Source organism: Pituophis catenifer, unplaced genomic scaffold, assembly GCF_029215685.1.
Source record: "Pituophis catenifer annectens isolate HBS135680 unplaced genomic scaffold, rPitCat1.0.hap2 SCAF_1, whole genome shotgun sequence".
Taxonomy (NCBI): Eukaryota; Metazoa; Chordata; class Lepidosauria; order Squamata; family Colubridae; genus Pituophis; species Pituophis catenifer.
Genome location: NW_027256881.1, coordinates 44,566,177 through 44,638,265, shown reverse-complemented (window position 1 = coordinate 44,638,265; position 72,089 = coordinate 44,566,177).

Sequence of the window (72,089 nt, the reverse complement as noted above, 5' to 3'; positions counted from 1 at the left end):
ACCCACCCATCTCCTTTACAGAGGGACTGATGGTTTGGGATCAGAATAGCTACCTCCCTTTCCAATTTCTTCATTAATCTGCTGACTCGGTGTGTATGTCACTCCCTTCTAGCACTGATGATATTACCTAGTTTGGTAATGAAGCATCTGCAAGAAAATCACCAAGTTCTGAGAGCACCAAGGACCCCTTCAGCAAATCACTCTAGGAATTTCATGGAAGTGAGCCTTTAAGTGGTGCTTCCTATTTGGTGCCATTTTCTACCAACTGAGATCATCTAGTTATAACATTCTCTGTTTCAGATCAAATTTTTTCCTCCTATAATTTTTCTTACTTTTCTTTAAACGTTTCTCTGATTGGTTCTTCTTATCCTTTTGGACTAGTGTTTTCAGGGTTTTTTTAATTGTATACCATATGTTTTAAAATATTGAATTAAAATGAACGCTTACCCTTGATTTTGATTTTTTTAAAATTTTATTATTCTCTTGACAAGTTTTAAGGAGAACATTGGTAGAGGATTTTTTCCCCCTAAAAATCATGAGAGGCTAGGCTGAAATTTTTTCCAGCTTAGTATTTTGTTTCACGGTGGCACAGTTGTCCATTTCTACACTTGAGGCACACAACACTTAGTAATTACTCCTCCAAGACTCAAATCCGGCTACCACGCGGGCAGTGGCAAAATTCTGTGTCACTGCAATGTCCACAAGAAAAAAACTGGTTACAGAATTATAGATGTCAACTGGTGCCAATTTTTGGGAAATCTCTATAACAATTATTGGAAAAATACATTTACTCACATACTTATCGGCTCTCCACTCATGTAAATTAGGGAATGACCCTAACGATTTGAGATTATGTATTTTCATAACAGGGATGTTACTATTCATGATTAATGTCAGTATTATTTTTAATTTATTGTATGTCTATTGCTGGTTGGGGACCGTAATAAAGTTTTATTCATTCATATTCATTCACTTAGTAGTTATAGGGGCAAAAAGTAGCTATAGGAACAGTACTACCTCTTCAACCTCACATAGAGAATGGTGAGATAGCTGGACATATGAAAGCATACAAACTGTTTTATCTTAGTACAGCAATTTTTATATACTCTGCTTAATTTATTTTTATTCCAGTTCTCCCAGATTTCATATCTTCTTGGACATCATGATTCATTGGCTAATGATGGTTAATAATGACTTCATGTTAATCTAGCTGCTAAATTAATCCACGAGTTATTTACTGCATAAGAATTCTACCTCATTCTACCTCATTGTCCAGATGGAACAGGGAGTGCAGTCAAACCTGGGATTCAGATATTTTAATAAGCATAACATTATGGCAGCCGAGTTGCATTGCACAAGATAATGGGAAAAGGAGATCAAGGTCAGGAGAGTTCATTAAGTGATACATATTAAAAATACAGCTGCAAATGACTTAAGAGTCACTGGTTGGGGAATTCTGAAATTTGAAGTCCATGCATCTTAAAGTTGTCAGGCTTGAGAAACACTGATCCAGACCTAGCTAATTCAATCACTGGGTCTGATAAGACTTGTTATTAAATGTAGCTTTTAAATGAATCTGTGTTTTAATTTGGGGGTGGAGCTGGAATGCAAGGTTTTGCCCTTCTTAAAATTGGTAACTTTTGCTGTGTTTTCTTTATGTCCCTGAAGGTAAACGAGGCTAGGAATGGCCTGGGAAATTGCTGTTCTGGCAGGTTAAATACACAACCAGCTTTTCTCCCCAATTCTCTTCAGCAACTGTACCTCTTTCATTAATTCAGAATGCATTATTTTAAATCTATAACTGAATGGAAGGGCTCATGTCTGTTACTTTTGATAATTGCTTCCCATATGGAAAGCAAATGCACGAGAAGTGAAACATACAGATGTGTCAGGATGGGAGCAAAGAAGTACTTGTGCCTTTGAGTGTGAGAAATATAATATATGAAGGGGGCTGTTGTTCTTTGTTGCCCTGCTTTGTTACTTTCATACGGACATTAAAGTCAGTAGCTGAAATCTTGCTTTCTTTCCCCCTGGCTATGTCAAACAGAAGATAGGAATGGATTAGTAGCATAAAATGAAGGATATGGCTGACAATTAAAAAAAGTGCAATACTCCAGGCTCCTTGATAGAGAAGATGGTGGGGAAAAAGTAAATAAAATAGAAAGCCAGAGTGATCGATTATGAGGATGGCTCATTTGATCCCGGGTAAACAGTTTTATAAATTACAGTATAAGAAAGGTACAAATAAGTATATGGGCAAATCATTCCTTAGCCAAATAGCTTGGAGCAGAGGTGGGATTCAAATAATTTAACAACCAATTCTCTGCCCTAATGACCGGCTGGGTGGGTGTGGCCATGATGAGCATGGTTAGGGGGTGTGACAGGCAGCACTTGGCCTCCTGCACCCCCCTGGGAGCAAAAACGGCCGTGGGGGTGTGTGCTGCCCCTCCTGCACACCGTTTTGGACCTAGTAGTCCCTGCAGCCTCCTGGGAGCAAAAATGGGCCATGGGGGATCACGCCACACCCCTCGTGCCCCATTTTGGGCCTAGTAGGCTTCCCTGCAACCTCCTGGGAGCAAAAATGGACTATGGGGGGGGGCATGCCGCACTGCCAGCGCCCCATTTTGGGCCTAGTAGGTCTCCCTGCACTTACCTTGGGTCAAAACGGGGCACATGGGGACTTCTGGAAGGGGCGGGGTGGGGAGAGGCGGGACCAGCCAGCAATTTAACAACCAGTTCAGCCAAAGTGGTGCAAACCAGTTGAATCCCACCACTGGCTTGGAGGTTGCCATAATGGGAAGCATGGCTGGCTGAGGAATTCTGGGAGTTAAAGTCCACATGACTTAAAATCAAGATTGAGGAACACCGTATTGGAGAAACAAAATAGGAATTGGCTGTTGGAATTAAAATGTTAAGCTGTTTTACATTATAAGTCTACCTTTGAAAAGATTCTTTCCCCACATCCTATTCTGTACCTTCCTTTTGAACTTTCTCCTGCTGTCTTCCTTCTGCTTCATCATTCCACAAAGACAGAAAAATGACCCCCAAAGTTGACCTGGAACAATTCAAAGATAATTGTACAGAGAATTTTCCACCCGTGAATCTTTAAGGAGGATACTATCACTATTTTATTTTCTTCATGAAAGCTTTGTTTCATTCTATGCTTTTAATATTGAATTTGTAAGGTTAATGTTTTAATTATTTGGGTAATGTAAAGTGCTTCAAGATGTATTAATAGGAAATAGCATACAAATGTTTTGTATGAATACATGCCTTTGTTGTACCATTGCAGTTATACATACATACCAGATCCAGGAATTTTCCTTATAAGAAACAGTTGGTGTGCTTATGTTAGTCCACAAGAAGCATGTTCATCTAGATGCAGATGTATTTCTAGACTTATCTTTCCATTGATGTTAATAGGGGAGGTGCTCCTACATCTGTTAATATATGTTATATTGAAGTTGTATTTTGAGCATATATTGCTGATATGTGTGAGGTGAAAATATAACCTCCTGAATAGTTGCTGAATACAAAGGGTCTGTCCTGAAAGCTACTAGTATGTGACTTCACCCAAAGTGTGTGACTCAAATGACTGACTGCTTCTGCTCTCTACTGGATAATCAGAAATTTTTGCACAGAGTGTATGAAAGATATAAGACAGGAATTTTATGAACTGACAGAGAAAAGTTGATCACAAGGGCCTGATGTGAAGAGTATCTGAACAATTAATCCCCCCCTCTAAGAAAATAAAATGGGAATAAAACATTCCTTCTGTTTAGGACCAGGGGAGATATGATAGCAGTGTTGCGTTATTTGAGGGGCTGCCAGAGAGTGGAGGGAGTCAAGGTATTTTACAAAGCATCTGAAGGCCAGACAAGGAATAATGGATGGAAACTGAACAAGGAGAGATTCAACCTAGAAATAAGGAGCAAATAATTTTCTGACAGTGAGAACAATCAACCAGCTTGCCTTCAGAAGTTGTGGGAGCTTCATCATTGGAAGGTTTCAAGAAGAGACTGGATTGACATCTATCAGAAATGGTGTAGGGTCTCCTGCTTGGGCGGGGAGTTAGACTAGATGACCTACAAGGTCCCTTCCAACTCAGTTAATCTGAGAAATTTTGTGATTCTGCAGTTGTGACCTGCAATGCTTATGACATGTTTTTATTCCTTTCTTTAAAAAAAAAAACCTGCCGGAATACATTTACAGGAAATTTAAGTTTAAAAAGATGCTTGAGGATAAAATGTGAAAATTGCAGCAGCTAGTGGTTGTTTTTCATCTTATAAGGACAGATGGTTATTTATTAGATCAAATAAAATAGGTACAACAAGAGCTGTCAGAAAAAATACTTCTCCATAAGACAGAGAATCAATCAATCAAACAAACAAACAAAATAACAATGCTAGTGAATGAGAGTGATAGTCAAAAGCAATTCCCTGTTGAAATTATCTGCCCTGCTAGAGTTTAGAAACATCTGCTGTATTTTGTGAGAATTTTTGAGGTTCTCCCAAAACCTGGTGTGCAACCTGGTATCAGGTTGCACACCAGGCACAAAAAACAAAGCTTCACTTTCCAGAAACTCAACCCTACACTGAAAAATGCAGCTAACAGTGGAAGTTTCACCAACTCAACATGTGCAGATAAGATGTCATATTGCTAACAAGAAAGAGGAAAATCTACCTATCACAGAACATATATGTATACACCACCATCACCCTGGTTTAAATCCTAGGCCTTTTCTTCTCGTCTGGATCAGTGGTCTTTTGCTGTTCTTTCAAAGCCTTGGGAGATGGACACATCTGTTGCATATTTTATAAAACAAATCTGTCTGGCCTGAAAATTGATTCCTGCTTCATCAGCTTCAGCCCTCAAATAAAAAAAGACATAGTGAATGCAGCTCTGTTTTAAAAGAGAAAAATCTTGGAAGTTGGTGACTTATTATGAGGAATGGAAGCCAACATAAGGCCCATCAGATTGTGAAATGTACTGTATGCCATAGCATGGATAAGGATATAAGAATTTCCAAGATTTATCAAAACTACCAGCATGTACCTTTTTCTGGTACTACACGTAAGAAGAAAGCATATTGCCAAAAGCAGCTTCAACTGCATCACCACAAACTTTGATGTTTCTGGGAAGAAAGCTTAGGACTTGGGGGCTTAAGAAGTGTTCTCTTCCATCTTTTAAGTCCATGGATGAGGACTGCAAATAGGATTTTATAGAAATTATGGAAGTGGACTTACACATTTAGACTTAATGTTATCCAAAAGGAATAAACAGAAGTCAAACTATGGTGCAATGATTCAGTTATTAAACATGGAACAGGGATGAGCAAGTTCCAGCCAGAATTAGGAAGGATGTATTTTCAGACAGAGGTATACTGTAGATGATTAGGACTTCATAGTCCTACTCACTAGACTGGGCATGTGCTGGATCTGGCTTCCAGCACTGTGGATGTTCCTCTCTGAGTGAAGAAACCAGAGTTGAGTCCTTTGCATAGATGGATCACTTTGGGGGTAGTGTTCATCTGATAGCCTCTTTCTTCCTTTGCAAGGGTGTGAATAACCAGGATGATTAGGGGACTGGAGACTAAAACATATGAAGAACGGTTACATGAACTGGGCATGGCTAGTCTAGTGAAGAGAAGGACCAGGGGAGACATGATAGCCGTCTTCTAATACTTGAGAGGCTGCCACAGAGAGGAGAGGGTCAAGCTGTTTTCCAAAGTACCTGAAGGCCAGACAAGGAATAATGAATGGAAACTGACTAAGGAGAGATTCAACCTAGAAATGAGGAGGAACTTTCTGACAGTGAGAACAATCAACCAGTGGAACAGCTTGCCCTTGGAAGTTGTGGGAGCTTCATCACTTGAGACTTTCAAGAAAAGATTGGACTGCCATTTGTCAGAAATGGTGTAGGGTCTTCTGCTTGACTTATAAGGTCCCTTCCAACTCTGTTAATCTGTTATCTGAAGCATGCTGGAAGTGGCTTCTAAAGCCTATGAAATTCCAGAATCCACTGATGAAACAATGTATGTGAGCCTGAGTTTTTTGGTTGCATTTTAGTCATATGCTGTTTGGCTACCACTTGATTTCTGCCTTTATACCAAACCCTTAAATCTCCTTGGTCTGTTCTGGTGTTGTGGATTATAAAGTGGTCTGGCAGATGTTTAGAACATAGGTAGCACAGATCCCAAATTGAATACGTTCAGTCATCAATCAGTTTTGCCATTTCTTTCAGAACCTAACAAGCCTTGGCAAATATAGCAGAAAGAGTAATGGGGCTGAAGCAGACCACTTAGGTAATGAAAAACAGAAGCCAATGGGTGTCTTGATGGAGCTGAACAGGGGGACAAGTGCTCTGTGAGAGAATGGAACTTTAAAAAAACCCAGGGAAGACTGTAGAAGAGGTGAAGAATAAGAACAGGGAAAAAGGGATTTGTATAAGCATCATTTTTTGTAGGAACAAGTGATTGTTCCTGAAAAAAGCTGGGTCTTTTGTTCAATGAATGTATTAAGCCAAACTAAAACGTAAAATGTCTCTGTGATTTTTACCTTCTTAAAAATGCCTCTGGTGTTCTAGGGGGAAAAAAAAACAGCAGTTATAACTTGAAAAATAAATGTTATTTATTTGTTTAACGATTATTTAACTGTTATTCAAAGATTCATAAAGGATGTGATTTTTAATGATAGTCATTAAACTCTTCCTCTTGCTGAAATCCAGTTACATTTTTGAGCAATATGAGGTCTCTTTCAATACTTGTAGAAATTATGTGTTATGGCTCGCACAAGGAAACCAATGAATGATTGAATGCTTTTCTGAAAGACAACACTTTTCTCATACTTGCTGTACTGTGTAGTTAAGATAATTGTTAAAGCTATTTATGTTTTAAAATCACATGGCAAAGTATTACTGTGATTACAGGATTTTTAGAGAAAATGATATTTCTTTAAGAGAAGCAGATCTTGCAAACCCTCCCTGCGGCAAGAGAAAGGCGCCTGTTAGTTATTTCCTCAATCACAGGGAAAACTCTGATTTGTATTTCTTTGAAAATCCCCTTTCTGAGATTTGGGAAATGCGATTACTTTGAATCTGGAAATGGTGACTAGCTGTTTCAAATCAGAACTCCCTTTTGGCAAAAGCTTATGTACATATCATGACCCGTATATATGGATCAAAACTGCTAAAGGCTCATGTGTACTTTTGCCTGTATTCAGCCACACTTGCCTATGATTCAGTAATCAGATTACTGGTTCATTTTTTCCAATAATGCCTATTCTGATTGGCGTAGATCCCCATTGTGTCAGACAATCTGAACTGGGCTCATTTGGAAAGAATAGTGATAGAATATGAAGTAAATAATAATAACCACCTGTTGTTTGATTCTTTGAATATGAGATGTAATATCTACATTTTTTAAAAAATGCAATAAATATCTGGTGATTGACTATACATTCTTTTTCAAAAGAACCTCTACTCGAGTCAGAACAGTTTTATTGCTGTCATCAGATCTGGTTTTAGATGGTTTTAGAGATTGAACAAATTTATTGAAGATGGAGCTGCCAAAACAGGTATTCCTCAATTTATAGCCATTCATTCAGTAACCATTCAAAAATATGATGGTGCTGAAAAAAAAAATGGATTTATAACCTCTACCCAAAACCATGGCCATTACAGTGCCATATGATTAATGGCAGCCTGCCTGTATTTCTGAATACAGGGGCACTTCAATTCTTCCCATTGGCCTAACTACACCCCATATGTCCCAGCCCATCCTAGCATTCATTCACCCAGCTGGCTCCTCTTCCGAATGCCACATCATTGGATGTAAAAAGTAAAAGATTAGTGTGGAGACCTGGAATAACAGGGTGGCCAAAAAGGGAGAGACAGAGTTGAGATAGGAGAGTATGAGGAGTTGGAGGCAGTCCCTCATCTTACTAATGTGCTTAGGGCTGGGAGGACCAAGACTGAAATGGTTAGACTGCTCAACAACTGCAGTTCTTGGTTAATTAGCACAGTGAGGAGTCCTGGGATTGCCACTGTAAGTTATATGGAGCGGTCACATGATATCTCACTTTACAATTGCACAAACTTTCTGTGGAAATTCTGGTCCCAACTATGGTTGTAAGTCAAGGATTACCTGTAGATATTTATTCTTATGGCTGTTTATTACTCCTTGAAACTCGAATATCATACCTTGAATCCCTAGGTACTGGGGAGCAGCTACAAAAACCCCAAAACCTCTTGTTCTCCTGTTCATGTTTTGGCACTGTGTTACATATCCTTCTGGATGAAAGAAATCAAACTCTGATCAGCATTCTTGTGTCCAATTCCCAAGCAACATAAACAGCATAGCTTAATAATATTATTAGCTGTCTGTCATACCGGTATTACTGAGTGATGACACAGATATCTGATCCTCATGTAATATTTATGAAGGTAACTTTCTTGAAAATGCATTTTAAAAATTCTGTATCATCTACAAGAAGTGTTAGTAACAGAATTTTTAAAAAGTCTTACAAAGAAAAATATAAAGTCGAAACTCCAATAATGATTTCATAAGGGAAACTGAAGCAGCTTTTGTAAGAAAGACATATATTAATACATTTTTCTATAAATGGATTTATCACTAGATACCTATGAAAGTCATGTGGATGACTTTTGGGGCACCAGAAATAAAATCTAGTGTATAATATATATATATATATATATATTCCTTAGGTCTGAATCTATATAAAGTGGCATTCAGAAGATACTTCTGGAAGCTGTTCACAAAGTTCAGTGAAAGGTAAGCAAAGCTACACCAAGATATAATGCACACAGATGGGTGAATGCACCTGCATTTGTTATATAAGAAACAGATGTGAACGCACTGATTTAGTAGGGGCCTTGCTGAGGATCTGTCAACTTGGTGCAAATAACTTTGATAACTGGGAAAATGGCAAAAGTCTGTCTTTTAGAAAGACACTCAAAGAAAAGGGCTGTTATTTATTTTTATAGAGAGGATGTATGGCAATCTGCTTAAATTTTGCTGTGATTTAGGAGTAGAATGATAGTCAGTGCAAAGTCACGGGTGAAAAAAGCATTCTGTGGGGAGGTGACAAGGAGGAATTATGTTGTATCTTGATATGCATCATAATTATTCATGGGAGGTGATTGTGACTTCTTATGAATTTCTATGCTTTGGGCATCTCTGGGCTGCAAAACTCCCTACATTGCATCAAATGTAGCCATTTCCAGGGAAAAGTTCCAGTCTTTTCCCTGGAACTAATTGATTTCAATTCTAGGTGTGATTTAACCAGCTGCAAAATCTTTTGTGATGCTCATCCTCCTCTTTGAACCACTGATGTGCTGATTGTTTTGCAGAATAGAAGATTAAAAATTCCTGCAGCAAGGAGCTTTTGAGAAATCATTTTAAATTGTAATTTCAAATTAAAACTCTTTGCATCTAAAAGGAATTAGATATCCTGAGTAATTGCATTGAAATATTGCAATATTCATGTATCTGTGCATCTTAAGAATATATGACTTCTCTCTCAATTCTGTATTCAAAATCAACAACTTAAGAAAATAAATGGTTTATTAGTTTATTTGTATTTTTCTCCAAGATGCTTTTAACGTTCACATAAAGGCCTGCTAATATGCAAAAATAAATATACTTATTTTATTTATTTATTTTTTTAAAAGCTTGTATTACATATATTTAAATTAAATTTGAATAATTGTAATTATGCATATTAAAATGTATACCTTACAGTTGGGCTCTATTTCCATCTCTCATACATATGAAGAATTAAGACCAACTATATATTAAGATATTTGAATACCCTTCAATTTCAAAGGACCTTATGAGGGAAGTAGAAGAAATTTGCTACATACTTTAGTTTACTTTATTGTCATTGCACCTCATACAACAACATTAAATGCCATCTTCAGTGTACATTATAACTATAAAAATAAACCACAACACACATCTTTCACATTCTATACAATTGAATTGAAAACCCCTGATATTGCATTAATATTGCACTATACAGTAGAATTCAATATGGTTACTGCCCTGGGATAGAAGCTGTTTTTCAGCCTATTTGTCCTTGTTTTTATTATCCTGTACCGTCTGCCAGATGGTAATAGTTCAAAAAAAAAAAAAAAGAAAAAAGGGTGCCCAGGATGTGTAATGGTCTGAAACATGGACAGTGGTAACACATGGGAATCCCTAAGAATCTGATCTACTGTGTTCTAATTTTGTATAAAAGAACTAAATGTGCACAAGGCCTTGAATGTTCCAAGAATCCATGTATGAATTTTAAACTTAATTAAAAACATATCCTGTCACCTAGTATATTTAATGTAGCATATTCATATTAAAGTAAATAAATACTGTTTAAGTAAATCTGCCCATATTTACTTAAACAACTATTGCTGGACATTTTTTGGCTTAGCAAGAACCATTGTAATTAATTCAAGCTGGCTTAGGTCCCTTCAAGTCTACATTGCTTTATATATCCAATTAATCAGACCTAATTTTTTTCAAAGAAATGTTTTTGATCAGAGCCAACTGTGTATATACTGAAACAACAGCACAATCATAAAATTGCCTATCAAAGAAGAAAAAGAAGTAGCTGAGAGGAGATGGCTTGTTGCAGAAATGCCAGTAGTAGAAACTGAATGTCCAAATCCTGGCTGAAGTTCCTGGGCATGACAAAGCCTACAAAGGATTCCATTATATGGGAATTCACTTGAGTTCATCCACATTAGACCAATATAAAATTAATCGCTGAACATATATTTTGAAGTTTTGGAGCCAGAAAAAGCACATTGCTGCCAAATAATATTTAATAATTTTATTCAAAATGTAGCAAAAAAGCCCTGGAGGCTGCCTAAGATGACTGAAGCCAACTGCTTTTTTAAAGTAAAGAATATGGTCTTTTAGACTGAATCACAACTGCTGGGTCTTCCCAATGGACTTGCAAACTTTGATTATTTTAGTGGATGTTAAATAAAAGGCAAGAGAATTCATGAATTCTAGAAACCTCTGCTTTGTGAAAAAAAGTAAGAAATGGAATATGGATGGAAGGCTTGAAGACAGCAGGCTGATATTTTCCAGTGAGATGTCCACAAGAAATACTGTATGTTAACTTTTATAATTCCATGTGCTGGTTGAGAATTGATAATGAAGTTACTCATTCATTTGTGTGACAATTATGGGGCTTTGAAGTCAGCACATATAATGGACCCCAGCTTGTGGAAGATTGCAGAACCTTACTTAGGATGAGACATTACTATAGACATTCCTCTATACCAGTGATGGCTAATCTTTTCCAGACCGAGTGCCCAAAGCATGTGGACGAACCCCCCAAATGCAATGAATGTGCGCCTCCTGTGCATGTGCCCCGCCCATGCGCATGCACCTCCCACATGTCCTGCCCCCGCACATGTGCGCACCCCCATGTGCGCCCTGCCCTCTGCATGCGCTCACGCCCTCCACCCCCCACACATGCACGGCAGAGACCCAAAGACCAGCTGGATGGCTGGAGGCATGCGCGCAGGCATGGCACAGCTGAACTGGGGCGATGGCTCGCATGCCATCAGAGAGGGCGCTGAGTGCCACCTCTGGTACGCGTGCCATAGGTTCGCCATCGCAGCTCTAAAGTGATGTCCCGGTGCCTGGAGGCTGTACGGATCTGGATGGGAGGAACAGACTCAGGCTCAACCCATCCAAGACCGAGTGGCTGTGGTTTCCGACATTCCGATATAGTCAGTTGGTGCCATCACTGACTATTGGGGGTGAGTCGTTGGCCCCCACGGAGAGGGCTCGCAACCTGGGGGTCCTCCTGGACTCACAGCTGTCTTTAGAAGAGCACTTGACGGCTGTGGCCGGGAGGGCGTTTTATCAGGTTCGCCTGATTCGCCAGTTGCGTCCCTTTCTGGATCGGGACTTGTTAATTACGGTCACTCATGCCCTCGTCACTTCCCACCTGGACTACTGCAATGCTCTCTACATGGGGCTCCCTTTGAGGAGCACCCGGAGGCTCCAGCTGATCTAGAATGTGGCCACGCGGGTGGTTATGGGAGCGACAGGGCACTCCCATGTGACCCCCCCTCCTGCACGAGCTGCACTGGCTCCCGGTGGTCTTCCGGGTGCGCTTCAAGGTTTTGGTTACCACCTTTAGAGCACTCCATGGCTTAGGACCGGGGTATCTACGAGACCACCTTCTGCCACCAGTAGCCTCTCACCGACCAGTATGCTCCCATAGAGAGGGGCTCCTCAGGGTGCCGTCAGCGAAACAATGTCGACTGGCGGCCCCCAGGGGGAGAGCCTTCTCTGTGGGGCACCCGCCATCTGGAACGAGCTACGTTCCAGGAGATATGGAGGATCCCGGACCTGCGCGCTTTCCGCCGTGCCATCAAAACATTTCTTTTCCAGGAGGCCAGCCTGGCCTAATGTCTCCTTTAAACTGTTTTTTAAAACTTTTAAAACTTTTAAATTTTAAATTTGTCTTATGAATTTGGGATGTTTTAAATTTTGTTTTCCGGGCCAATTATTTAATTGTATTTTAATGGTTTTTTAACATTTGTATTATATGTATTTTATTTGGCTGTTCACCGCCCTGAGTCCTTCGGGAATAGGGCGGTATATAAATTCAAATAATAATAATAATAATAATAATAATAATAATAATAATAATAATAATAATAATAATAATAATAAATAATCTCAGTATTGAATGCATCAGCATACTTTGTATGGGTGGGAAAGTCTATTAATAAATGCCAATCCTGGAAAGACAGTAAATGTGATTTTGCAGAAATAAATGTTTAGTGAGACACATCACTTACTGGTCATTGTGATATGCAACCATAATGGTCAGGCTCCATTATGATCATATCTTGATTATCTGTACATATTCATCACTCTGTTCCCTTGTGGGGTAAGCAACAGAATACAAACTAGATAAAAGAAGTATGAGAGAGCAAGCCAGATAAATTCCTGGCCTGAGATAAGAAAAAGAAAAGGAGCCATAGCTGAATAAAGTTTACACAAGAACACTGTATCTTTCCTTACCTTTCTATTCAAATCATCCTTGCTTCCACAAAATTTGTATGCTAATTCATAGACAGTATTGTCGTTTGCTCTTTAAACTTCTCATCTCTCTTTTTTGGGGGATCTCATCACCTCCATTGAACTATGATTTATTCTGTCTTGCCCTTCTTCTGAATTCATTCACTACTCCTTTATATATTTGCTTTGCAATTCAGTCTTCATTCATTCTAAGGTCTCATTAAGGAGACCAATACTCCTTAAGATATTTCTGTTGTATGGTCACTTTTTTAAAAAAAAAATTAATCTACATTCACCAGTACCCTTTCTGCTTTTATTCTCCCTTTTCATGTTTTGCCATGCATGCTTCTTAAGGGCACATTTCCCTTGAATTCAGATTAAAGATTTTTCTGAAATTAATGTTTGTCTTGTCACTTCCATATAACAAAGTAAAAGGAAATATCCTCATGCTGAAAAGTATTTCTTCCTTACAACAGATTAATTATGATTCACTACCTTCTATCTGTATTTCTGTATCTTAAAATGTAGACGTTAATATATGGACTTTGCTTCCCTGAATGTATTCATCATCTCCACTCCGCAATAGAAGACTACCTTCAGTTAGGCCTACTTCAACCTTCCTCTTTTTGTTTCACAGACATTCAAGATCAACTTTTTTTTGGCTTTCATTTCTTTCTTTTTTTTTTGTTCATGTTCTTTACCATTTATTTCTCTTGCATTCTTCCATATACTATGGCTGTCACCAAATGCTTCCAGAGATATTGATTTCCATTGCCTGTCATGAATTTGGTCAAGCAAGACTTCCATGTAATTAATTCTTTCTATCTATCTATCTATCTATCTATCTACCTATCTATCTATCTATCTATCTATCTATCATCTATCATCTATCTATCTATCAAGTACCATAAGCAGATCAGCTTCTCATCTTTTACAACATGATTGAAATTAAAACATATACAATAACACCTAAACTTAAAAGCAAATAATCAGAAAAAAAAAGGATCCAACCAACTTTTAATAAGATAAATATTGGCTGGGTTAGAATCCTTAGTTAAATCTGTTCCTGCTACTGGTCAGGACACTAGTTATTGGTTTAAGTTCATTTTGGCCAGGGTGTCAGAAATGCGATCAAAATGGAGTTTGTCCCAGGCATATTTATGCTATTTTACACCAGTTAGGAAATACCTTGCAAGCCAGTTATTGTTACCCACATCCCATCAACCAGGAGGTATATTACAGCATATGGGCAAATACAAAAGGTGTGTGCAAAAACACAATATCAACATGCAGCCTTTTAGATACATGTGATAACATGTATTTAATCTTGACAGGCAGAAAACATCAGTTTAAAAAGAAATTGTGCTTTGAACAAACTCCCAAAAGATATGCATATGAACTTCTGCTGGAGAAAGCCTGAAGCCTGAGTAATAGCTACATAATACATTGGTTTGTAAAATATCATCTCGCTGCCTGGAGGCCGTGTGGGTCTGGATGGGGAGGAACAGGTTCAGACTCAACTTCCAAGACCGAGTGGCTGTGGCTTCCGGCGTCCCGATATAGTCAGCAGGTGCCATCGCTGACTATTGGGGGTGAATCTTTGCCCCCCACAGAGAGGGCTTGCAATCTGGGGGTCCTCCTGGATGCACGGCTGTCTTTAGAAGAGCATATGATGGCTGTGGCCAGGGGGGCCTTTTATCAGGTTTGCCTGATTCGCCAGTTGCAGCCCTTTCTGGACCAGGACACCTTGCGCACGGTCACTCACGCCCTTGTCACCTCCCGGCTGGACTATTGTAATGCTCTCTACATGGGGCTCCCCTTGAAGAGCACTCTGAGGCTCCAACTGGTCCAGAATGCGGCCGCGCGGGTGGTTATGGGTGCAACTCATTGTGCCCACGTGACACCCCTCCTGCGTGAGCTGCACTGGCTCCCAGTGGTCTTCCGGGTGCGATTCAAGGTGTTGGTCACCACCTATGCCACGCTCCATGGCATAGGACCCGGGTACCTTCGAGACCGACTTCTGCCACCAGTAGCCTCCCACCGGCCAGGGTCTCCTCAGGGTGCCATCGGCCAAGTTATGTCGGCTGGCGACACCCAGGGAAGGGCCTTCTCTGTGGGAGCCCCAGCCCTGTGGAATGAACTGCCCCCGGAAATACGTAAGATCTCCGACCTCCGGGTGTTTCGCTGCGCACTGAAGACCCTGTTGTTCCTCCAGGCTGGGCTATCAACATAATAATTTTAAATTGGGGTATTTTAAATTTCTGGGGTTTTAAATTGAGCCGAATTTATTTAATAATTTTAAATTTTTGATTGATGTTTGTCTTGTGCTTTTAAATAGGCTGTACACCGCCCTGAGTCCTTTGGGAGAAGGGTGGTATAGAAATAAAATTATACTATACTACTATTATACTATTAGTTATTTACAACTCTCCATCCATCAAGCACTTTGATTTAATTACTAAATATCAATCAGTGCAAACTGAAATGTAATTTTTATTTTTTTAAAAAATCATGTCAATACAATAGCAATCAAGAGAAAATAACACTGCCTCATCGGAATTCTGTCTTTGAACAGGATTAAGAATATAATTAAGAACACTCAAGTACATATTTCAAAGTCATAAGTGATGGCTCTGGCAGTGTGCCTACTGCAAGAAGGCTAATTACACTATAAATTAAGCAGGGTTTTTGTTTATTAAAAAGCTCCAAACATGGTGACCTTTAATAACATTGTTTTTACAACCAGCTGTCAATAAATCACCCAAGAAATGAGTGAGAAGAATGTAATTTACTTCAGTGAATTTCATTAGCTCAAGATTATTGTTATTTGGGGTGCTATGATGTTTCAAAATCTCAAATTTAAAGCTAAAGTCTATACAAATAAATTCCTTAATGTTAGCTTTTCAGTCTCTGAAAATGAGCCTCTTAATTGCAGGAATTATTCAAGATGGTATAGCAGTCTCAGTCCATAGGAAGGGTCAGACTACACAATAGCCTGTGTGTCCCAAAGGTGCTTTTTCAGGAGGCAACTGGACTTTCTTGTTTTTTCTATTGAAGACATTTAGCTTCTCATCCAAGAAGCTTCTTCAGCTCTGGCAGCTGAAGAAGGCCAGCATGACTTCACTTGTGTCAGGGTGCCTGTGATGGCTCGAGTGCTCTGCCAGCGAAAACGGGCTCCCAAGATCCGTTTTCAGCTGGGATGGCTTCCTGCAACTCTCTGCCAGCGAAAGCAGGGGCCAGCCTGTTGCTGTTTCCAGGGTGGCCCCATGGGCCATATCTAAACATCCCGCAGGCTGGATCTGGCCCCTGGACCTTGAGTTTGACACCCCTGTGGTAAGAAGTTTCCTATCTGAATTATACATTTCCATCAGCTATCTGGAAATCCTTTGTACAATTGAGCCAATTTATCTATGGATAAGTACCATCAGTATATAATCATTTTGTAAAAGTTCTCTTTGAAGTTATAACATAACATAAATTCCAGGCCCTTCACCCACGTTTTCCCATTTATCAATTGGTATATTATATTGAAAATTGTTTGCTAAACCTTTCATACAATTTTTAACTAATTCATCTTTCATTTTCAATTTTTCAAAAGTTTGAGCAGTAAGACATTCATCGTTTGTACCCAATTCCATTTCAAAAGTAGTTTGATCATGTACAAAATCATATCGTTTCTTATCAACCTTAAATCTCCCCATAAATTGTAAATATGAAAACCATTGACAGTTGAAATTTTCTAGTGCCAGTTACTCTCTAGATTTTAATTAGATGTCATCATACAACACTCCAGTAAATCTGCAACCCTTAACCCTTTGTCTGATCTTCATTTTGTTTCTATAATATACTTCATGAGTGGAAAGCCATAAAGATATTTTGGGCAAAATCTCATTTTATATTTCTTCCAACTTCTCAGACTAGCTCACCATAGTATTAAAGTCACACGTGTGTGTGAATGTGTGTGTGTGTGTGTGTGCGTGTGCATGTGCGTGTGTGTGTGTGTGCATACAAACAAACAAACACAGGATCCATAAAGTTGATGAATGAGCTGAAGATATAAATAGCCAAGAAAAGAGAAATATGAACTTTTTGCAAACGAGCCTTGACTAACTGGGCCAAATGATTCTTCTTCTCTGGGCCATCTTCATAATGTCATGGTTGTGACTTACAAATAGGATGCCAAGGAAAACAATCCCTGGCAAGTGGCAACCATTTCAATTCTGTAACATAAAACATCAGGCTTTATGTAGCTGACTGTGTTATGGCTAAGGCGGCTCAGCAGGTGAAGGCCTCCTTCTCTGTCCTGGTTGGGCCCCACAGTTTAGTTGCATTGTGGTAATTTAACAGATTAAATTGTACTTTAAAAATATTATGGAAGACTGATGGAAAACAAGAATCAAGAGTTCTTATATTTAGAACTCTCTGCCTCCCCACACTGCTTTTTCTCAACAGGGAACATTTTGCTCTTTTTAGAGGTACTTTTTAGAAACACGGATGCTGGAGACATTTTTATATGTTTTCCTTTATTTTCTTTCAAGAAGGTTTTTTTTGGTTGTTATTGCTTTGGCCTTAGTATCAGACAGACTCCTATATGAGCCGTACTCATATGTCATAATGACATAATGCACAGTAAAAGGCCAATATTAAAACAAAATCTCTTAACATTTATATGAGGATAAAATAAATCAACCTTAAGTTGTTCTAAATGCTGAGAAGGGGCAATGCAGCATTGAATATAACTATTGATAGAAAGAGGGTTAGAGAGTAAAGAAAAAGAGAAAACTAAAATAAATTCATTTAGGTTATTGTGTCCCAATGAAGAACTATATATCAATCCTGATCTGAGTTTTTCCTTCCCAAATTCATCACTTAGTGAGTACTGACCAATTAATTTGAAATTATTCAAATAATAGTTCCCCAGAATTTTTGTATAAAAATAAAGGATGTGCTGCAGAATGTTATGAGAAGGCAAACATTTTTCCTTTTGTCACTGTACACATGATCAGGATCTAAAAACAATTCAAATGACTATCGAGAGTGTGCATTTAAGATGCCCAAAATTCTGCTCATTTCCTTCACATCTAACCAGTAACATATAAAAACCTTGCCATGTAGACAGATAGCTTTTGTAATCATCTTATTCTAAAATGGTACATATGCAAGCTGAGATCAGGCAGAGTTTCTTTCTGCCCTTATTAGTACAATTATTAATGAAGCCATTTTAGTTGCATTGACAAAGTTTCTTTATATTTTCCTCTCTTTTTAGTGTTGATGGAAATTGCAGAAATTAGAATGTTTTGGAGAGAAAGAGAGAGAGAGGGAGGGAGGGAGGGAAGGAAGGAGGGAGAGGTTGATTTCAATACTGGAAAGAACACCCAATGATTTAAAATATACAGATACAGATACAGATACACTGTCTCCAATCATATACCTGCCAGTTTAGAAATAAATCACACTGAACTCATGATAGTTGCAATAATCATGCAGGGGTGTCAAACTAGCGGCCCGCAGGCTAGATGCATAACACGGAGGTCCTGACCACTCCAGCTCCGTGAAGGGAAAAACATTGCAATACGTCACGTGACGGCAATGTGATGTGGCGAGTTTGACACCCTTGAGAATAAGGAGTACCCTTTTTTGGTGGTAGCCTCCTTATGAATGCCATTCCTAGTGAGGCAGTTCTAGATATTTTATAATCATTTCAATGCCAGGCAGAGTGTACCAAAAGTTAAATCTCATAAACCAATGACATATGTTTCGTTAATTAATATTTTTCCAGAAGAAATGTTACTGAACTTAGGAAGGTTCAGAGGTCATGCATCAAATGAATATGGAAGTGTTTAGAAGAAAATTTGAATATTAAATGTAGTTTATATAATAAATAATCTATCGGGGCTTAACTTTTATTATGCTCTGCATATTGATTCACATATCTTTCATATTTTCTTTTTATATTTTATGCTGCATGGAAGTTTTTAAACTACTTCTTAACAATAAAAGTTATTGCTTTTTCTGTACTTTTTCATGTATAGGATTTTTATTATTATTAAAAACTGAAAATGAGATTTTAAGTTACCTGGGAAAATTTTGTTTTTCAAAGCTGCCACACATCTATTTAAAATAAATAAAAATAAAATGTGCAGAAATGTGCATGGGAGATGTTTATGAATCAGTGACTTTTTAAATGATTGAAACAATCTCATAAATTTTGGAATAAAGTGCTGGCTGAGTTTTCTAGAGCAAAACATGAAAGGTTCTATTTAGAACTTCAAGAATAACTTATGTAGCTATGCAGTTCTTCTGGTTGTTTTCTACACTATTCTTCCTTTTTTTATAATGTTGATGGTTTTCTATTCTGGGGTCTATTTAGATTATGCTTATACTTATTTATTTTAAGATATCCAGTGGAATTTACTTTATTGGATCACATACAATCACCATCCACAAAATAAACAAATATTTGATTAAAAACACGCACAAGAACATTTGTATTTGATTTACGTCACAGTTAAAATATATTTTCTCCACCAACACAACACTTTTCTCTTTCTTTAGCTAAGAATCATATCTACATATTTAAGAATTAGGAGGATCAGTAAATAACTAAGTTTCATTTCTACATTGGCCTGGGATATTTGTCTCAGGGCAGTTTGTACTGTGATTCATAAAGAGTAAATTCTTCATTTCTCTGTTTTATGGAAATGAACTGCTGTTCATCATACATTATCAGAGGTAGTATGCTTCTATTTCTGCACTTATGACTTATAGTATTTTTACAACACCATTTAGCTATTTTTGTAATGATATAAAACTTGTCCATTGGACTGATATTTTGCCATAATGATAGTTGGATGACTCTAGGAAATACTATAAATTGCTAATGTGTAAGAATACTTTGAATAGCCATGACTTGGTTATTGAATTAGGAGGATATCATTGAATTGATTCTACTGTGACTGGTTATTTAGGAACAAAATATTGAAATAGAGCACCCTTGGTCCTCTTTAGCATAGGGCTCTTCTTATTTTCTTAGCTATGGGCAACTGTTTAGTTTACATTCAGATCTAGCAATACAGAAAATGCTTTTCACTAAAGTTAAGATCATGTGGTGGAGGTATTTTGAAAACTGAGAATGGTAAAGTTTTGTTGGAAACTATTGAATGCATTACAAAGCTTTTCTTATTGCTTTTTAAACAGGTCAATTAAAATATAGCTGGGGAAAGAGAGAGAGGGAGAGAGACAGAGAACATGTTCAGTTTGGATAGCTTAATCTTGGGGGATATTTCTTCAGCTATATTCAGACTTTATTTTTTAAAGGAGATTTTAAGAGGCAGGTTGGTATAGTTGTGGTTAAGCCATCAGGAGATGATAGATAGATAGATAGATAGATAGATAGATAGATAGATAGATAGATAGATAGAACTGATTCCCCAAGTTATTGCTTGACCCAAGGATGGGACACATAAATGACAATAATGGAATTTCATAACCACTAGTTTAGGTTTAGATCAACACGTGTAAAGAAATTCAACACAGTTACCTTGCAAAGATGTTTGAGAGAAAAAAGGTATGCAAAAGCCCTGGCAATAACTGTTAAATGAGAATGGCCCAATGTCTCAGGAGATGGCAGCACCTAGCAACCTTTTCTGAGCTCAGAGATTAAGTAAGTAGGCCTAATTAGTATTTGGATCAGAGACCTCCTGGAAATACAGAGCTAGATAGGGAAAAAACATGCCTGAAGAAGGAAATGACAAATCACTTCCTTAGAGTTGTCAAGGAAACTACAAGGATATCTGTGCCCATGGTGTCTCCAGGAGTCAAGTATGACATGAAGGAGACTTAATGCTCTTCAGTTGGATCAAATGAGCATGATGGGAATTGAAGTCCCATAGATTGGAAAGACTTTATGTCTTAAATAAGAAGCTCCCATTTAGCAAAAACCAGAGATATGCCAAGTCTCATTATAACACCAAACTCAATGGCTCAATGGCTATGTCCTCTCGGAATTTCTATTACTTGTGACCATGATGCATTTTCCTTTCCATGATCTCTGAGGATAATGAGGTTGCAAGATGAAGCCACATGTTTTCATGTCTTCATTCCCTAGAGAAACTTCAGTTAGAGATGAAAGCAACTTTTAGAATCTGTCAATTAGAAGTACAGTAGTGGATCTGAGCAGACTTAAAAGCAATATAATATGCACCATATATACCCAATACATTACATTACATGCACAAGGAGTCCTGAATTATTTTGCAAGCCAACATGAATGTAGATCTTCAAATTTAGACCAGCACACACAGTATATTTTAAGGCAGCCAGGCGAATTTTTTCCAATTTATTTCTAGGTGTGATCCCTGCTGTTGCTATCCTAAAAGCTTAAATCTTCTTACTTCATAAAATAATGGTTGCCAAGAAGTTTAGTACAGTGTTTCTCAAACTTGGTAACTTTAAGAAGTGTGAATTTCAACTCCCATGGCTGATGAAGAATTCTGGGAGTTGAAACACACACTTCATTTAAAATTGCCAAGTTTGAGAAACACTGGTCTAACACATCACTAGCTCATAATTGATCCTGAATTATCTAATTGCTACTAATTGCTGTTGGAAAAATGTAATGAGAAGAATAGATGTCTATGCTCTGCAATAAATAAACACAATGATTAGTTAATGAGGTAGCTTCCTTTGAAGGGAATTACTAAAAGAACCTTTTTGATTGATCAATCAGAATACTTCCATTGACATTCAGTCTTCACTTTCACATTTTAGGAAGGATATTAACAAAATAGAATGTCTCTAGCAAAGAGCACCCAACTAGATAAGGGACAGTTTCGGGGGTGGGGGGGGGGAGGGAAGAAATTGTGACAAAATGTTGGAGGCACTGAGTATGTTTAGCTTTGAAACAAGAAGATTGTCTTCAGTTAGAGGAAGATTGTCTTTAGGGATCTGAAGTACTTCCACGTAGAAGATGGGGCAGAACTGTTTGGAGACCTTCCAGAAGATAGCACAAGATGCAATGCATTTAAATTACAAGGAAATAGATTTAGGTTGGATATCAGGAAAAAATCCTAATGATAAAAATTGTTCTATAGTTGAATAGATAACCTCAGGAGGTGGTGGACTCTCTTTTACTGGAGTTGTTTAAAGAGAATCTGGCTATGCCAGGGAGGCTATAATGATGGATTTCTTCACCAGGCTGTGGGTTGGAGAAGATCTTGAAGGTCCCTTCAACCCTTTCATTCTATAATTCTGTCTAGAGAAATATATTGTAATCACTGACAGTCTTCAAAGCATTTCCTCCAGAGTATTCAGATTTGTTCAGAAACTTGGTTGGATCATTAGTGTGCATTTTCAAGTTGTTGTACATCTTTATTTAATGTTTCAGGTGAAAAAACATCTGAGATAATTGCAAGAATAATGAGGTGAGCATTCTTTGTAATCGTACAATGAAAGAAACTGCAGTAATGTTTCTTTGAGGAGCAAGAGTTACTACATTTTTCCATACATCAAATACAATATTATTATATTTTTGATAATATTAGTGATTTATTGACAGTGATATTTGTGACAGATAATATTGTGATTTTGTAAGGTGTCCAAAACTAGATACAGCAATTTAATGCAATAAGTGTATGTTCATTATTGTAACATAATAAATGTATGTTATTCTTCATTTGATAAATAAATATTACCCTCACACACTATACAATACATATTGATAAATAGATAAATAAATATTCTGCAGAGATTTTGGACTGTGATCACCTAATCATTGACCATTATCCATACTGACTGGTCTTAAAAAACTGTAGTTCAAAACACCTGGATGCCAACAGGATATCTATCCTGAATTATTATGGAAGCTCTTAATGATTAAAACAGCCTGTGAAAGCATCACTATAAATAGGCTAAAATATGCAAGTAACAGGAAATTATTGTCAGGTTTTGGTAGCATAAGATTTTGGTTAGCATAAGAAGATGCTTTCTGCACCTACAAAAATATCTGAAGGTACTTGATATTGGCAAGATTTAAATAACAATTTATTGCTCTGTTGATGTTGATATCAGCTTCTCTCAACATAACTTGGTTTTCTCTTTTTGAGAAAATGAAAGACCCTTACTCTTTTAAAATAATGGTAAATGCATTATATTTGTTGGTCCCCCCTCCTGAAATTAGTTTTGAGCTGTTTCATCCTATTCAATTTCCTGCTCGGATCCATAAATTATTTCCTTAGCACTTTATCCACAGAAGAGGTTTGGAATAAGATAGATATTTATTACTGAAAAGAAAAAAAGATAAATATTAGCATTTTAAGGTCTTTGTTAATGAAGTTTGGTTTACCATTCTTTTAAATAGTAGTTTTAAAACTTTCTACAATCTCTCAAAGACAAATTAAGTGAGCATTTGATTTAGTATGTGAAGGAAGTCCTTGGCTCTTTACAAAATGAAAATCTCAATTTTTTTCTTTATCCATTATAAAACACTTCTTTGGCTTCTAAGAGTTTCTGCTGTCATCAACTTCCAAGTTTCTATGGCAACACTGCCCATAATTCCTTTGGTAGTTTTTACTATTATGCACAAATCACAAGAGATTAATTTTATACATAATTATTATGTATAAATCACAAGAAATTAATCTTAAAATAAGTGTCAGGGTGATATTCCTTCACTTAATCAAAACACTGTTATAGAGAAATGCTTAAAATTAAAGCCAAAACAACACTATCAAGGGAAGAAATTGTAATCTTTTTCAAATAAATGGTGTTTCCTAGAGGGTTTTTTAAATGAAAAGTGGAAAATAAGCAAAAAAAAAACATGTTATTAAAATTTTCTGTTTGTATAAATATTAATCTAACTAATTCAGAATTCAGCATCCCGACTGATCAAAGTACTCATTTAAAGAGTAATGCATAGCTATTGCTTTCCTTCAAAAGCTGCTTGTTCCTTTTTTCTTTTCTATCAATGAACTGGAATCGGACTATAATGTGCATCTCGTTTATTTTCTGCCTTTGCCTGGCTAAAGCACGTCTCTTGCAATTGCCTCAAGTTAAAAGTACACAAGAATGTTTGAATTATGTATATAATGAGACAGATGACTATTTCATTTCAGCAATTTAAATCAATTATGCCCTATTAGAATAGGAAAAGACAAATAGATTAGAAGGCCAAGCTTTGCTATCTGTTTGTATTTAACTGTGGTTAGTTTTTTTTCCTCAAACAGCTTTTTTTAATATTGCTCTTTTGTGATGTTTAATGGATGCCAATTCTCTGCTGAGATGGAAATATACCACAACAGTTTGTTCATTACATTAAAATCTTGGATATACTGTTTTCTTCTCTGCATCACCGCTGCATGATTTTATGTGGAAACACTATAACTAATTAGATTTGTCTGGAAACAATCATAGCATCTTGTACAAATGTTTACAATAAATATATAAAAGTTTACTGATGCTATCTTCCTATCAATCTCCATAGACTTGTGAAATGATTTTGACTGAACCTCTGAGGTTAAAAAAAGGGAACTTTTAAAAATGCAGTTTGTATGTATTTCTAAAGCAATATATTTATTTATAAAGGATAAAATTTTTGCTACTTAGTTACATGCTCAGTTAATAAAGAAAGTCAGAGGCAGAACCTGGGTCTGATGTAAACTTGAAGGATTGCTTTAAAAAAAATAACTGAGTGAAATGAAGTGTGGGAGCTATTTTTCAGAGAAGAGGAACTCAGGTCCTAATATAGTCATGAATTGTATTTGTTGCTGTTTCTTTGTGAAATAATGAATAAGGTTTCAGAACCAGATATTGTTTGAAGGCATAGAGCTGGCATTTGCTGGATTTGCTCTCTACTGGGTCACCTATCTTCCCTGGACCGGTCACACCAAGCAGTTGTTTCTATAGGCCCCTAATTTAATTTCTCACAGCACACTTGATATGTTACTTTGGAGCATTGTGAATTTCTATAAGGCAAAGGGCATGGTAGAGGATGTACTCCATATAGCCTGAATAATGTCACTATCTCATTTCTGGCAGTGAAGACCAGAAGGATCTATTTCAAACAATGGATCCTAGAGAAAATTAGATACATAGTGATGGATTAAACATAAGTTCATTTTCATATCCTATCAGTGGTGAGTTGCTCCCAGATCGGACCGGTTCGCAAGAACTGGTAGTAAAACCAGTGGAAAGCTCTGCCCACCGACCCGGACATCATCATAGGGAGCGCGTCATCATAGCGCACGCTCCCGATGCGAACTGGTAGTAAAGGTAAGTAGAACCCAGCCCTGTATCCTAAGTATACATTTTCCTCAGCCTGGTTCAAATACCAGAAGTACTAATAGAATCTTAGAAGTCTGAAAATTCTGCTCTCCACCCTAGCCATCTTGTGCAGGAAACTAGGGAGGGCATCTTCTGAAATGTTTACCATGCCCTCATGTCTTCTGGGGACTATGCTGCCTTTTATCAGAGCTGCGGTTCTTCTTCCTGTCTCCCAAGGTCATACTAACATACCATGACATTGGAAAAGAAAAGAAATGTCTGAATGTGCTTAAAAACTATGAAATGAAGGCAATATGCTTTTTTTTAACTCACTTTTTTTAGCTCACTTTTTTTTTTAGTTCACTGCTAAGCCCTAGAGTTCACTGTAACAGCATTGCCAAAAAGTCATTAAGAGTTATTACCTAATTTTGCAAAGCTTCTTCTCCAGTAACATTGTACTGCTAACTAAGGCATACAAAACCTTTGCTAGACCAATTCTCGAATACAGCTCGTCTGCCTGGAATCCGCATTGTATATCGGATATTAGTACAATTGAGAGAGTCCAGAGGTATTTCAGGAGAAATGTCCTCCACTCCTCTACTCGCAACAGAATACTTTATGTCACCAGGCTTGAAATTTTGGACTTGGACACCTAGAACTACGTCGCTTACGGTCTGACCTAAGCATAGTACACAAAATTATCTGCTACAATGTCCTACCTGTCAATGACTACTTCAGCTTCAACCACAATAATACACGAGCACACAATAGATACAAACTCAAGGTAAACCGCTCCAAACTAGATTGCAGAAAATACAACTTCAGTAACAGAGTGGTCAATGCCTGGAATGCACTACCTGACTCTATTGTTACATCCCCAAACCCCCTTAACTTTAACCTTAGACTATCTACCGTAGACCTCACCCCATTCCTAAGAGGTCTGTAAGGGGCATGCAAAAGCGCACCAGAGTGCCTACCATCCCTGTTCTACTGTCTCCATGTATTCATACCCATTTACTATGTTCATATCTATGTTTATACTTATACCTGTTATCTTTTACATGTTTGACAAACTAAATAAACTAAATAAATAAATGTGTTATCTCTATTAGGTAATCTTAATGGATGATTAGCACTCAAACCATGACTGACAAGGTAGTTTTCTTACATGTGATTTTTTATCAAAGGAGCTCTCATAAATCCTTGCACTGATCCAGCAATTAGCTACTGTGATAGTTTTTACTCTTTGTCCTTAAATTATTCTAGATGGAATGTGTAAGGAAAAGACCCATGTTGCAGGACAGACAGTGACATTTGGGCCTGGAAACTCCTTATTTTGAGGGTGAAGGTTTGTTCTCTGAGCTTGTGGGTTGGTTTCTGAACATTTTGTTACCAGGCTAGATAACATCTTTAGGGGAAACTCCACTGAAACTCCGCTGAAGATTTTACCTAGCCTGGTAGCAAAATATTCAGAAACCAACCCACAAGCTCAGAGAACAAACCTTCACCCTCATCCTACACCCAAGCTACAGATATTCACCACCATTGAACTCCTTATTTTATCTTGGCCAATTGCTGGATCCAGATGATGGGTTTTAATCCAAATAATTGAAGAGATGTAATGTATGTGTCTGTATAGAGGAAGTGTAATGTATATGCACCTGATTTCTTGCATACCATTTTTATCATAATCAGATGCATGAGTTAATACTGCAATACATGGCATATAAACTCCTTTCTTTCCCTTTGAATTATAAGTTGTTTCTTAATTCCCTTTGAGAGTGACTTACACATGTCTGCAGCTGAGTAGGAGAACAGGAGATAGCCCTGCCTCATACACTGTTCATCATGAGTTTGGAATTTTTGCAGCTGCTGGAGTCATATATTGTGGGGGACACATTTTGGCTTTTTATTTATCTGAATTTCTCCCCAGACTTCTGACTCCTTATTTGCTTGATATTTTTCCAATGATGAATTTGCCAGAACACTATTTGGTATATTATCCCCAAATTCCATTATTCATTCCCAAATACTCATTATTTCCAAAATCCAGTACATGCTGTTGAATTTGTTGATGAAACACCCCATCCTCAAAAGAATCTTTGATTCGATTATATTAAATTAAATTACCTTACTATGATGTGCATGATACCGGCACCAATAAAACAGTACACAAAGCTTGATGGATTCATATATCTGATGAATAGGATTATTTTTAGCTCTGTATTTAATTAGTACACAGACAAACATAGATAGTTAGAGGAGGAAATGAATGGTGAATTATACAAAAATTCAGTTAGATTATTAGATACCTCTTCTAAAACAATGTAGGAGCAGAGCTGGGTTGGCAAAAAAAATCAGGTGACAGCAACGGAAACTCCTAGGGTTGCTATTGGTAAGCAAAGCAGTCATGTGCCATTGCACTTCTGGTCCCTATTACTATCGTAATTTTAGAACTACCCATATAGTTCCTGTTTCCATTACTAACTGAATCCCACTGGTTAGCCAAGGATTCACCATAATCCAAGTCATTCCCAGCTTGGTCCCTCCCAGTAAGGTAAGGGACTGTTTCCTCCGCTTCCTCTTGAACTTCCTGTATCTGCCTATTCCTCTCCTTCCCCCATCTCTTTCCTCTTGACTACCCACTTACCTGCTGCCATCAGTTGTCCCTGCTGCTGCTGCACCCACCACACCATCATCATTACTGTACTGTCCAGGGCTGTATTCATATCACTTTTTTTTCACATCAATCCAATTTTTTTAAACTACCGGTTCTATGGGCGTGGCTTGGTGGGTGTGGCAGGGAAAGGATACTGCAAAATCTCCATTCCCATCCCACTCCAGGGGGAGGATACTGCAAAGTCTCCATTCCCACCCCACTCTGGGGCCAGCCAGAGGTGGTATTTGCCGGTTCTCCAAACTACTCAAAATTTCCTCTACCTGTCAGAACCTGCTAGATTTCACCCCTGCTGCAGGAGCTTATCTTGTGCTCCACCTAGGACCTTTGTTCATACTCTGCCCAGGGCCTCCATTTGTGTGCCAGCCGGGGTCTTTAATTTTTTAAAATAAGGGCACAGGTGGAGTGGCCCTTCTTTTGCACCAGCAGAGCTGGGGTCTTCTTTCAAGTGCTTGCCTTGAAAATGATTTGCAAGATTCTGTTAATGTAACATTATAATAAAATAAAATTAGATTATGTGGTCTTGTCTCCTGCCAGGTCTACTTCACAAGGCTGACATCTCACATCTTTTAAGCCTCTTGCCCATCCATATTCCTGATGCCTTTTATCTGACTATTTCCTTGGCTGTGTTTTTTGCCCTGTCTTCCAAGATCATTCCCACATATCATTTCAGGTCAAAAAGGGCAACAGAAATAATTAAGAACCCACCTTTTAATTCTAGCAGGCATTTATTTGTGATTTGGACCTCAGAAAGTTCAATACATGAATCTATATATAGTGGAAATAATTGGCTCTATGAGTGTATTTTTAAGTTTAGGGGACTGATATACTTTGGAAACAGTAAACAGCTGCATACTTTGATTTGCTTGTGAAAATATGATCATGAGTTATAAATGAAATAAATAAATCCAGGATAAATAAAAAAGATATATTATTCAGGAAAGGAAAAAGCAACTACAAAGGCAGGAAGAAACAGCTGTGTATACTGCTTTTGAGATCATATTCAACGAAATGCAATATATTTTAATGAATATACATATTTTATAAACCTCTGCAAAGCAAGAATATAGCAATAAATGTCTTAAAACAGATCTCCCACATCCTTTGATTTATTATCTACTGAATTTTTAATGGTGTAAGTTTAAAACTTGTTTGAATGTAAAAGCTTAAAGGATTTTACTACTGAAATACTTTATTTTTTAAGAATTTCAAATAAAGATATAAAATCAGCAGTGACCTGGAAATGCCTTTCTTTCCTGACTCTTTTCATAATTTAGGATCATCAGAAATACTTGATGTTTTAGGACCTGACAGGTTTGGAAGAGTTTAGATACATATTAGCTCTATTTACTTTGGCATATAATCAACCCTGACTGCTCTTTAGAAGGCTAGATCCTGAAGATGAAACTCAAATACTTTGACCACCTAATGAGGAGGGGGCAGCAGAGAATGAGGTGGTTGGATGGAGTCACTGATGCAGTAGGCGTGAGCTTAAATGGACTCCAGAGGATGGTAGAGGACCGGAAGGCCTGGAGGAACGTTGTCCATGGGGTCACGATGGGTCGGACATGACTTCGCAACTAACAACAAATAACATCTTTCCCATTAGTGTAAAAAAGGTTTTAAATTTTAATAGGCAAGTAAATCAAGAGAATTTTTTTTTAATTTTATAAGAATAGTATTTGAGAAACAAATTACATGGAGTTTTATTTAGGTTTGTTTTTAATTTGTTAAGGTGAAGATACTTGAGTTGAACTTGACCTCTTTTAATTAGAAGTTGATATCCTTCCAGTTTTCTCATAATTAGTGCTCTTGCCTTCTTCCAGGTTCTCAGTGCAGCCTAGAGCCTACAATTCCTTGACGAATTCCCATCTGGGCCAACCCTGTTTATTTTCCAAGCCTAGAGATGATCAGCCAAGGCCTGCAACCATAGTCATTCTACATATTGGGCAGTTCAGCATTTCCTTACTGAGAAACAAAAGAGCTCTTTTACTTCACTGCTCCTTTTTTTCTGATTTAGCAATATTTAAATATATGAAAATCTTTTAAAACCTCTAAAACAATAGTTATTGGCTTCTTTGCACAAATTAGGGCTAGGCAATAGTACATAGACTGCAGTATATTGATAGAAAAGATGGAAATCAAGAAACAGACATGAATGCATAGACTCATTGATGGAATAGGAGCTGCACAATATAAACAGTTAGGGAAACTTTGTGCAGTTCCTGCTTATGACAAATTTGTGAATATTAACATATGAAGCCTTTTACTGCTTGGGACCATGATATCTGAAGGAACACCTCTTCACACATCTGTTGATACCTTAAGTTCACTTTCCTATGATGTACTTAGAGTGTCCTTCCAAATTGATACCCAGTGGGTGAGTTCCTGAGAGTAAACCTTTTGAGGGGTTGCTTGTCAATTCTTAATTGCTCAGAGAAGTATATGGCATGATCTTTGTTTTCTTCTAAGTGCCAGATAAAGACATTAGGTTTCAGCTTTCTCTTTATTTTTCTTGTTGCTTTGTCATTTTCTTCCTTATCCATTTGTATATTTCATATACAGGTAGTTCTTTGACTTATGTCCCCAATGCAGTCCAAAGTTTCAATTGCTAAGCCAAACAGAGTTAAGTGAATTTTGCCCCACAAATCACTACAGTCATTAAGTTAGTGACATGGTTGTTAAGTGAATCTGCCTTCCCCATAGACTTTGCTTGTCAGAGGTTTGCAAAAGGAGATCACATGACCGTGGGACACTGGAAACATCATAAATACATGCCAGTTGCCAAGTGCCCGAATTTTGATCCCATGACAAAGGGGATGCTACAATGATCATCGGTGTGAAAAACAGTCATAAGTTATTTTTTTCAGTGCCATTGTAACTTTGAACTAAACAAATGGTCATAAATTAAGAAGTAGTAGTGCTTCCAGTATTTGTTTTCATTTTGTAACTTACTGTTTTAATTTTTTTAAAAAAAATTCAACTGGTCTGAGATCCTTAAAAAGAAGCAAGATTATATAGAGCAAATATAGAGTCAATATTATAGAAACCGGTATATTAATAAATGCATAGAGTTTTGATTTGGAGAACCCTTGCTATGATATATTTAAAATTTTAATGTTTTTTTATTTGTGAAGAAACAATAAATAACTATGAATAAAGGATTAATCAAAGCTGCTGCTGTGGAGACCTTCAAAACATACTTAATCAAAGACTTAGCAGAGGGCCAAGCAGTGAAGAATTCCATAATGTATCTGTTTTATGTTTGATGAGCTTTTACTGCCACAACTAATAGAGACTATATATTCTATACATAAAACAGAAGGCTAAGTCTCCTTAGATCCAAACATCTGCAATCACCTATAATTAGAGTGTTTTTATTTTAACCAATGGGATTACTTTGGAGTAGCACATGGTCAGTTGTAGCCTTGGTAAACCAGATAACTTTAAAGCCATCTGTATTATCTTCCCCAGATACTTGTGCATAAATAGCTGTTTCTGAATCTTCCCAGACTTCCATTTGGTTTGCTATCGTATTGTTTCAGAGACTAATTCAGTAAAAAAGAGAGATATGAGTTAAGATAGGTCATCTTTGAGGTGATAATGATGGAGAAATGCAATCAGTGACAGATGTTAAGAGGACATGTTCAACTCTGTCCCTGTAGCCTATAAGGTCTTTGAAAGATATATTTGCAGTGGCTAAAAAGACTTCTAGCTGGTGAATTTAAATTGAAGTTATTTATTTAACTCACAGGAATTCTCTGGGAGACATACAAGTATAATAAAAACATTTTAATATCACCAGAGTCCCGCAAATGCTTTTTTTCTGAAGCAGAAAAAAAAAATAACCAGCAAAAAATTAAATGCCCAACTAAGTTCTTCAGCATTAAAACAATTCTTTCCCATTAAGTGGGTTCAAGACCATAATATCCCAGATTCAACCGGAAGCGTTGCGGCGAGACAGTTGGGGATTAGTGGGCTCCCATATATAGTAACAAGATAACATCTGTGACAATATATCATCATAAAGGTCATAAATAAAAATTGTGCTGAGATATTAAATACTACTGCGTATTTAAAGCCTATCTTATATTTTACCTATTATGATGAAGAATGTCCTCAAAGTGTTGATGATCATGACAGTTGAAAGAAGCAGAAGCTGAAGTTAACCTAAAACAACAGCTAGGGCAGGGCTGAGCAAAACTGCACTTCTAAATTACAAGACTTCAGATGGTGGCAGAGTCATAATGATGTCATTGAAGGGGTTGAGCTGAAATTTACATTTCACATTTTTAGTGTTTGGGAGGGATTTCATAGATAAATTCAATTATCAAGAGCCTAGCATAACCCTTTGATAACCCTTAAAGGCTTCCATTGTTTTTGGCATCTTCATACTGGGGGGGGAGGGGGGCATGACCTGGGGAGCAGAACCTCCCAAGGAATTAAGGTTTGTTTAAAGTGATAACATATTATCATTAGGTCACTGAAGACACAAGTAGTATATTTTTAATGATTAGCAAGGGTATGTGTGAGTTGATTCTGTTTTAGGAAATGGGCTTTGAAAAGATATTGAGACCAATACTCTATTTCTTTTATACTTGGGCTGGTTCACCCAGGTTAATTTAGCATATAATTTTTCACTAACGTGTTTATAAACCAATTGGAAGACAATGCTAAATAATGTGATTGTATTGAATTATTTTTGAGAATCTATTCAAGCTAAAAGTTGCCTGTCATTTAATGAGCAGAAGTAATGGAATAACTAGCAGGTCAACTAACTTAAAACATGGGAAGCAACATGTCCTTTTTATACAGTATTTTGTGGGTTAAAAATGCCAGTTTCTTGGAAGAAGGGATATATTGCTTTCCTTCTGGTATGCGAAGACTATTTAGGTATGTTTTAAAGAAATACTTAAAGATGCAGGTGCTCCCACAAACTGCACATTAAATTTTTTTTTAATGGTGATTGCTGGTGATATTGCTGTGATATTTTTAAAATGTTTATTTATTTATTAAATTTCTTTTTTTTTAAAAAAAAATAATTTTTATTGAGTATTTTACATTTTAAAACCAAACACACAATAGCAAAAGAAGTCAAGAGACAAAAAAACCAAAAACACACACACTTACATCAGATGTTAAAATACAATACTAACAAAGATATATTACAATTTTACAACTTTCTGCATTGACTTTTGTCTTTACTTTTAGCTTTTATAAAAGTTATTTATTAAATTTCTATGCTATCCATCTCACTTATGCAGCATACAATATAATAAAAATTGAGCAATGCAAAAAACAGAGAATAAGAAGTTAAAAATTAAAATGAAAAACCAAGATAAACCCAAGGGCAGCCTGGGAGTGAGAATCTTTTCTCTGCTGTCAGCCAATTCCAATAGCACTAGCACTAGCAATAGCACTTCGCCTTATATACTGCTTCAAAGTGCTTTACAGGTCTCTCTAAGCAATTTACAGAGTCAGCAAATTGCCCCAAACAATCTGGGTCCTCATTTTACCAACCTTGGAAGGATGGAAGACTCAGCAAACCTTGAGATAGTGAGAATTGAACTGCTGGCAGTTGGCAGAATTAACCTGCAATATTGCATTCTAACCTCTTTGCCACCATGGCTCATTTCCAATGTATGGACCTCTGTATTTAAACAGAAACTACTGAGCAGTAGTGGAATACTTGTATGTTTCTGATCTTCAGTACTGACAAATTTCTTTTGTAAAAAATGAGTCTCAGTTAATTGCAATGGAGAATAATATCTTTACTTCAATGGAAAATATTGGCCTTTTACAACCTCCACCACTACTGTCATCACGTTATGGTACGAAATTAATTCCTGATTGCCTGTTTTTCTCAGTAAATGGCTATTAAATTATATCAGACGGAGCTGCTTTGGAAAATGTTCCTGTACTATAGCCATTTATCAGTGAAGGAAGCTTTTGCCTTTCCCTCTTGCAAAAACAAAACAAAAACCCAGAGCTGTTCCTCTTCTCCAGACAGGAAAAGCTGCTAGAATAATTTCTCTAAAATCTGAACTTCTTCCCTTTTGGACTTCTCTGCTAACTGTGAATCACATAAGAATGATACTGCTTTGGCATCCTTGGGTGCTAGGTAGGGGAGAGAGACTCTTAGTTTCCCATATCAATGAACTGTAAAACAGGTTTAGTCAAAAGTCTGTGCAAAACAAGCAGTGGTGTCAGTTGTCTCTCTGGATGGGGCCTCACTTCCTTGCCTCAATACAAGTGGGGCCCCTCTGATGCTTTAGATTACTTTTGAAACAGAGGACATCCTTAACAGATGAAGCCCCTCTTTGTCATGCATGAAGTGGAGCAGGGCTGCTTTTGCCATGGGAGCCTTGGGCTCCAAAAACAGCCATCTCTAGCTTCCTCCAATTATTTGCTGTAAGAAGGGATTTTCTTTTGCCAGTTAAATTCTACTTTATTAGACAATTTTATTGCTGGCTGTTAAAATCAAACATGTTCTACTGAACAGTAAACACCTAGATGGTACTAGGGAAGTATAAACAAAAGGCATGCATGTACCCTTTCTTTCTTTTGCACACTCATTCACATACATGTGTCTGTAGAGCTCTCAAAACTAATGTGATTGTTTTATGGGGGAGATTGAGTTTGAACTGAAATGATGTGCTCAAACATGGAATTTTTCCAAAATAAATATCTGTCCAGCTATAGAATTACAAACCTATACGCCGTAAAGTCCTAAACCAATTATTGCCAACATTGGTACAATCTCAAATGACTTTTGCAGCTTCCTAAAATAGATATTTCCAGCTGTAGGGAAGCTATACCACTGACTACTGGTAGTTACTTATTTGTCTTACTTATGAAGAAACTTCAATGCTCGCTCAGATATTTCCCTGAGCTTTTTGTACTCCACAAAAATCTGCACAAATGCAAGAACTTCTCCCACAGATTTCTGCACAATTAAAAGAAAATAAGAGATTGCTAAGTAGTCCCAAGAGGGCATTACAGTGAGGAAGTGAGCGGTAAATTTATGAACCTGCATTGCACAATTGAGTTAGGAGCCAGTATGGACATTAAGACAGATAGAGGAGGAATGCCTGTGTGTGAGAGCAGAGGGAGGGAATGGGAGAATGGAATAACACTAATAATTAAGATGGTTTTCTGGCCACTGAAGCAGAATGTTGTGCGCATGCAAGAAAAATGTGATATGCTGAAGTGCAAGAGGCCAGAGGTGACTGTGCGACAATACTTTATAAGTAGGAAGTGAGGCAAAGGAGAACTAGAGGACTTAAGAAGGAAATAGTTTCTGTTTATTCTGGCAAGGATATAGGGAGGGCTGTTGGGGGAGGGGAGATTCTGAAGCTTCCATCTTGTTGAGGGCAATATGCTGACTCTGTAAACCGCTTAGAGAGGGCTGTAAAGCACTGTGAAGCGGTATATAAGTCTAAGTGCCATTGCTATCTTTGTTCATGCTTATTGCAAATAACAGAGAAACAGTTCCTGAGAGATTTGTTCTGTAGGTTACTAGCTATAAAATGGTACAAAAATAGTTTTCTAAAGTATGCTGATCTGATATTATTTGTACTGCACATCTATATAAGGTGTTTTATTTATTTATTTATTGGTTTGATTTATATGCCACCCTTCTCAGGGTAGCTTACAATGCATTAAGCAATAGCCTTCATACTTTTGTATATACCTGCTTAGTAGGGCTTTCGCCCCCCCCCCCCCAACTGGTGTTCTTTTTTATACAAAGTCATCTTATTGCCCCCACAATCCGGGTCCTCATTTTACCTACCTCGAAAGGATGGAAGGCTGAGTCAACCTTGAGCCTGGTGAGATTTGAACTTGCAGTAATTGCAGGCAGCTGGTGTTAACTTAACAGCACTTTAGTCTGCTGCGCCACCAAGGCTAATTTTTGGCACACATTTTTCAATTGCCTAGTTTGCTTATGTATAATGATAGGCTTTAAATAGTATATTAATTATATTTTAAACTTAGCTTTACATTAAATTATGTTCTTTTTGAAAACGAATGATGTAAAGATTGGGTCTATATCAGTCTCACAGTTGGATAATTCTCTAAAAAAATATATAAAATTAGACCAAATCTGGTATGTGAGGAAAAGCTGGCAAGGATTCAAAGAGAGCAAGTTTGAAAATACATTACATATGGCTAGGGGTTATTGAGAAAAAGAAATCGGAAGAAAAAATTTCAGTGCACTGTTATCTACGGTACATTCTTATCTCTCCTTTCTGTTGTTGTGACCCAAGGAATTGTTTATTGGTTATTACTACGCATATACTATGTACCGTATATCTAATGCTCTATTGTGGAGATTCTGAGAAGCTAATAGTATTAATATAGGAAGATTAAAAACAAAAATCAGTTAATTAACAACCTAGAGGTATCTGGGCATTTTACAGTTGTATAACTTAAGGATGGATAAGTTAAAAATGTGATTAGTAAAGATTATATCCACAGAGCGAGAAATGTGGTAAAGACAAAACTAAACAGTGGAAACACCTTCAAAGCTGGGGTAGTATTCACTTACCTTTGCTACTGGTTCGCAAATGTGAGCACGTGCACAGGGCCTTCCGTGCATGTGCAGATCATCAAAAACGGGATGTGATTACTTCCGGGCGGGTGGGCGAAGCCTCCCGCCATCGCTGCCACCAATTCATCTGAACTGGATAGAACCAGCTGAATACCACCACTGTTTCAAAGCCATCAATACCTGTGCTATACCTGTGATAAGATACACTGCTGCAATTACTAACCAAACACAAACTAAATTTGACAGTTTGGACCAAAAAACATAACATAGTTGCCAAAATGACTTGGTGGAACATCTGTAAAAACGATCATGTACCAGTAATGAAAAATTGGTGGGAACATAGAGTTGAAAAACTAGTAAAAAATAAGCAGGATAAAGTATTATGGGATTTCTGAATGCAGGTTGATAAAGTCTTAGCTCATAGCACACCAGGTTTAACTTACGTGAAAAGAACAAAGAGTGGATAATTAATGTGGTAACAACAGAGGATGTAGAATAGAAGACAAAGAGTTAGAGATGATTATAAAGTATCAGGATCTGAAATTTGAAATTGAAAGATTATGGCAAAAACTGACTGTGGTTATTGAAACACTGGGTGTCATATAAAAAAAATCTTGGATGGCACTTAGAAAATCTGTACATTGACAAAATTTCCATTTGTCCATTGCAAAAGACCACATTGCTTGGATCCATACCTACAGTATGCTGATTCACTGCAAACATCCTAGGTTTTTAATGAGTATGAAAGCCAACATCAAAGAACTCGCAGCTGTGACTTCACATTGTTGGAATGAATAATATTACCCAGATTTACAAATCATCTACCATAGCTTTCAGCCTATAAAAAAGTTTATCAAGATGTTAAAAAGAAGAAATGTATTACAGGTTGGCCTTGTATATTCCATAGACTGTAAAATTTGCTGCAGGAATAGTTGTAATCCAATCTCTCTGAGATGGATCAAGTTGGAAAGGCTATTAATGTCCAGTGTTTTCCTATTTGATAATAAGGAAGAGATTCTAATAGAGGAGGAAGAGGAAGAGGAAGAGGAGGAAATTAATTCTTGGCACATAAAAAGCTCTTTTGTCCAGTATGAAGAGAAATAGGACAGATGATTTAGTTTCATGTCCTGACATTTGTTTTGAATATATAAGTATCATAAACTTGTATGTTTTACTATATTTATGAGAAACTTATTAAACCTTGAAAACTGAGTAGCTAGGTTTAGCATATTTTAAAATGTTGATATCTCTAATTTCTTCTTCCTGCTTACATTCAAAATATAAGATGTACATTGTAATGCCCTTGAGTATTGTATTTAAAAAGTATTCAATATATTTCAGACAAGTATCTTTCTTCTGGATGAGTGTCAAAAATAAATTGGAAATGATAGATGGTGGGACTAATTCAAAGCTAGCTGAAGATATTGGAAAGTTTAGCAGTGAAGTTGGGTGCTTTGGATAATCATATTTTTCTTTTTTGTCTTATTTTCACTATAAGATTTCTTTGAAACAGAAGTGCAATCTAGCAGAAAGGACATAGAAAGCACATGCAATAAAAAGAAATGCAAACAATATGAAAATTTGCACCTGTTACTAAAAAGGTAATAGTTACAATTTTATTTTAATAAAAAAGTTACTTTTCAGTTAATAAGCATAATATAATTCACTTTAAATTAATGCACACCTTCAGGACACTAAACAATAGAGGATGATAAAATACATGATAGGAAATTGTAGCAATGAACAACTGAATTCCAAAATACTGGAGTGCTTCATTACAACAATAGAACCATACTGTTAGTAAGACCATCTTAAACTTCTCTCTCTGGCATAACTTCTTATTATGTGCCTGAAATGAAGGGACTTCACTGATGTGACAAATGTTAGAAAAAACTATTGAGAACACTTCTGGGACCTGGCAGAAGTACTCAGAACCCAAATTCTTAGAATCAAGATGTCCTCTTGTAGGATATTATGAAGAAGGTTAAAAAAAGGCAAAAAACATAGCTACCTGCAAGTATAAATACGCAACAAGGCCAACAGCCACAACGTGTAAAAATTATCAGGTCAAGCTATCTTCCTTACCATAATTTAAAAAGAGCCGTTCCCTAAGTGGAATTGATTGGCATTGATTGTTTCTACTTTATGACTTTAAAATCCTGGTCAGAACATATTTACAAGGCATAGTTGGTACACTATCAGGTTTGAATGAAAGCCCTTGGATGTGTTTGCTAGAAGCTGCCCAGACATGGGGGGAAGGGGGGAGGGGGGGAGGAAAGAAACAAAGCAAGCTACACAGTGGGAGGAAAGAAGGACAACACTTTATTAAAAAGTTGTGTGACATTAACTTTGGGGGCTTTCTTGACCATTGACTATAGCTCTTACCTGATAAACTTGCAAGTTAGGAATTATTTTAAAGTGGGACAGAGTGGCCCATAGTGGGACATTAAAGCCCAACAGCTGCTGACACCAGCCCTGCTGCCAATTCCAAAAGGCACACTTGAGATTCAAAACATATTTTTCCAATTAAGCTAATAAAACAAATCAGCAACATAGACATTTTAAAATAAAAGAGATATCAGAGAATCAAACAATATTTCAGGATGAAACCAATTCCAATTCCAAGTATCATGATATGTTTGCATTGCCTGTGTCTGCATTGGTGAAGAAATACCTCCCCCCCCCCAAACCCCAAGGAAAAGATTCCTTGCCAGCTGCTTCTGCAAGAAGCAAAAATTATTAAGACTTGTTCCATCTGGCTTTGTTCTTAGGCTTACGGAAGGAAAAAGAGAAAGCCCTACTCATGAGTTTTATGGCATCTTAGGGATCTTTCCACAAAGAGATTGTTAATAGCCTGAACCTGAAATATCAACAAAAGGTAATGATGATATTACCTGTCAGGGGAATGTATTTTAAGACTAATTTTACTCCCACTATCTTTGGATAGGTTAAATAGGCAAGAATCATATCAAGATCTCACATGAGGACTTGTGTTCACAGTCTGAGTTATCCTGGGTTCATAAGATCTCTGTTTTAGGTATTATTTCAAGGTCTTGAGCTTTTTCTTTCCCCCTTTTCTGAATATAAATTGAGCATGTGGTAAAATGTATAGTAAGGGTTGTTAGGATACACAGAGGTAAGGTAATTCATGTTCTTTTCTGCAGTGCAGACACACTCTCCTGGCTTCTCAAATGGCTGAAACAGGAAGCATCCTGGTGTGCTGTGGAGCTGATTACGCAGGCTGAGGCCTACAGTCTTCATGACATCATAACATGTGACTGGGATCTGATGTGTATATTTGCGTATGTGTGTATTGGGAGGAAGGGTAGAAGGAATGGAGGAGTAAACCTTATGGAATAACCACAATCCATAAGGAGGCAACTGGAGTTGCACTGTGAGAATGAAGCACTGAAGAAAGAAGAGACAGTGATATATCTAATGTAAAGGTCAGGTGATTTATTTTCCTCCCATAACTTGGAAAATCTGGAATTCTTTGTTTCACTTGTACTAGCGCTTTATTTCTCCATTGAAAGTAGACACAGAATTTCTTGAAAGCCACAAAGTTTCCAGGGTGGAAATATACAATCGTTAATGAAACAGTCTCTTCTGCTCCTGCTTCCAACAAGGCTGGTTAAAAAATATCAGAACGGCAAAAGAAAAACATGTACTTATGTTTTTAGTATGATTTTTAAGCATAATTTTTAATTGCCTGGCAATTTGCTTTAGAATCCAAACTGCATTTTTTTCCACTAACCACATCGAACATTCCATAGAAGAACATTTGGATTAACCTTAAGAAAATATTCAATTATTTCCCTGGGTAACTTGCCCAACAATTAAAATTCAAGCCAGGGGCTGGGTCCAAGACATTTAATGCAAAACCATTCCTACAAGGTTTTTACAGGGAGGCAAACTATTTATATTTAACTTTTTCCAATTAAAATTAATTTGGTCATATTGAAAAAAAAGACTTGCTTACCTTAAATCTGCCTATTCTCCTGCAGTAAAGTTGCTCTGGGATACATATTATTGACAAGTAGGATAAAAATAGCCCAGGTTCATTATATGTACTTCTTTAAAAAGCATTGTAGATATATTTTAAAAAGTGTATTTATTTACATATGACACTAAATATGTAACTAGTCAGGTTATTTGGTAAATAAGCAAAACAACACCAGTCAGCCACAATAGTTGGGAATTTTAATTTTAAACCAGATGTAATCTGTTAAAATAACGATGATTCTAGCTATTAAATGAGGCCAATTCAGTTTAAATACACGTTCTTAAAGATGCCAAACATGGCCAGTTCGTAACAGGAATGCAGTTATTTATTTGTTTTTATGTTTGTTTGCTACCCATCTACTCTTGGGGCAGCTGTTTAAGTAATTTTAAATATATTATCTGTGTTCAGGGGCATCTGAAGAGTGGTCCACAATGTCACACTAGCAGGTGTGACTGGATGATCAATTGCTGACCCTTTTTAGCATCATTGCAAACACTGCATGTAACAAGAAGGATTTTGATCATGTGGTTATGGCTACCATGTAGATTTGTTTAACCTCCTCTCCATACATAATAGTACCCTCATTCATTCTCCATTTATTCTGTGTTCTAAGCTTCTGCTTGCCCAAAATGCTCTGGCATTATCACTGGTAAATTTCTTTTAAAACAAAAACCATATTGAATTTGAGTAATCGGAACATAGAATTTAAATTATTAGAAGTTGTAGAAAAATAAAATGGAAAACCTGCTGGCTCATAATCTAAAGGCTTATATTACTTGTAAATTAAAAACAAACAACATACACACAAACCCCTCTAATATGTTCTGATTATTTTTCTGTAAATTAATTGATTTACAGTGAGGAAATGAATCTTGCCATCATTTCAAACAATAACAAAAATTGCTGTTTGATTCAAGCTGGAACTCCAGAGCACTTTATGGATTTGTACAAAGAAATGATGTCAGTCTCAGATTGCTAATAGAGTTCATCCCAGCAGTCCCATCTAGACGTTTGTAAAAAAATAGACTTTTAAAAAGAATAAAATGCACGTGATTGAGAGAAGATGAGAGGAAACAGCTTGTTGGAATGTTGTTAGAATTTGTTTTTGCACTGACAGTTGTTATTTGTGTGCTGACTTAGGAGTTTGCTTTGTGTCCTAATTTGCAGAGAGACAACCTTGTGCTTAAAGATGTTCTCTCTTTGAAGTGCTGTCCAGTCCAGCTGCGCTCCTTCAAAGAGAAGAAGGAGCTCTAAGAAGGGAGAATCCCAGAATCTGGAAGTTGCTCATCAAATCACAGTATCTCTAGCATGTAAGTTGCAAGTGTAAGCATTTTCAAAGAGTTGAAAGTAGGGTTCAGAGAGTAGCCAGCTGGAAATAACAAATTCTATAATAGAAGAGTATCCATGCTGTTTTCTGTAGCTCTTTATATGGTAGTATGTATATGCCAATACAGGCCTTTCTGCTGTGGGCTACATAAAATGAAGTGCCATTTTTGTGACTATATAAAATGCTTCATATGAACTTACATTCAGTTTTCTCAAAAAAATGAAACTTTGGCAACTTTAAGATATGTGGACTTCAGTTTTCAGAATTCTTCAGTCAGTAAGCAGCCAACGCAGGAGTGTCAAACTCACGGTCCATGGGCTGGATGCGTCATGTGTTGGCCAAACCCACGTCCAATTTAACGAAGGGGGAAAAAGTCCCAATATGTCACGTGACACCATGGTGACAACGTGAGTTTGACACACCTGCATTAGAGAATGGGTATCTAATCTTTTGACTTGCCTGGGCCTCACCGAGTGAAGATGTAGGCCAGATGTAGAAGATATAATATAGTTAATGTATATAAAGAAACTTCCTTCATTTTAAAAATATTTTTATAACATTAAAACAAATAGGAACCATATTACTAGCTGTCTAGAGCAGGGGTGAAATCTAAAATTTTTTGCTACCGGTTCTGTGGGCATGGATTAATTAGTGGGCGGGGCTTGGTGGTAAGGTGATTAGTGGGCGTGGCCAAGTCAATGTCACTTCTTTGCCCTTTTTTAACCTACAAAACACAACACAACACAACTGGCTCACCCACAATGTAAAAGCAGCTGTGCTAGACTCAAAATGGCCCCGCAACAAGCAGGAACCTCACACAGCCACAAAAAGCCCCCCAAAAAAACAACTTTCACACTTTACACACACAAAATTCCACATACAGCTTTGTGAGATTTTGTGTGTTTGTGTAGTTAGAGTGAAACACTTCAGAAACACACTAAATCTCAGAAAGCTGCACAAATATTATTTTATTTTATTTTATTTTTATTTTTATATAAAAGCAGCTAAATTTAAAACTTCCTAAACTTTAAATGGCTAGGTCTAAAAAAAGAACAACTAAAAAATACCCCAATTAACTATTTTTTTTAAAGCTCCCAAAGGGGAAAAAAACTTATCCAATAGAACAGGGATCTCCAACCTTGGCAACTTTAAGACTTGTGGACTTCAACTCCCAGAATTCCTCAGCCAGCTTTGCTGGGAGTTGAAGTCCACAAGTCTGGGCAGGAAGGTAGCAGGCAGGCAGAAAGAGCTGCTCACCAATGAGCTTGATTGCAGGCAGGGAGATTCAGTTGCTTGCTGATACCTTAGCTGCTGATCGTCATGCGATCAGCATTTAAGGTAAGCAAGATGGAGGCTGGGGGGTGGGGGAAGAAAAAAAGAAACTTTTTTTCTTTTACATGGCTCTGGCGATCCAAGCTGATTTGCCTGATTAGCAGGCAACTCAGCTGGGATATCAGAGCTTGGCTGGTCAGAGCCATTTAAAAGGAAACAAAGGCTCTGATGATCGCGGGGTTCAGCTGGGCATGGGGGCGGGGGCAGGGATTTTTGCTACTGGTTCTCCGAACTGCCCGCCGTCATCGCTACCTACTCGCCCGAGCCGGTCTGAACCGGGAGCATTTCACCCCTGGTCTAGAGCCATATGTGACCATGGGCCACAGACTGGACAATCTGCGTTAGAGGATTTGGCTAGGGAAGGGAAAGAAAGGGTCAAGTTCTGAAGAGAGGGTTGTGGACTGATCAATTACTAATAATCTGCTGCTACAGATAATAAAATAAATGAGTTGGTTATGTAAGCAAAGGGGAGCAAGTGGGGGAATTATGAAAGTTGCAATGAGCACAGTATCACCCACGATTTTTTTTTAATGATGATTTTGTAGTTATTTTTGTACCTTCTTTGATTAATTTTTTGTATCTTTCTGTTTTTATATCATTTTATTGTGAACTACTGAGAGTCAATTGGATTCAGGTGGAGTTCAAGTGGAATAAAATAATAAATAGTTTGAACCAGACGTTTAAATGGCAGGCATGAAGAAGAGAGCAGTCGGGTTCTAATTACATGTTACATATAATGTTGAGCTCCTTTAAACCCCCCAGTTGTTATTCCTCTGTGCTGACAATTTATTGCTACTTTGAAGTTTCATTTATTCAAACGTCCACTTTACCCCTTTCCCCCCATATTTTTGTTTTTTTTCTGAAAAGGTCCAATATGAAAATCCAATACAGAGTTAAGTATCCCATATGTATATTTGAATTAACTTTTTACAGTATGTATCCTGTCTTATTTCCAGAAGGTAGTTTATCTTAAAATAAAATACATTTTATGTGTAGTTGGCTTTCTTTTTCTAAGCTGCATTGTATCACTAAGTTTTTCAAAGTCTGGTGGTTGCTTATGGTTTCTATGTGCACATCTTGCTACGAAATGGGGATTAGATAGGATCATATTGGAATCAAGTTTTATAGTCCTCAGAAACTTCCAAGTAGCAGAAAGGGATTTGTGGAGAGATCAACTGCTGATATCAAGGATATATCATCCCTCAAACAGCTATAGATCATGGCCCAGTTTAGTTGCTTTTTCTCAAATAATCAGTCTTTTTCTTTTAATAGAAATGATTAATGCAATAATGGTAATAATCAGGGTATGCTCCTCTTCTCACAATCTGATTAACTCCATTTAATCTTTGAATGGAGATATCACATATAGAATGGAATAAGGGGATGGCTAAATGAACCTCGGGGTGGGGAGACGTAATTTGTGCACATCTGTCTTTCAAGAAATTTTCAGATTGATGAGAAGGATGCTAAACAGCTATAAATGTATCTTAGAGGAGATTCATAATGCAAAAACATCTGTGGCTAGTCCGTTATAAGATCCTCAAGATGATATGTTCCCCATTTTCCTGACTGTAGTGGCCTCTAGCTATTTTTAGAGTTGTGGGCATAGGAGGCACATTTGAAAATCAGCCACGTGTTTTTTTTTACAGCGCTAAGAAATCCTGTTACCAATTTAAGAGATTTATTTAAATATATAGAAATGAATTAGCTCTCCGTATTTTACATCTGGATCATCATACATAACTCCGTTTTTAATTTTTTTTTAAAAAACAATGAGCTGCTAGAAGTTATTTTTAATAATAATTTGTATTCCATCTTCCTTTATACTAAGGATGATGCAATCCACATTTGGTTTTCTCTAAGCAAAGCTGTTGAAGAATTGTATGGCAAGCTTGATAATTGCTTTCTTTAAATAAGTTGCTTACTGGATATATAATAGGTCTGTTAAGAGCCAAAAGAGCACGTACTGGTGGTTCTTGTTTAATAACGACTCATTCAGTGACTGTTCAAATTTGCAACAGTACTGAATGAATTAGTGTTGTGACCGGTCCTCAAAATTCTGGTCATCATAGAATTTCAGGGGTCATGTGAACATGATCCTGGTGTTCAGCAACTGTCTTGGATTTCTAACCATTGCAGTCTCTTGCTGTTCGGTGATCATAATATGTGACCTTCCCTACTAGCTTCCAGGAACTATAGAAAATAGGGAAGCCAGTTAGAAGTTGCACTCTCCTTTGTTAAGTGAAATGGTCACATGACAGTGAGTTTTATGCCTGAATTGCTTAGCGACAGAAATTCTGGTTTCATTTACTGTTGTTAAGTGAGGATTACCTGTAGTTAGAATCAAAAGCTGATATGATTTTATGAATACATTTGCACCCAAGTATTCTCCTTCCTTCTTGTATCAGAGTTTGTGAGTCTCTACGTGAAATCTCTAATTGGCACAAGGTAATAAAGAGTTAAATAATGATTTTGACTTCACATATGTCATCTTAGTAATGGACAACAAAATTTTCAGCTAGGTTATCAACAGTATTATTTCCCTTATTGAGAAATGAATGTTAAGATTAAACTAGATATAACTAAGTTTATAGAACAATTCCACCAAAAAGAAAAAAAAATAAGCCCTCACTGGACTTCACAGAGAGGTCAATGCTGACATCAATCTCTGTTGAAATTTGTCTTTCTTAGATTATTTTTTTGAAAAATTCAATGCTAAAAGTTCCTTGCAGGCAACAATGATTAATGTTACAAAAGAGAACTTAACGTTTGAAAAAACTGTACTCATAAATGTACCTATCGAAGAATGAAAGCGGAACACTGGTTTTTCCTTGGTCCAATGCCTGAGGGAAAAATACAGATCTTCAATATTTTATGAAACCCCAGAGGGGCCACTCTAGGACCACAAGGGACATGTTGTTTCACAGGGTAGGCCCAATGAGAGAGCAGGGATGTCTCCTGGATCCAATCAAGTGACACTGTTTGATAGAAAGGACCTGGACAAGCCCACTCTTTCAGAACTTGTGAAACAGGCAGAAATAATTGAGAGAGTCAAATAACACAGCGCTATGTCATGAAGGGCTTTATAGATGACAACCAGCACCTTGAATTGCACCAAGAAGCTTACTCATAGTGAGTAGTGTTACTTGGATGTTCCACAGTGTGGCTATATTCTGCATCAGTTGCAACTTATCTGTAGGCTTCCAAGTGAGGAAATTGCTAAAATTCAGAAAGAAAGTCAAGGCATGAGTGGCTATGAGCAGGACCACTAATCCGTGAGCCACGGTGGTTAGAGTGCAGTACTGCAGGCTACTTCTGCTGACTGCTAGCTGGCTGAAATTTGGCAGTTCAAATCTCACCAGAGTCAAGGTTGACTCAACCTCCCATCCTTCTGAGGTGGGTAAAATGAGGACCCAAATTGTTGGGGGCAATATGCTGACTCTGTAAACTGCTTAGAGAGGGCTGTAAAGCACTGTAAAGCGGTATACAAGTCTAAGTGCTATTGCTATTGCTATAAACACAATCAGCACACAAGAAGGATTTCTGCAGAGGCCATCCTGGTCATGGCAGCTATCCACTTTTAGAGTAGAAACGGAGTGTTCAGGAGAGTCATCATATTGTAACCTAGTTCTTTCTGGGACAGTGATATCCCATTGAAAACTAATGATGGAAAGTCACTATATTGGGAGGCCCTAAAACCCACAGCCACTCAGGTTTTTTTGGGTTAAACCTAAGCCTATTCTTCCCCATCTAGGTTCGCAAAGTCTGCAGACTCTGAGACAGAACCTTGATAACATGACTTGGTCAGATGCATAACTGAATATCACCAACATTCTCATAATACCTAACCTCTTGGACGACCTCACCCAGTGGCTTCAAATAGATGTTAAGCAGGAAATGGGGGAGAATGGAGCCCTGAAGAAACCAACCAAAATAGGGGCTTCGGACTTGACCTTCCCCTGGAATCTGCCCTGGAGAAAAGAAGAGAACCACCACAACACTGTCCTTCCCACTGCTAACTCCTTGAGCCAATCTAGAAGAATACCATAATTGATAGTACTAAAAATACTGGAGAATAAGAAGACTGAGGATGAATATATGAGCACTATCCTGATTTTGTGATAATCCAGAAGTGCAATCAATTCTGTCTTAATATTATATATATATATATAATATTATATACATATAAAATTAATATTAATTATATATATATATATAATTAATTATATATTAATATTATATACAGAGAATATAATATTATATTCAGAGTTCTGAACTCTGACTGAAAAGGGTCCATATAATTTGCTTCCTCTTGGGCTCTCTGAAGCTCTAGTCTGAGAAGAGATTTTGAAATGTCTGCCTGTAGGAAACAAATCCATTGGCCATTTCCCTAGCCGTTCTTTCTCTATTACAGTGATGGCTAATCTTTTTGCCATCTTGTGCTAGGAAGGGGGGGCAGGGGAGGTTCCCGCATGTGCCCACACCCATAATTCTATGCGTCCTGCACATATGCGCGCAACCCCCCTCCCCCCTTCCTGGCACGTGATGGCCTGGTAGGCCCATTTTTCTTTCTCACCTGGCTCAAGATCAGGCGTGAAATGCCCCCTGTTCGGACCGGATTGCCCAATCTGGTAGCGATGGAGGCGGTGGTTCGGAGAAACGGTAGCAAAAATCCCTGCCCTCCCCATGCCCAACTGAGCTGCACAATCAGGGTGGATAAAAATCACTGATTTTTTTTAGAAAATCAAAAAAATCAGATTTTTTTGATTTAAATCGGATTTTTTTGATTTTTATCGAATTTATTTTAATAAAAAATTTTTGGGGTAAAAATCTATCGTACGATAGTTTTCTATTTAAGATACATAAATAATTTAGTTTATTCAGCATGAAATGGAGCTTAATTATGTAGCATGAGGCTGTATATTCTGCAACACTGGGACTATCGGTGAGTCAACAGTGGGTCAAAGGAGTAGCAGAGATGACAGTTGCTCTTTAAAAATTATGATTTAAATCGAGTTGATTTAAATCAAGCCTTTTTACTAGTGATTTAAATCATGATTTAAATTGTGATTTAAATCAACTCGATTTAAATCAAATCCACCCTGCGCACAATCATCAGAGGCTTTTTTTTACTTTTAAAAGCATTTTTTCTACAATCTCTTTGGCCGAAAAAATGCTTTTAAAAGTAAAAAAAAAAAAGCCTCTGATGATCATGTGGCTCAGCTGGGATCATCAAAGGCTTTTAAAAGAAAAAAACCCCTTTTTTTCTTTTAAATGCCTCTGATGATCCAAGCTGAGTTGCCTGATCGGCAGAGGCTTTTTTAAAAACTCAGCTGGGATCATCAGAGCCTTTTGAAAGCATTTTTTTACAACCTCTTCGCTGAAGAGGTTATAGAAAAAATGGTTTTAAAAGTAAAAAAAAAAAAATTGGCCACACCCACCCAGTCACATTACCCTCCCCACCAAGCCACACCCACAGAACCGGTAGTAACGAATTTTAGATTTCACCACTGCTCCAGATCCTCTCTATGCATCTGGGGAGGGTGAAAACAGCCTTTCCCCACCCCCTCAGAGGCCCGAAACGGCCTGTTTCCCAACTTCCAGTTGGACAGGAAGTGACTTTTTTGCTGTCCCCAGCCTCCAGAGACTCCTAGAGATGCTCTGGAGACAGGAGACAACAAAAAAGTCACTTCGTGTACAACCGGAAGTTGGGAAATGGGTCATTTTGGGGGTTTGGAAGGCTGTTTTCGCCCTCCCCATATGCATAGAGAGGATCTGGAGCCAGGTGAGAAAGAAAAATGGACCTTCCCCACGCCCCCAGGCCCTCCAGAGGCAGGAAACGGCCTGTTTCCCTACTTCTGGTAAGCCCAGAAGGCCCGAAAATCAGCTGGCTGGCGCACGCATGCACGCCAGAACTGAGCTGTCGTGCCAGGTGACATGGCTCGGCATGCCACCTGTGGCACGCATGCCATAGGTTTGCCATCATGACTCTATTAGATAGGATCATTCAACAGGCTGTGTATAGGATCCTTTCTTACCGAAGTGGAATGTGTAAACTTTGTTAGGGATAGACATTGGGTGTTGTAGTTTCAAGCTGTTCCCAACAGAAGCAGTCTTTCCTCTCAGCAACGGAAGTTGATAAACATAAGTGAATTTCTATATAGAGTTAGGGTGTTCATTTATTTTTTCCTACTTGGAAACATTACAATTTTTCCCAGTTGAGTACTTTCTAGATCTCTTCAGATGACATATTCTATGATTCTCAGACAACACAGGAATTGTGGATCGTAATTCCTGTAATCAAGCACATCTGGAGATCACCAGATTGGTGAAAGTTAATTATACTAGGTCTATTATCCTGTGACAATAAAGGATTTCCTTGAAAATCATTTTAAGAAGTAACACTCCCCAACCTGCTAGTAACTGTCTTACATTTACCAAATATAGATACCCTTAAAATTTTATTTTACAGTCTGTTTAATAGTGCTGAGATACAAGTAGGAGGAATAGGTGCCAATGTCATAATAAACTTAAAGAGAGAGAGCATCTTGTCATTAGAAAATGTAAATGTTGGCTTCTGCTTTTAAAGGCTGATAGAGCTAACAGCCTTCCGTGCGCCTTTGGCATTTAGTCATGCCAGCCACATGACCACGGAGACGTCTTCGGATAGTGCTGGCTCTTTGGCTTTGAAATGAAGATGAGCACCGCCCCCTAGGGTTGGGAACTACTAGCACATATATGAGAGGGGAACCTTTACCTTTACCTTAGAGCTAACTGGATGTTAAGGCATTAAAGCACTCAATTCTACGTGCTATGAAACAACAGACTCGACAAAATCCCTTCAGTGGATGTGGATTTCAGGTCATAATTTTGCCTGTCCAAGACCAGAAGTCCACAAATGCAGCTCTTTTACACCCTGATCAACAGCTTGTGCAACTAAGTCTTGTTTATTTCAATAACAATAAATAGCTTAAAGTTCATAATTCAAAGCAAGCATTTTTTATAATAAGTTTTCTCTCTCCTGAATATCTGATCTTCTTACTGTGATTAATGACAGCTTATAACACTTTACATACCAGAAACTAAAGATGGTAAAGCCACTTTTGCTTAGTGCTGAACTATATCACTGCCTGGAAAACAAATTATTTGCTGACATACCATTGGTTACAATCAGAGTTGGCCCAGAGTGCTGGCTGCAGAATCTCTGGAAGTTTTTTTGGCAAATCTTTGCTAATGGGTCTCCTTAACCCCTGAAGAAATGAATCTTTCAGGTTAAGAATTCACTCCAGCTAAGATATTTTTGGGGCCAAGTGACTGAACTGAATTGCACACTCTGAAAAGAAATGAAGAGGTCACCTCTTGAACTACATACTGCTTTACTGCAGCAACCAGTATTGTGCATAATCAAGCTGGCCTTGATTCTATATCAACAAGATAGATAAGTAATTAACTAAGCAGTTTCCAGCCTGAAAAAATAAATATTTGGGAAAGGCTTAGTGATAGAAAATGTATTTAGTGATTGATGGTGGCGCATGGTTAGAATGCAGTATTGCAGTAGTTCATTTCTCACCAGTTCAAGTTTGACTCAACCTTCCATCCTTCCAAGGTCACTAAAATGAGGAGCCAATGTCAATATGCTAAGGTGACCAGACGTCCCGCTTTTGGCGGGACAGTCCCGCTTTTGAGCAATTTGTCCCGTGTCCCGCGGCGTTTCAAAAAAGTCCCGATTTTTCTTGAGCTAGATGATTTTTCTAGCTGATGGCTAGAAGAAAAAAAAACTGTTTAAACTCTTGCCCGGGGCTTCAAAGGGCCGCCCTACAGGCAATCAGTGTAAAGCAGTTTTTTTTCCCCTAGCTAAGCTTCAGAAACGAAACCGAAACTAGGGTCTTTGGTGCAGCGTGACAAAATGAGGCAGAGAGAGATTTATTTTTATTTTTATTTTTCCTCCCCAAAAAAGGTAGGTGAAAAACTGCAAACAATGGGAAATTTAGGAGGAGAGTTCAAGATTTTAAAACACAAAGGAAAAAAAGCTGTATTTAACTAGGGAATTGTAATAATTGAGATACTATTAATTGTATATTGTGTTGAAAGCAGAAATGGTTAAGTTGTGGTTCGGAGGAATATATGGGAGAAATTATTTGGTTTATTATTATTGGTAAATATAATTAATTGATTTGTAAGAAATTGGATTGCATGGAAATAATTGGAATATTCATGTTCATATTGATTAATATACAAAAAACTATAACTAATTATATCTAATTGATTTATATTAAAATGTTGAATTTGTATTAAACAACTGTATTACATAATTACATAATTAACCAATGTGAGGATGGATATAAAAATAGATGACAATGGGAAGGGGTATAATATAGAATAGAAGGGAAAAATTGAATTTGATTAAGATTAGAGATGAGGATGAAGGGTAATATTGGTTTTTTTAAAAAATAGATGAGGAATAAATATGGCAAAAAGGAAATATAGAAATTGTAAATTTAATTGAAATGACTAAACGCTGTTTAAATTTGTGAACCAGCCAAATATTCTGTTCAAAGAAAATACATTGTATGTTTGTATGTGTGTTTCTAATTATTGTTATTTATTCATATTTGTTCTCTTTTATTCTTTAAAGTTTAACAATTCATTCTTTATCTTAATATCTTTATATTTGCTTGGGGTTGGCTTTCTTCCCTTTCATCTTTTTTATTGTACAGCAATCTTTCTCCTCAAACCTACCACCTCTCTCTTTTCTTTCCTTCTTACTTTCTCTTCCCCCCACCCTCTTTTTCTCCTCCCTACTTCCTCTTTCTTTCTCCTTCTCCTCCTCTCTTCCTCCCTCTCTTACCCTCACTCCTACTCTAATTTCCATTCCTTCATCCCTCTCTATTGCTGTAATCCTTTAATGCATATGGACTACTCAGAGGGCTGAAAAAGTTATTTTTGACTGGTCCTCACACTTTTGACCAGTCCTCGAACTTATGACTGTCCTCACATTTTACATTTTTGCCCTATCTTGTCATCATGGTGAAGAGAAGCAGTTGTGAAATGAGTGACATGGTTGTTAAGAATGCTGCATGGGCATAAATGTGAGGATGGTCATAAGTGTGAGGACCAGTCAAAAGTGCGAGGACCTGTCAGAAATGACTTTTTTCAGCTCTCTGGTTAGTCCTTTTGTGCATATGGACTACTCAGAGGGCTGAAAAAGTTATTTTTGACTGGTCCTCACACTTTTGACCAGTCCTCGAACTTACGACTGTCCTCACATTTTACATTTTTGCCCTATCTTGTCACCTTGTTGAAGAGAAGCAGTTGTGAAATGAGTGACATGGTTGTTAAGAATGCTGCACGGGCATAAATGTGAGGATGGTCATAAGTGTGAGGACCAGTCAAAAGTGTGAGGACCTGTCAGAAATGACTTTTCAGCCCTCTGAGTAGTCCCTATACACATAGCCATGGCCACCCGGTCACATGGCCTCCAAGCCACGCCCACACAATAAGCCACGCCCACAATGGTGTCCTTCTTACCAATGTTAAAATCTGTTCACCTTACCCTATAGACATAGCCATGGCCACCCGGTCACATGACCAGCTAGCCACGCCCACCCAGTCACATGACCAGCTAGCCACGCCCACAAAATAAGCCACGCCCACAATGTCCCTCTTTACCAATGTTAAAATCTGGTCACCTTACAATATGCTGACATTGTAAACCACTTAGAGAAGGCTGTGAACTGAAGCAGTATATAAGTCTAAGTGCTATTGCTATTGTGCAAAATAGTCCTGGTGCAATCTTAGACACTGTTAGGAAGCATCTCAAATTTTCCTCTGTAGGGAAAATAATATCCTTTTAAATGCCTGCTTTACTAATAGAATAATTGCATACCTGTGTATTAAAAAGTTTGAATGGATTAACCCAACATCTACACAACCTGGGTTTAAAATCTCGGTAGAACATGGAAGCATTACCGTGTAATTAGAGGGACAGTTTATAAAGTCTAAAAATGGGAATTACAGTTAGTCCAGATATAAACAGCACCAAAAGAAGTTTAAAAGCATCATGGAAAGAATAGTAGAAAGAATGCTTTGGAACTCTCTAGTCCCATTTCCCACTTGGTTTCTTTTTCACTGATCAAAATTTCAGTATATAAAATCATAAGAATACAAAGATTGTGAACCAAGGATAAGATTTGATGTAGTTCTTGCTGTCTTTTTCTGAGAATAAACAGAATCTAGATAGTCACTGATGAAAAGAAAATGTTAAACTAGGGAGTCTCCGCTGATCAAATCAAATAATCTTTGATTTATCTGTTACGGTCTTCTTTGGCTGAATGTCTTTCAGATGTGTAGAACTTCACCTTTCATAATATCTAACCAACTTGGTCAAAAAACCTGGGTGGTCAGGATTTGGGATGGGCTGATCTATTTCATGCAAACCTCAAGAGGATTTTATAAATTTCAGAAGGCAGAGAGTCTGTGACACCGCTGATTCCCCTTTGCTTACATGATTCTCCACATTCTCTTAATTATATGGTAGATTTGCTTATCTCTGACTCATGCTTCTCCCTTTCCCATTTGAAGGGTGGGATGGGGGAAGGGGTTATTGATAGGGATTTTCATGTGCTGCTTGATCCCCTGCCTAGTCTTTTCTTTGCCTACATTCTATCTTCCATCTGTTGGGTAATATCACACCAACTATATACTTTTCTAATGACAGCTATGTCAAAAGAACCATTCCCCACTCTCCACCCTTAAAGCAGAGTAAAGCCTGCTGAAGATCCTTAGAGGCAGAAAGCGAAGGACTTTTTGAACTCTACCGATAATATACCATGCTAATCAACAGTTTTGCATGCAGACAAATTTACCCTGTTCTAACAGGATCATTAGCATGTTCAAATTAAAGCTGTGATTTATAAAAGGACCAGTTTGATGCTTTCATAGGGCTTGTCTGCTTAGCATATTGAGGGAAGTGAATAGGTTGTATGAAATCTTAGTCTTTTGAAAATGATAAATTTACTCCACTAGTTTCCTTTTTAATAAACTACTCTATGGATGATTTTTTTTTATTTGCCTAAATAGATGTTTTTGTTTATTTGTTGTATTTAATAGCATATGAGCTTTACTGTACTCAGTAGCCACACTTTTCTGCTAGGCAACGCTAACAGTTAGAAATTGGTTTTGACAATAACACAATTATACAGATAGTCCCCTTTTGAGTCCACAATTGGTACTGGCATCTCAGTTGTTAAGGGAAGCAGACACTAAAGAAACTGTGACTATGTTTATGAGCCTACCTAAGCCTTCCTTTGCTTTATAGATCTGTGAAGATTGTAAATGCAAGGATTGATCATAAACTTACTTTTTCATCAGCATCATAATTGCAAATAGTTGCTAAACAAATCAGTCACTAAACAAGTACTATCTGTATTTGTCATTTCAAAGTGGCCATATTTAGAAGCTTCTGATTTTGAGGTTAGAGTGGCAGGGAATATGTGAACATGTTATGGGAATTTGAAAAGATTGAAAGTAATGAATGACATTGTGGAAAATATGAATTTGTCAATGATTTCCAATCATTTGCTTGGCTCTTTAAGGCTGGCAAACACTGCAAACAGTGAGGACAATGTGCAGAAGACAGTTTAACTATTATTCTCAATATACCTTGGTGTAGAACACATGCTTTACAAACCAAAACTCTCATTTTTATAGCATCACTAGGCAGAAACTAAGATCAAGCATGTTATTTTAGCATCTGAGATGGAAAAACCCACAAGAAGTGTGCTGTCTTTGGAAACTAATACTAATAACTTTGAACTTGTCCTTTCATTAAACCCCAAATCAGTTGCCTCCTCTGCCTAGCATTTGTGCCAACACTTCAGGATTTGGCAGCTTCTTTAATCTGCCATATGCTAATGCTAGAAAAGCCCAGACAACTTCTTCCATTTGCTGTCTCCTGCTTGCCAAGAAGCATGTGGAACACCAGTGGCAGGGGATTGCACCACGAGTTAATTGACCCACCTTTTATAATCTTGGACGATTGGGCCTGGCTAATGGGAGAGCAGAGGGGAATAAATCTGGCTTCTCCCATTTCCTTATGCCTCCCTCTGAATCTGGCATCAGTATGATGAATTAAATTGCTTACGACAGATTGTTCCATGGCAGTTTTCCAGATTTGGAAATATAATAATATGCTGTACATTTTTACACTGCTAAATTTTGAAAGATAACAAGGTATTAAAAGATGTCTGGTAAGATTTATGTTGCTAGAGGCCCCATTTATAAAACAAAGTTTGTCCCTCTGTTTTGTTTTGAAGATGTTAACCTTTCCTTTCTTTAGTAAGGCATATCTAAAAATACAAAAACTTAATTGGTGTGTTTCTGGTAAGTAGAAGTAATGAGATTAGATTAAAGAAAAATACATTTTCATGAGGCTATCAGGAGGCATACCACAGCAGTGAGATGTGACAGATTGCATAGTGCTAACACATGGAATGCGGTGGAAGATTTTGCTATTTAAGTTTCTAAAAAGAACCTGAGGGAGTATTTGACTCAAAAGACTTTCAGTGAGGAAAAGGTCATCGCACTCCCAGAGGTTCTCTCAGGGTCAATTCACACATTATGTTTTGTAGACATATATACCCTAAAATGGGAGGGGGGGGGAGAGATGTGGGGAGAATGGGTATACCTCAAAAAGTGATGAATGAGAAAACACATCTACCTTAAGTACCCATCAAATATATGTTTGTCTTGCCTCAAAGGGAGCTTAACTATCAATAATTAATTTTTCCTTTTCTCTCCTAATTTTATCTTGGGAACCAATTCAATGGTGAATCTGAAATGTGACAAATTCTTGGGAGTCTTGAATGTAATAGTGAGAATTGGTTTGTGTATTGAGACTCTTTTCAATTCTAGCATCTAATATAGAGAAATTCTCATACCCTAAATGTGTATCAAAATACTGAGGTCAATAACTCCTAACTGCTAAAAAGTGGGCAATAATATGTTACCTTTGTCAGTAGTCTCTAGATTAAAGATCCTAACTTGCATAGAATAGATAGCAAGTTTTAATAAAACCGGAGTTTGGTTGCACTCATGGCACACTGGCCAAAGCATGGACTGGTAGAGTCCATATTTGAATATCACATATGTGATTATGGCTCATAGCTTGTTCTACACCTTTTCTGTTTTGCTAAAAACAGAAGAGACTTTATGAAAGTCTCAGTTGACTAAAGCCATGATGGGTGGTAAAAATCAAACATTGTGGGTCCATCTGGTGATGATTATGGCATATAAAAAACTGTAATTTGGAACGTAAAAGGGGCAAATGGTAAAGTAGATACATTAATAAATGAAAGAAAGAGAAATAAAGACTTTGCATGACAGTCAAACTAAGAGAAAAATGAAGCATTTAATAGGTCTGAAAAATGTAGCCTGATTTTTGTGCAGGGGAACAAACGAACGGATGAATACTAGCAGGAAAGTGAAAGTATAGTTTAAGACTGATGAACGTAACAAAATTTGAACCAGAAAACTGAAAATGAATTGATGCCATTTAAGTTTTGGGTATGCATGAAAGTAGGACTCTATAGATTTGTGACAGTTGCATTTTAGATTATGGTGAAAGATGATGATAGAAGGATTAGATTAGAAACAAAAAATGGGTTTTGTGGAAAAAATGTTTTAAATGTTATCTGGCAGAAAATATTTTGTTAGGTGGTATAAACGGATTGGTGGGAACAAGATGAGATGATACAGAAAAGGTAATTGGGTCATTCAGAAACCCAAGAATGAATGAAAATGCAGAGAATCTGTTGAGCATCTGCTTTAAAAATGTATGTTTTGAATACAGAACTTAAGCATAAAGTACACATAGAAAAGGAATGAATGAAAAGACATAAATGTTTTGATTGATTATTATGAAAGATGGAGAGGTTTAATAAAAGATATAACAGTGATGTGCTGCTCTCTGACCATTTTTTGGGGGGGGGGATGGCAAGAGTAGATCACAGGGAAAAAGTGAACATGGAAGAAAAGGAAATTTATGAAAAAAAAAGTAGAATACAAATAGAATAACTGCATGAAGACGAAGTACAGATCTTGTTTTAAAATCTACTTATGTCTATGAGAAAGTATTACTGTCCCAAAAGAATAGGTGGAAAATAAATGTAAGTAAAAGAAGAATTTGCTTATAAAAGAATATAAAAAGAAGTACAAAGAGTAAACAAAAATATGCAGTTCAGCTAAGGGGAATTATGAAAAACACTTGTGGAATGATGAAGTGAAAAAGGCTGTGGATGACAAAAATACTTTTAAGAGAATAAATGCTGAAAAAAATGAGGATAAATATTATAAGATAATAGTATAGAATAAAAGCAATAGCAGCAAAGAATGTAGACAAAGAGAACAAGAAACAGGATTAAAAGCATAGAAAATTAGACTTAGTCTCCCAATGGGCAGCAGAGTGTTTGCTGGCTGCCAGAAGGAAAAAAAAAGCCTAGAAACTAGTGGATTGTGATTTCACTCAACTAGGACTGCATAAAAATCTTGGTTTACGTAGGAAGAATCTGGCTAAAGATATATATATATATATATATATATATATATATATATATATATATGTATGTCTTTGGTTATTCGGGTCTTCTCCCACATAAAATTGGAAGTGTCTTGGCGACGTTTCGACGAAGTCTCATTCGTCATCTTCAGGCTGGTGTTCTCGGCTTCGTGCTTCCAGGAGCAATGTGAGATCGCAGCTGTCTCTTCCTTTTAACTGCTAGTGGGGGTGTGAGCTGATTGGGTGGGAACTTGGCTGTGTTCTGATTGGGTGGAGGTGTGTTCTGATTGGTTAGGGGCTTGGCTGTGCTCTGATTGGATGGGGGGTTGGTTGTGCTCTGATTGGCTGGGGGTGTGTTCTGTTTGGGTGGGGGCTTGGTTGTGCTCAGCTTAGTCTGAGTTGCAGGGGGATTTGAGCTGGTGAGCTGCGTTGTTGTTGTTTGGCTTCGTGTTTGTGGCCGTGCGAGCTCTTCATGGTGGGTGTCAGTCTGCTTCATGTATGGATTGGAGGAGTTTAAAGTGGCTAATGATGCAGCTGCGGTCTGGCTTCTGTTCCTTGGTCGTGGCTCATTATCAGTGTGGGTTTGAGTCTGCTTTCTGCGTGGATGTGTGGTGGTGACATCCTGTGTGGCTCTCGTGAGTGTGGGTCTGGTATATATATATAGTTGCTGCAGAAGACCCCTTGCATAAGCCTGATGATGGAAGATGAGATTCTGCCGAAACATTGCCAAAGTGCTCTCAATCTTACATGGGAGAAGACCTGAATACACCAAGACTTGCATATATATGTATGTATGTATGTATGTATGTATGTATGTATGTATGTATGTATTTCTCTTTAGCCAGGTTCTTCCTACATAAACCAAGATTTTTCTGCAGCCCTAGTTCAATGAAATCCCAATCTACTAGTTTCTAGGCTTTTTTTTTCCAGCAGCCAGCAAGCTCCCTGCTGCCTATTGGGAGACTAAAAGCTTGCTGGCTGCTGGAAAAAAAGCCTAGAAACTAGTGGATTGGGATTTCATGTCCCAGTGCCTGGAGGCCGTGCGGGTCTGGATGGGGAGAAACAGGCTTCGACTCAACCCTTCCAAGACCGAGTGGCTGTGGCTGCCGGCGTCCCGGTATAGCCAGCTGACGCCATCGCTGGTTATTGGGGGCGAATCATTGGCCCCCACGGAGAGGGCCCGCAACTTGGGTGTCCTCCTGGATGCGCGGCTGTCTTTAGAAGGGCATATGACAGCCGTGGCCAGGGGGGCTTTTTGTCAGGTTCGCCTGATATGCCAGTTGCGCCCCTTTCTGGACCGGGACTCCCTACGCACGGTCACTCAAGCACTCGTCATTTCTCGTCTGGACTATTGTAACGCTCTCTACATGGGGCTCCCCTTGGGGTGCACCTGGAGGCTCCAACTGGTGCAGAATGCGGCTGCGCGGGGGATTATGGGAGCGACGGGGCGCTCCCATGTGATTCCTCTCCTGCGCGAGCTGCATTGGCTTCCGGTGGACTTCCGGGCGCGCTTCAAGGTGTTGGTGATCACCTTTAAAGCGCTCCATGGCTTAGGGCCAGGGTACTTACGGGATCGCCTTCTGCCACCAATAGCCTCCCACCGGCCGGTTCGCTCCCACAGAGAGGGCCTCCTCAGGGTGCCGTCGGCCAGGCAATGCCGGCTGACGACCCCGTCACAGAGAAGGAGGAGAGCCTTCTCTGTGGTGGCACCTACCCTATGGAACAATCTACCCCCAGAGATACGAGTGATCTCCGACCTCCGGATTTTTCGTCGGGCCCTAAAAACTTATTTTTTTCAGTTAGCCGGTCTGTCCTGATTTTAGGGTTAGTTTTAAAAATTTTAATATTTATTTTAATCAACAAGTTTTAAATTATGTGCCAAATTTATAAATTATTTTAACTTTATTTTTAACTGTGATGTTTGTATAGATGTTTTTTATCTGGCTGTTCACCGCCCTGAGTCTGAAAGGAGAAGGGCGGTATAGAAATTTGAATAAATAAATAAAAATAAATAAATATATATATATGTTTTCTCAGGTTTTCGCGGGTGTTTGTATGTAGGTCTTTGGTTATTCAGGTCTTCTCCCACGTAAAATTGGAAGTGTCTTGGCGACGTTCGACGAAGTCTCATTTGTCATCTTCAGGCTGGTGTTCTCGGCTTCGTGCTCCTGGAAGTCACCAAGACACTTCCAATTTTACGTGGGAGAAGACCCGAATAACCAAAGACCTACATATATATATATATATATATATATGTGAGCACAACCAAGCCCCCACCCAAACAGAACACACCCCCATCCAATCAGAGCACAGCCAAGCCCCCCACCAATCAGAACACACCTCCACCCAATCAGATCACAGCCAAGCTCCCACCCAATCAGTTCACACCCTCACTGGCAGTTAAAAGGAAGAAACAGCTGCGATCACACATTGCTCTAGAAGCATGAAGGCGAAAACACCAGCCTGAAGATGACGAATGAGACTTCGTCGAATGTCGCCAAGCCACTTCCAATTTCATGCAGGAGAAAACCCGAATAACCAAAGACATATATATATATATATGTCTTTTTCTTTTTCGTAGGCTTTTATGTGCATATTCTTTCTAGCCAGGTTTTATCTACGTAAGTTAAGATGTTATACAGCCCTGGTTCTGTGAAATCTCATTCACAAGTTTCTGGGCTTTTTATTTCTTGCGGACAAACAGCAACTCTGTGCTGCTCTTTGGGAGACTCAGATAGCTATTTCTGCCTTATAAGGCGTCCCAAAGAGCAGCACAGAGTTGCTGTTTGTCAACAAGAAATAAAAAGCCCAGAAACTTGTGAATGAGATTTCACAGAACCAGGGCTGTAGAACATCTTAGCTTACGTAGGTAAAACCTGGCTAGAAAGAATATGCACATAAAAGCCTACGAAAAAGAAAAAGACACATTGTACCTTTACAGGGAGGATACCTGAGAAGAGGGTGTGGCTCACTGATGACGCCTTATAAGGCAGAAATAGCTATCTGAGTCTCCCAAAGAAATAGTCTCCCAAAGAGATAGCTCCCAAAGCTATCTGAGTCTCCCAAAGAGCAGCACAGAGTTGCTGTTTGTCAGCAAGAAATAAAAAGCCCAGAAACTTGTGAATGAGATTTCACAGAACCAGGACTGTAGAACATCTTAGCTTACGTACGTAAAACCTGGTTAGAAAGAATATGCATACATACATACATACATACATACATACATACATACATACATACATATATATATATATATATATACATACATACATATATATATATATGTATATATGTATATATATATATATATCTCAGAAATATCTCAAACAACAAGCTACCTAGTTTTGAAGACTTCTACAAAGAATGAATCCATTCTTTTATCATTAAACCATTTTTTTTTTAAAAAAACACCCTCTAACATACAAGGTATTTTAAGAATGACACAAAAAGATTGACTAACTAGTTTCGAGCTAGAAACCAGGAGAATAATCCTTAGTTTAGAGCCATCTTAATGCCAAACCCTTGATAATGTTACTATTGTGGTCCATATACCAGTTAGGGGTGTGATTATTTTGGCGTTCTTTTCAAAAAAAGTGGTTGTAAATAGTTTGACTTGTTTTGGGGAAATTCCTGCCAAGTACAAGTTTGTGTGGGAGATTGGCTGCTGGGTAATTTATTATTTTTTTCAATATTTGTTGACCTAAGGTGACTTTTCCATATGTATCCATTCAGAGGATTACTTCAAGATTTTACAGCCTGAGGAAGAAATGGCACATTGCACCTAACCTCTTTTCTCTCCCCCTCTTTTTTTGTTATGAAACAAATGGAACAAAACTGACCAGAAAAACAAGTATACAAGGCAACCCTTCTTGCTTGATTCAGCGTACACAAGCATAGCTTCCTGCCTGTGATATTTGCCAGAAGAAGAGATATTAGGGAACAACTACAGCAATTTAAGTCAATGACTTCCATTCAGTGTCAAAGAGCATGCACGAGGTCAACATTCATGTTAGGCCAGTGTTACTTTACAGATTTTCTAACCAATTTTTTTTTCTTTTCATTTTGAAGGAAAATAAATTACTTGGTTCTGTTTTCCAAAAGAAAACAGGGAGAATGCCAGTGAGAGAAAGCATAAGCCATAAGTCCATGCTCAAAAGAGGGAGATTTCTCATATTGAAAGGTTTGATGCGAGGGTCACCAGCTTTCCCATCTCCCATTACAAACACACACTGGAAATGTTCCTTCTTGGCTGTGACTTTGACAGTTGTGTGAATGCCCTGTGAATCGCTCCATGAGGTTCCTGGGCCAATTAGGATTTCCTTCTCTGTGTGGAGGTGTTTTGTACATGGATCATCTGTAAGCTCACAGTGATTGTTCAGATAGCTGCCAAATCCACAACTGTTTGGAGGCCCATTACAAGACTATCCACTCATACATTCCTTCAAAATGTGACTGGGTTTGAATGAACCCTGTAAACAGGAGGCCATACAGAGAATGATAAACTATCTGGCAACTTTATGAAACAAGATGTTCACAGGGAGAATGGCTGTGAGCAACTGGCTAATGGCCAGGGTTAAACTGAGTGCTAAACTGAATTTTAAACAGACAATTTCTGATATAGTATGCTAGGGAAGCTAATATTCATAATTCCAATAAATCAGAAGTGGGGATTATTTCATAGGAAGCATGCACAGGATCAATCTGCATTTAGAAGTAATTCTCTCCAGGGAACATTTATTTGAATTGCGGGTGAACTCTTATTTTGTAATATGATATCAATGCTTTTCTTGATCTATGATATTGAATAGAGCCCAGAAATCGCACCAGCATTGATTAACCTTTTAGCCTGTTTTTTAAGAATTGGAGATCCCAAAACTATAAATAATATAAGCAGACAATCAAATAGTGCACAACACATGGCTGTTATTTATTTATTTTCCACCTGTATTCCACCTTTATTATTTTTACAAATCACTCAAGGTGGTGAACACATCCAACACAGTGACTGGCCCAAAGTCTCCTGACTAGCTAAGACCGGACTCGAATTTACCATCTCCTGCTTTCTAGCCTGGTGCCAAACTGGTCTCAGGATGAATCCAGATTAGTACTCACAAGGTATATTAATATTTTTATTCCAGCTAAGACCGACCCATGATTTGAAGAACGTGTAAAAGGGTGGAAATTTTTTCCAACCCATGCTTCTCAGGTAATGCCATCTTAAACATTTCAGCAGCAGGCTCTTAATATGTTATTGGTTCCCCAACACCATGTTTTGGCTATAACCCAGATGTGATTCTTTGGTCTTCTCTGGTTCAATTCAATACAACCTACATATTCTTCCTTGGTCCATTTGGCCTCACTTTCCAAGAATCAGACAGTTTATAGCAAGGGTTACTGGCTAAAAACAGGGACTTGCAGTCCTCTAATTAAGTTTGGCAGTGGGTGGAATTCTCACAATGGAACCTAGAAATGAGCATAAAACAACTACACTCCTAGTTTTTCTCCTACTATTCAACTGTAATAGTCCAAAAGGTAGGGTTATTAGATCTGGGTCACAAAAACTTGGACAAGTTTTTATTGCTACCATGTAATGGTCTCCTGGATTTTTGCAGCCCAAATCTGGCAACCCAAATTTCCCCAAATTATTTTGAAAAAGTTCTTAGGAAGAGACAGAAGCAAACTAATTTTGACTATAACTTTGAATTCTATCTGAACAATTCATGAATGGTCATATTTTAGAACATCTAAGTAAAGTTTATAGGGAACATGTAGCTAGTGTTTACTTAAATCTCCTTTTCTGAATCTCCCCAGTGATGCCTAATAAGTGAAGTGTGCTGCAAAGTCTTTCAAGGGTGGCCTTAGCAAGTTGTGCAAAAGTAGTCAAGGTTCTTGAAAGTAGGCATGTATGTGCCTTGGTGTATTTCATTTAGACTTTTTTTTTTTTTTTTTTAAAAATGCAGGTGAACAGATATGGTTCCATTATTATACCACACTTGCAATATATTCTATTTTGGCTATAGAATTTACCATCCTGAAAACTTTTGGCAGAATGTTTAAAAAGAAAACAAATAAATTTTCCAGTTTAAAAGAAGAAGCAATGTTCTAGCCCTTAGGCTGCTAAGAACAGTTTGAAAGTATTTCAGGAAAATGTGGGAAGGAAGATGGCCAACCCCATCAGCAATACCAGTGTTTCCTGCTGGAGCAAATCTTTTCTCTGGAGCAGTCAGGCCTTGAAATAAAAAATTCTCATGAGGAAAAGAAGCTTAGAAAAAAAATTAGGTGTTTTCCAGAAACTTATACTTGAAACAGATGTGTAGAATAAAATCATAAAAAAGTGTAACTGCAAATGCTATCAGTTATTTAACGCTAAATAAGCTCTACGGTTTTATAAGAATTATTCCTAGCAACAATATGTGAGTTTAGGCATATTTTAACCGTGAACTCACAATTTCTTGAAGCTGAGTTTGAGGCCAGTATCAGCAGTTAGCAGACTGATTTTAAAGAGAGAAACAATACAGTAAGAATATACTCTATGGTTCAGGGGTGAAATGCTCCCAGATCAGATCAGATTGCCTGATCCGTTAGCGATTTTTCCCTGTGGTTCGGTGATCTGGTAGCGATCACCACCTGGGTGTCATTACTTCCTGGTTTTAACCTGGAAGTAATGTTTTTTTACCTTCTGCGCATGTGCAGAAGGTGTGCGCGTGCACGTGATGCGAACACGCTTCTGAACCGGTAAGGAAGGTAAGTAGATTTCACCCCTGCTGGGGTTCCATTCCTACAACATGGTCTTGTTTTGCATACTCATCACTCAAAAACTGCTTTATTTAATTAAAAGAAGCAAGAGACTTAGGAAGTTGAGCCAAGTCAGAGGTAAGATAGTGGCCATTGATTTTAATTCTTTGAAAAGCTGTTAGATAATGTTCCCCAACTGTGAGACAGCTTGTATTTGGAGATCTGTTCAAGTCTGGTGTGAAAATGTGTTTGTGATGAAGTTGCCCATTAGCAGCATTATTTGGACAGCAGGCTTAGCAGGTACATAAAGCATCTGGTAATAATCTTTCCCACCAAGGCAAGATCTTTCTCCTTATATAAATTAGAGTAATTATTTTTGAATATTCAGCTCTCTCTTTACATTACAATGCAGAATTATTATGCAGATCAGTTACCTCTTTGTCTTTTTTGATGTTGTTTTTTCTTCTCTTTGTAGTGGTGCATATGTAATATGGATAACTTGGTTCAAGAACTTGGCTTTGAGCTTTGGCAGTAATCTTAGCCAATCCATGATTTTCTGGAGATAGTCCTGAATGATTTCATACTTACGTCTGGAACAGGATTGGGAGCATCGAAATTCTGTTCTCCCTTCATTGAACATCGGAAAACCATAAATGCCTACACCTTTAACATTCAGCTAACTGAAATATGACATTTCTAAGCAAGATATGAGGCAATCAAGCATGACTAAATGTACCAGGAAAGGAAATTTAGCATGGGGCTTAGTAAAATCTTGGAATAAGAACTAAGTTGGTTCAGACTTGTCGGCTCCACCCTAGGTAAATAAAAATATATTCCAAATTCTGCCCTTTGATCTGGGCTTCAGCTTTATCTGATGCACATCCTGAACAGGCTGCTATCCTGTTCTGATGGCTGGCTCATATTGTGTCTCACTGCCTCTTCAATACTTCTATACTTTCATGGTTAATATTTTTCTGTGCTGAGTTGCATTAGCTTGATCTGGTGTTTATTTCACACATAAAATATTCCAAGTGAATCAAGGGAAAATTTTATTCCCCATTTATTGCTAATGGTCTTAAGCTTAATGGCAAATTCCATTTCCATACTCTAATTCCTGTTTTCCATATCTTTTAAATGTTTCATGTCATCTAGGTGTTTTGATTCCCAAGGAGAATTGTATGTGAATTTCTTTTCATTTCCCTAGAGCCCTGGAAATGCATTAGAAATGCTGTAAGTATAAGTACTTGACTGGTGATGAATGAGATAGGACAGATTCAGAGGTTCATATGCTCCCTAACTGCCCATGTCACAACTAACATAAGACCACCTGTTTCGGCCAGAAAAACAATGTTTGGTGGATAAGCTTCCCAGGGAGAGATTGTCATTGGCTCAGCATGTAACTGCTTCTAGTAATGAGACAAGGTGTGCCAAGAGGCACTAATGGATCATCTGTCAAAAGATTAACACTTTTCCTAAAGCAGCTTTCTTTCAGTTTCTATGAAAGACTTTAAAGTATAACAATTTATGACTTTATAACATATATACAATTCATTAAGAGAGAATAAAGAGCTTTTCAGAGATATCATTGGCAAATCAAGCTTAACTTTCATCTCAATATTTGTATGTTAATAACAACAATAATACATTACTGGGATATATTGTATTATTTTGCAATGGGATTATTTTTGTTACTAAAACAGTTTTTATGGTAAAGTGTACAAAGTTATTATTTAGGAAAGTTATCTTGTATTTTAAGGTTTTTTATGATATCTTTCTGATTGTTGTGATTTTTAAAATTCTCTTTTCGATTTTTATTATTACAGCCACAGGCCTGCTTTGCCTAGAGCAATGATTATAAATAAATAAATAAATTTCAGTTTTATTAATACTGATTTGGGATTTAATACTGTTGAACTCACACACTCACTTTTAAGAAGAATGTGGCAGATTTCACTAATTTTTTTGCAGCCGTAATAAGTAATAACTGCGGTTCTGTTGTTCTTAATGCTGCCAAATTTTTGTTTTTATGAGCAGTATAACATTGATGTACTTGTTTGACAAATAATTACATCTTTAGCAAAATGATAAAAATTCATAAATGAATTAAATAATAAATAAATAATATAGTAAAAGAATATTGTTTATTGCATAGTTAATTACATTATGCTTTTATATATTTTATTAATTATTACTGCTACCTTTTCATTCCGGTTTTTTGGGGGGGTCTTGTCTATAAACCAATAAACATAAGTAAAAGTTATCTGTTGCTTTGGAAGCAAATAAAAAATAAAGCATTACAACAGATTCAAACAATGAGTGAGTAATCTAATACAGAAGCTTTGATGTTTTCTTCCAAAGTGTATCTATAATGAGAACTTGTACTATGTGGTTAATTGGATAACATTACTTGTTGATTATTGTTCTCCTGTTTTTTAGCATTTTGGAAAAATGCTATGGAATATTTTAAGTTAGGAGCAGTAGTGAAATCCAATTTTTTTTACTACCGGTTCTGTGGGCGTGGCTTGGTGGGCGTGGCAGGGGAAGGATACTGCAAAATCTCCATTCCCACCCCACTCCAGGGGAAGGATACTGCAAAATCCCCATTCGCACCCCACTCTGGGGCCAGCCAGAGATAGTATTTGCCGGTTCTCCAAACTACTCAAAATTTCCGCTACTGGTTCTCTGAACTGCTCAAAATTTCCACTACCGGTTCTCCAGAACCTGTCAGAACCTGCTGGATTTCACCCCTGGCTAGGAGAATAATAAAAATAGGGTTAAATTATATATCTGTTGCTGAGCCTTGATCACTTTAAGTTCTTACTTAGCCCTAAAAAATTTAGTTCATGAAATAGAAAGTCCATTCTTCCAATAGGTATTTTTTAAATCTTTTATTTCCTATGGGTCTTCTTTGATTCCCATTAACAAACTGGCAATATTTGAAAGTGGGTTTGAAGCAGCTCCTATATCCTGCACCTCCAACAATATTTCTCCTCCTTGTAAAACTTGTGCTGCACAGCTGTTGCATTGTCTGGTGCCATCTGTTTACTATTTGGAACCAGAAAAGCCTGAAACCATGTTAGTATTGCATTTTAACACACTGTAAACTATTGTCATAAAATTAATTTCCAGTTAATTTCTTTTCTGGCTTTATCTAGCAAAAATATTTCATTTTAGATTTAGCCTAGTGATGGCAACATCGTGTTAGTTGGTATTTCAAATAATTGCATTCTAGCACAGACGGTTTTCTTTGATTAGTTCACTAGATCATCATTGTAAGATTTTGGTAGCCATTGCATAAATCTGACAATATCATGCCCGCGAGTACCACAAAATAGCCATTTTTTCAAACAGCTTTCACTTGGCACTGAAATTAATGTTAAAATCTTAATGGTGAAAAACTTTTGAAATCGCTAATCTCAAAATCTGAACCTTTGCAAGATTTTGAGCAAGATCACAACAGAAGGCTAACATTTGGTAGTTTCCCAGGATTGTGGTTGGTAGGCAGGTAGGTAGGCAGGTAGTAGGTAGGTGACAGATAGATGGAAGTGGCCTGCAGTAACCTCTTAGAAAACCAATACTTGAGCTTCAGAATTAGAATGATTGTTTTAACGTCTACAATCAAGGGAACATAAGGTCATATGGTTTTATTCATCTTATATCCATCTTTAACTAAAAATGTTCTGTTTTGTGCTGATATTTTTTGTATTTTTTTATAAACCATTGGCTTACTGGGCCTTCCCTTTCCCCATTTTAAATTTAGATTCAAGTAGATTGCTAGGCAAAAATGACAGGCTGCCTTTAAATCTTCAAATAGTATTATGAATTTTAATTTTCTCCAACCAAAGTGCACCCAGGAAAACACAATTCAGGAAGTTATTTCAGGCACATGAAAGGTAATATATATGCTCATTCTAACTTTGCTCTTCATAGAAAAATAATTTTTCATGGGGTCTGACATGTTTGTTTCCTACTAGAACATCACTGTCCACAACAATCTATGAAGACAGAAAAAAGATGACGTGTTCTGTCCCCTCCCACGAGTGGCCTTGCAGAAGCTCAAATAGCCCGGCAGTAACAAACGCAGGCTAGAGAGATTGAAGCTGGCCCTTTAATAAACAGTTCTCTTTCAAAAGTATATCAGTTCAGTAGTTACAGGGCAATGTTCCAGAGGTCTTGGCAGACGGCCAGCAGGCTAATGCAGGAATGCAGACTCATTTTCAAAACTCAAAACTAGCAGTTCTAAACTCCACTGCATCCAAAATGCCAACAAATTGTTTACCATGCCTTTCCGGCCCAGCCACACCCCTTTTATACTTTGTAGTGTGTGGCCCTACGTTTCCTGACCTACACCTCTTGGGACATGGCAATAGCTGTTCTCTACGACGTCTCCTATGTCTCTCTCTTGCATCCAATAGGGGCTCCCTCTCCTCATTACGGGCCTCTGTTTCCTCCTCAATTTGGCTGGGGTCCAGAGGCACGTCAGCAACTGTCAGTTCTTGCTGACTCACCAGTGAAGACGGCCCGTCCGGCACATAGCTCGTGCCAGCTTCCTCCATATCATCCTCCGACTCAGCATGCAAAGATAAATCAGCCTCCGGGGCCGGAGTCACAACAACATGTCACAAAAGTACCTCCGTATATTTTTGTCTCAACATCTGACATAATTACATAAGTCATACTATTGTGTAACAATACAAATTTTGTCAGTTCCTTCACTCCTATGACCATAAGGCAAGTCAATTAGAAACATAATAGCTCTATTGCTGCTATCAATTTCTAGCTAAGGCAACTTTCCTGATAATATTCAGGTAGTCTTCAATTTATGACTACAATTAGGATGGAAATTCCTATCATAACTTGGTGTGGTCATAAAGTAAGACATCATGTAACCACACTGATTTACAAAAGCAATCTTGGAACTCCTCATTGCAGTCAATAACTAAGAATCATGGGTTATAAATAAGTACCCATCCCAAACCAAGCCATTTCAGCCCTAAGCCTCATTAAGGTAAGGGACTATGTACAACTTTCCCAATATATCTGCCTCTCCCCAATCTCTGCCCTTTGGGTTACCTTTGAATCTGGGATTCAAGGCAGGATGCAGAGTGGCCAAAAGAGCAGAGATACGTATGTGTGTGTGAAGAATTGGTAGTGGAGGGAGTTGAAGAGTCCCTGAGATCGTAAATATGGGCAGCTGCCAAGAGCCCAAATTCTGATCCTCTAATTGTGAGGGCACTGGTTCCTAAGTCCATTTTTTAACATGTTCATAATTTCAACAATTGTTGAACAAATGGTTAAGTTGAGGACTGTCTGTACAATCAAATTAAAAGGGTCAGAAATCACCCAACTAGACATTGACTATTGCCCCCTGAGCTTTTGCAGCAGGAGTATCACGAGTGCCTTTCCCAGATAACAGCAATAGATGTACCTTGATCATTGCAAGTAATCCATGGTGTGTTCCATGTTGTTAGGCCTTTGCAGTAAATTCTGTGGCTTCCTTATCCAGCAATTTTTTTTCTCTCTTTTTCTTAGAGGACTAGGTATGGAAAACAGGTCAGTTGAATATGTATGGGTATTCCTCTAACATGACTGTTGGTTTGAGTTAGTTCAGCAATTCTCAGAGTGTGGTCTGGGGACTGAGATCCTTTCAGGAGGTTTGTGAAGTCAAATATTTTAAATTTTTTCAAATAAATATTTTAAAAAGTTATTTCTGTAATACATACTGATAGATATAACTCACACAAATCAAAGCTCTTTGAGGCCCTGAATAATTTTTAAGAGTGTAAAGGGGTCCCGAGCAGGGGTGAAATCTACTTACCTTCCTTACCGGTTCAGAAGTGCGCATGTGCATGTCACATGCGCATGCAGACCCTCTGCGCATGTGCAAAACCTGCACATGCACAGAGGGTAAAACAAGGGTGAAATGCTCCTGGTTCAGACCGGCTCAGGCGAATAGGTAGCTGAGATTGAGGCTAGTTCACCGAACCAGAAGCAATGGCTGGCTGGCCACACCCCCGAACGGATCCATGGCCTGCAGTCCTGACATGCTTGCCTGCCTTCCATGCTGCCTTCCTGGCGTCCTGGTGGCCAGCTTGCGAAGGCAAGCAAGCAGAAGTGGAAGGCAGGCAAGCATGGCAGGGCTGCGGGGAAGGAGCTAGCAGCTTACTGCCCCCCCCAAGTAGCGGCTTCCCTGCTCAGCCCCGACAAGCTATGCATCCATAGCAATGGGGTTGTTTTGTTTGCCGCAGTGGTGCTTCAGGAGGCAGGTGGACATATTCATTATAGTTGTCAGCAGCAGATGTCCGCCTGCCCACCTGAAGTACCACCTCGGTGAACAAAACAATCCCTCCTTCTGCAGCCAAACGCGCCCAGCCGGCCGTGCCCTTTCCTCAAATGGGCTGTGCATGGGGCGCTTGGAGAGCGAGCGAGCAAGAGAGCTCTCCAACCTCTGTTTTGTGTGTGTGTGTGTGTGTGTGTGTGTGTGAGGGAGGAAGCCGAGGCACCCAAACTTCTGGCAGCGGCGGGGCAGCTTCTGAGCAGCCAGCTCCACCTGACCTACTCCCTGAGTCTTGCCATTCTCCTGCCCCCCCCCACTCAAGCAGCGGCAGGCTTTGCAAGGACAACAGGACCTCTCATTTTTCCCACAGCACAGCTTACACTTGCTACCTCTGCTTGTCTGCTTGCAAGCGATGATCTTCTCTGCTTCTCTCAGGATGCTGGTGCGGGCACCATGGATCACCTGTCTTTAGAAGAGCACATGACGGCCATGGCCAGGGGGACTTTTTATCAGGTTCGCCTGATACGCCAGTTGCGCCCCTTTCTGAGTCGGGATTCCTTATGCACAGTCACTCATGCTCTCGTCACTTCTCGCCTGGACTACGCCAACACTCTCTACATGGGGCTCCCCTTGAGGAGCACCCGGAGGCTCCAACTGGTCCAGAATGCGGCTGCGCGGGTGGTTACGGGAGCGACATGGCGCTCCCATATAACACCTCTCCTGCGTGACCTGCACTGGCTCCTGGTGGTCTTCCGGGTGTGCTTCAAGGTGTTGGTTCTCACCTTTAAAGCACTCCATGGCTTAGGGCCAGGGTATTTACGAGACTGCGTTCTGCTACCGATAACCTCCCACCGGCCAATACGCTCTCACAGAGAGGCTCTCCTCAGGGTGCCGTCGGTCAAGCAATGTCGGCTGGTGGCCCCCAGGGGGAGAGCCTTCTCTGTGAGAGCACCCGCTCTCTGGAACGAGCTACCTCCCGGAATACGGCTGATTCCGGATCTCCGCACTTTCCGTAAGTCCCTGAAGACATTTTTATTTCAGCAAGCTGGCCTGGCCTGAATAGGTTTTATGGGTTAGTTTTTTAATTGTATAGCTAGGGGTTTTAAATTGGGGCGGCCGTTTAATTTAATTTATTTTTAATTATCTTAACTTTTTTATTGTATGTTATTTTAATTCTCGGCTGTTCACCGCCCTGAGTCCCTTCATGGAGAAGGGTGGGATATAAATTTAATAAATAAATAAATAAATAAATAAAAAATGGATGCATAGCTTTTTGGGGCTAAACAGGGAAGCCGCTGCTTGAGTGGGT